General features: G+C 36.1%; 2 protein-coding genes across 2 annotated transcripts; one reads left to right on the top strand and one right to left on the bottom strand.

The window, feature by feature from the left end:
* Positions 1-22432: 22432 nt before the first annotated feature.
* Positions 22433-29149, top strand: LOC140884645 (homeobox-leucine zipper protein REVOLUTA-like). Its single transcript, XM_073291468.1, has 20 exons — positions 22433-22807; positions 22908-23160; positions 23392-23652; positions 23986-24145; positions 24489-24574; positions 24688-24778; positions 24863-24958; positions 25052-25165; positions 25235-25318; positions 25422-25577; positions 25657-25731; positions 25964-26070; positions 26185-26353; positions 26519-26707; positions 26817-26897; positions 26986-27120; positions 27714-28048; positions 28144-28249; positions 28364-28513; positions 28623-29149. Exons 3-20 carry the CDS (start codon positions 23423-23425, stop codon positions 28770-28772), a joined length of 2514 nt encoding a protein of 837 aa, XP_073147569.1. The 5' UTR covers positions 22433-22807; positions 22908-23160; positions 23392-23422; the 3' UTR covers positions 28773-29149.
* Positions 29150-33992: 4843 nt separating this feature from the next.
* On the bottom strand, positions 33993-34619 carry LOC140877337 (uncharacterized). Its single transcript, XM_073280874.1, has one exon. The coding sequence runs from the start codon at positions 34617-34619 to the stop codon at positions 33993-33995; it is 627 nt and encodes a 208-aa protein (XP_073136975.1).
* Positions 34620-54305: the final 19686 nt, after the last annotated feature.

The raw sequence follows: 54305 nt of genomic DNA, 5'->3' as shown, positions 1-54305 counted from the left end.
CATTAAACGTAAAAATATTTTTCACTATAATCACAAATAAATCTTTTTAAATTTACGTTAAATCATTAGAAAAGTCAATTATAATTTTTTTTAAAAAAGTGAATCCATTGATTACCAATAGCCTTCAAATGTATGCAGTATGCATGGTTGGCCTTCTATAGTTCCTTAAAAAAAATTTAATTTTCTATGAACTTTCTAAAATCAGGAGATTAATATATAATTTACAGCATGCAAATACGTGTGTAATGAATCTCATTAAATGGGTCATGCTCATCTTTTATTCGTATTTTTTTTATGCGGAATTTGTGGCTGTTATTTTTTGATGTCTATTAGTTAGATGTTATTTAATAACGATGAATGAAACATATAAGAGATTGGAGAATATTACACTAAATAAAACTACTATTTTTTAAAAAGAAATGTACAATATAATATCGGTTAAAAAAATGTATTCAATATAATAATTTTTTTTGAGGATATTCAATATAATAATTGAGTCCCATAAAGTTGTATTTTAGATCATTGTTCTTGTTTTCATAATTTTATCTTTTATATTATCTTATCTGACACCTTTCCGTTCATTGCTTGCGATGCAATGTCTCATACAAAAGATTAAAAATGTCGTTACTTAATATTTTAATCGTTCCCTTTTCGTAATAAAGCGAAACGTTATGTTTTCCCTTATTTTCCTCTCGGAATAATCACCTTTTACTTGTTCTAATCGTCATTACTTGTTATTTATTTGCGAGCTTATATTAATAAAACTTGTACTTGTGCTTTCTTTTTAGGTTATTTTACATAACAAAAGACACGGTCTGTTTTTAAGTCTTTTTTAGGGTTTAGAAAACTACTTCCACCAAACTCTAACATTTCTTTCATAAATCATGATATCGAGATTGAACTACCAACTCGATATACGATATATGGTTAATTGGATCAATGTATCAAGTGTTGTTTTTGTTGGACATGTTTAATCGTTATATCGGTTTAGTACATGCCGCCCACAGGGCACTACCATACGGGTGACGTGTAACTCCATGATTGGTCAAAATTAGTGGGTCTCATGTAGGGCCCACTGATTTTATCCAATCATGAACCGCCACGTCACCCGCAGAAAACTCCCCTGCGGGTAGCATCGACTCAACCCGTTATATCATTGGTAGAGATAAAAGTTATATATAATCTATCCTAGCTACGACATAAATAATAAAATATAATTGTAAATTAATTACTTTGATCTTTGTTTAAAATATGGCAGGCGAAAATAGTTTAATTATGTGTAGTACATGTAACGTCTCAAGTTTTGAATGAAGTGGCGGGTTTCGGTTTTGGATGCTTGTCAGGTTCGAGATTTAATTTTAATAAACCTCGTTAAGAAAGGAAATTAAAGAAAATTTTCAAATATATTCCTCGACGAGAATTTTCCAATTCCAAACGCATCCTTGTGACATTTAAAATCTCAGTGGTGGGAAGCACATGACAGCTCTTTTTGCGCATGCCAAAAGCATACCAGATTGAAAAAACCGCATAGAATTCAACATTTTCAAATTAATTAATTAAAGATATTTGTGGGGGGGAAACCCTTTTTTTATAGATTAAAAAAGAATATATTTATTCAGATTGATGCCCTTTGAATAACAAATTAATATGTTTTCATATCATGTACATCTATAAGTCGATATTATATGTTATTTCATGTTATTTAGTGATCGATCATTAAAAAAATATATAAAAAACTCTTATTATATCCCGGCTCGTATGTAAACTTTTATAGGAGGTATGTTTTGGTCTTTGCATGAAAAAATATATAGTTATCTTAATTTTATACATGTTTCAATTCATCGTCACATTTTACGAATCAAACGACGCTTACTAAAGCCATATGACGATCAAATGTAAAGTATAAGTAAGGAGTTCTTTATCCCATAGTAAAATCCTTCTACGGACCCAGCAGGATCAAATATAGGCAGATATATATATATAGTCGGCGCTAGAAAGATGAACACGATTTTATCTATCATGCGCACTTGCCTTTTCGAAAGGGAAAAAAAAATACATTTACTTTTGTCCGGAATATGTGCACTACTACGTGACTAAAAAGAAGGTTTTGAAAATAACAAATGTTGCATTATATACAGGCCGGGTAGTATATATATCGTATGGAAAGCTACGGTTTAAAAAAATATGTATTGATGTTGTCTCGAAATTTTTTAGTACCTATAACAAGCATATTGAGTATGTCGAAATTTTGCTATATACCAAGATTTCGATACGGTATCGGTATATATCGTTTTATAGCGAAAAAATCCTTATATATATTTTTTAAAAATTTATAACTTAGTTATTTAAAATATTTATTTTTAAATTTACTAGCGGATACTAGCTTATCGTAGCACACGCTATGCTTGTGTTCCATGAAAAAATTTAAAGATTGGTATTTTGTTAAAAAAAAAATTAAAATCAAAGTAATTGTTGAAATTTTAAATTGAAATTGTAGGAGAGAAGATAAAATTTAAGGAAAACTGTGGAATATACGGTTGGATCGTTAGGAAAAATGTCACCCCAAAATCAATAATATTGTGATTGTATCGTATCGAAATATTCGATACATAAAAAATTTCGATAAATTCGACATTTTTGGACTCAATAACCAGAATATACATAAAATTTCGTCATTTTCTCCCCTTGCCGTGCAAATGGAAGATTAAGATAAAGTGAGAAGGCTAAATGAAAATGACAATTCTATCTTTTGAATAATTGTATTTTATTGACAAAAACGAGGGGGATTCAGGGCCAAACCCGTAAATGAATGATAATACAAAAAAATGAAAAACATTCAAATCATGGGACCAAATAATTTTCCCTAAGAAAAATTTATTTATTTTTATTGAGGAGGCAAGAAGCAATGCAAAAGTTAAATTCCACCAAATTCAACGAAGAGCATCTTGGGGAAATGAGCTCCTAGGGTTTCCTAAGAATGCATTTAATTACGGATATTTTATCAATATTAGCAAAAGTTACACACGCTATCGCATAGCGTGTGTGGTTAATATAATATATATAATATAAACCAAATTGATTGCATTTTTTTTCAACATAAAGGAAGTGAGTGCAGTTATTAATAATGTGGTAGAATGTAGTTCTCAAAATACAAGGTAGTTTATTTTTTGTTTTTGTTTTTCATCTATTTTTACCTTTTTCAATTTAAATATATTAAATTTTAAATAACTACCAATGGTTAAATAGTAAATGCATTTTGGTGTCATCAAAACATACCAAAATGGTTTTTAAAAGTGGCTCAAGTTTTATAAAATAGTAAAGATATGTAATGCGACGATTATGTATGTTTTAGTGAATCCCATAATGAACCCTATGTGTGATGAATGATGATAAATATTCACTATTAGATTAAATCTTAGAATATTAATATAAGAGTAGGATGAAGTTTCTCCTTGGACATGGTGTTATTTGAGCCAAAATAACGCCCAAATGTTTTAAGAGGGTGCCATAGTTGATGGTGTAGATGAGCACTTGACAAAAAGTCAGGATTTTGATTTTCTCGGTCCTATCAATACTTTCTTGGACTAGTCTGTCGTAGAGGGTTTGTTTAGTACGATTCATCTGGCTAGCGTAGTTTAAAAGCTATCCCGTTAGTTTAAGAGTTTACTCAGTTCATATCGAAAGATAACGGCTGCGGGTTCTCACGTCATTAAAACAAATAGCGTCCATATGGAGCTTCAACCAGGCGCCCTCCATAATATTTTAAGTACTCTTAAAGAAACCTAACATATCTATACTGAAAATCTCGTATATATCAAGACTATTTTCAGCACGTATCTTGTACCCTTGTTTTTAATTGTTACTTTAAACCGATCTATACTTTGCTCAAACAAGCTTCGTTGGGACGAATTTACTATAAATTAAACAAGTCACACATTATACATAAACAAATTATACAATGGGATCACAAACAAGTCCCGCATGCAGCGGATGGTTTCAGGAACATGTGTGGAGGAAGGACAATGGGGGCATGGCATTAAATGACATTACCATGAAAAGAAAAAAGCAAAACAAATTAGTTAGCATGCAAAACAAGGAAATGCGCATCCAAATTCAACAAAACGTGAAGGTACAAATTAGACCAAAGCTGAAACAATATATATAATGCTAATGGCAAAAGGCAAATCAAGGCAATTAATGGATGGGATCGGAATAGGACTAATCACTGCACAAAAAGTCCGACATTCTTAATTAATACGACGCAGACCTCATGGAGATTGAGGATCAAAAAGTTTGGTAAAAGTTGCAACCAACCGAGTGCATGCTACTCTATTTCCATATTTATGTGGACTCACCCCATTAATTAGTTTTCTTCGTGTACGTTAATCTCAGAGTTTGTATTGTGCATATCGAAAAACAACACCACGACATATTTTCAAGAACGGTTGCGCTCCCGCAACATCATCGAGCTCATTTCCAAGTCGCGTAAATAAAATCTCCTCATTGCTCTTCGAGATGACACTATGTGCGCGGTTGATGCAGCGTTTCATCGTCATTAAAAAATACATGTATACTTTTCTTTTAAAAAATAATGGACCGGCTCTTCTTAGATGGACCAAAGAAGTTTATATTTTCATCGACCACGGACATGCGACCCTGAAGAAGTGAAATTAACTTCTTAAAATCATAATTTTTGGTTTACAATAATATTTATTTTGAGCCTAATAATTTCGAATATAAAAGGGTATTCACATTTTTTGTGACATTTTTTACTGATAATACAAAGAATGTACATTATCTGTCATCTCTTGAATTTGATATCATGTTAACCAGTAATTTAGATAATCAAAATTAAACATTATCTATATTTTAGATTCGATTATCAAAAATTGGTACTGAGAATTTCTAAATAGATATAATTTTTTTTTTCTAATTTTCAATATACCTATGTGTTGTGATCTAGAGTGTGCCCGAACAAATGACTTTTTCTTCTTCTTTTTTTTAAGCATGATTCACAAATGGTTTATTTTCCTATCACGTTGTGTGATTTTTTGTTGAAGTGCAATAATTGTCCTTGCTGGATAGAGTGATCAAATTAAATAATGACGTTTGAGACGCTGTACGATTTAAAAATTTTGAGTTACACTATTACCACCAGGTGACACCAGCTATAGCTTTTAGTGAATCGACAAGTGTTCTGTCCTACAATTGATAATAGAGTCAAAATCATAGGTCCAATTCTCATTAATTGAAATGAATGTGATTATTAGGAGGAAGATTGTTGGAGTTCAATAATTGCTCATGCTGAGTAGAGCTATTGAACCACAGCGTTTGAGTTGTTGTGCAGTTTTAAAAATATTTGAGTTACACCATTACCACTAACTATATATTTTGGTCAAGCGACAAACGCTCGGCCTTATATTCTTTCCAAATGAAATGAATGTGAAGATTATGCATATATATAGTTACATAATACGCAAAAACTCTTATGAAACGGTCTCACGAGTCAAGTTCGTGAGATTGTCACCCATGAAAAAGTTCTAATTTTTATGCTAAAAATATTATTTTTTATTGTAAATATGAGTATGGTTGACCCGTCTCACGGATAAAAATATGCGAGACCGTCTCACAAAAAACCTACTCTACATAATAATCTACAAATGCTTCCAAATTTTCAAGTTATATAAACATATCGAGAATTAATTTTTTAAAGGAGAAAAATACATTTTTTTAGGTATAACCAGTATGACAACCAACTTTATATGTATATTGAAAAGATAAAAGAAAACAAAGAAAAAAGATAATTCATAGTTGGAATGAATTAAGATACTGACAAATATTTAACGGCAGTATGTCTTTTATGAGACGGTCTCACAGATCTTTATCCGCGAGTTGGATCAACTATGTCGATATTAATAATAAATAGTAATAATTTTTCATAGATGACTAACATAAGAGATATGTCTCACGAACTCGTAAGATCGTCTCACATGCGTTTTTGTATTTTAGTGGTAATAATTAAAAAGAAACGAGGAAAGAACAAATGGTAATTTGACAGACGTAGAACGAGAAAATCAAAACAATAATAATGTTAAAAACTTGATCCCCTTGTGGATGGTGACGACAAGAAAAAGTTATTTTAACTCAAACTATATAGGTTGGTGAGTTTATGTTATACTGATAGAAAAATTTTTTGTGTATTTTTTCTATGAGATGTTCGGGTTAACATCTAGATTGAAAACAAATATGAGAAATATATCAATACTTTTTTTTTGGGTCTTCGAACGAGATGCTCACTCAAAGTCTCAAACATCTCTACACTCCTATAAATATACCGATAATATTTTGTCGAACGTAAAATAGAATCTCCAATATTAATATATATAATCAAATAAAGTGATGGAGAACATAATTTCTCCAGAAGACAAGGGAGAGGATATAAGGGTTAGAAATTAGAAGATTTTGTACGTATGGCCTCTAAAGGCACTATGTATTGACAATAGCATTTAAAGCCACTGTGGCCCAAAAGTCTAAACTAGCATCTACAGTTTTTAGAAATTTATTATTCATTAGTATCTAATCGGTACTGATGTGATTTTGATGAATCGAGTGCTCAGTGGAATAGCTGGGAAGAGCTATTGAACATACCGGGCTACGTGGGTCAAATGATAAGGTAATACGCTGGGCTCAACATTTTCTTCTATAAGGGTTCATCTTGATGGGGATGCTATATCACATGAGTCAGAAGTTCATTGACTCATGCGGATATTAAATCGAGTGATGTGCACGAGCGGCAGAGACCTGAAGGAGGGAGCAACATGACCCAACCTCCAGAGCATACTCCACAATATTTCAGCAGAAATATGCTATACACGAGAATCAAACCCGCAACGTTGGGAAATCTCTTCCCACGTCACCTCAAGTCTTACCAACTCTGGGCTTAACATTTTCTTTCTGTGATGAACTTTTGCACACAATGGAAAGCAAAAAAGCTCGTTAGTGGGACGCCGAAAGATTTTTCGACAGGGTCACTCCGTTACTTAAGTCAGACTCAGATATAGATTGGACTTTTTTAGGAAATATAGAGATCAATATAGTGTTTTTTAAGCATGTGAACGTACCTTTTCTGATACCCGTTGGAGGGTATTTATAGGTCCTAGAGTGAGAGAGTTACTCTGAAATTTTCGAGCAGTGGCCACGATCTACGTCGTGGGTGACCAGGCTGGGATTCCCGGGGTCATGACAACATGATAAGGTGGAGAGAACATGCTCCTAAAAAATAGGTATTGATTGGGTCGATTTGATTTAATCTTCCCACTATCATAGGTATTTGCCCGGGCTGTTTCTCACCTCTTTACTTCTTTTACCATCCAGGCCCCAATCTTCCCACTATCATAGGTATTTGCCCGGGCTGTTTCTCACCTCTTTACTTCTTCTACCATCCAGGCCCCAGGCTTCCCTTCTGACACCAGGGCTCTTGACTCCCTTTCCCAGGTCATACTCTATGAACCTAATCCGGCGATACCCGGGCTTTCCTCGGGTATCACCAATCCTTACTAAAATAGTTGAGCTAAAGTCATGCTCGCTGTGCCGAGTAAACCACCTGATAAACGAATATTATCCTTGCCCGATCAGGGAGATAACCCCAAATCTTCCCGGGGTATCACCACCCGGGTATCAGGTACTATGTATGAAATATTATTTAATGTAATTAGTTTCTAAAATTAGTAAATATAAAGGTTTGAATAATTATTTAAAATTATTAATATAATACAATATAATAAATATTTAAATTAATTATTATATCAAAAATATTTATGTCATTTGGGATAATTTTTAAATGAGAATAACAATCTTTTGCTGTTGAATTAACTTATTTACCATTGCATTCGAACATTAGCGAAGTAGAACGGTTATTAATAAAAATAATATAAATAATCATATAGTGTTTTATCTATCAAAATTTTAAAGAATGAATAAATAATTTTCAATAAAACTATTCTCATTCATCTCAATGAATAAATTTTGATTAAAAAATATTTTAAAAAATATTTATATTAAATTTCAGATTAACATACATAATAATAACATCAATAATAACTTAATATGTTTCTTATGAGACAGTATCACATATGTAGATTTGTGAGACGGGTCGATCCGATCTATATCTAAAATTAAAAATAATACATTCGACATGAAAAAAAATAAATTTTACGAGTTGGGTCAAATAAAAAATTGTATCATAAAATTGATCCATAAAACATCTTATATGAATTTATGTCTAATATCAATTTACAAACCGTCAACATATAAAAAATTTATGGTGATACCTTTCCTTAAAAAGTAGAAAAACGTTGATATTATATATAAAAAATTTACATTTTATCTAATATTTTCAAGAGCAGTGAGAACTAAATATATAAAAACAAAACTTAACTTAGAACCACAACCGAAATTAAATTAAATGTAGTTTATACTAAGAGACATCATATTCAAATGTAAATTTAAAAAAAAAATCCAAAGAAACTTCACATTTAATTCTCCATCTATTTGCTACTTTTTCCGTCTCACTCATTTAAGCTACATTTTCTTTTTCATTCGTCCCAAATATATAATATAGTTTCATATTTAATATTATCTCTCTTATTTTTTTTTATTAATTTACCCATATTAAATCAATTTCATTAAGAGTGAATTGTCCTAAAATCCCTAATACCCTTCCTAACTTTATTATAACTCCCTAGGCAAAAGATTCTTTACTATAACTTCCTAGGACCACCAAACTTGAATATTTTAATATTTAATTCTTGTGCTTAATTTATGCTAATCTATGCTTGAAATCTATAGGTTCTATGCTTAACTTGTAAAGGTTTTATGCTTGAATCTGGAGATTTTGTGCTCATTTGCAGTATAAAGAATTATGCGGAAAAATTGTATCAAAGCTTTAGGTTAATTATTCAGACATAATATTATTCGTTAATTCATGTTTTTCTTTGTTGAGGAGAAGATTTTACAAAACGATAACTTCAAACGAAGATTTGAATCAAGAGGATTTTATTCATACGAAATCCTATAAACAAGTTAATCTATTCACAATAGATTACTTACAACAGGTTGCGACTAATGCTCTCAAATTTGAAGAGATAAAGAAAAATGATTTCTAACTCTAAATTTTTAGAAATTACCCCAGATTCCTCTAAACTCTCCGGAGATCTTAGAAAAATTCAAAAGACGGTACAATATTACAGCAATCAGTTGTATGAAATACCTCGGCAAATTGAAGCAATCCTTAGGAAACAAGAAGAAATTCTTGGAACTCTAAAGGATCTTCAAAATAAAATCCTAAACCTAGAACATACGTCTGGTTCTAGAAAAGGAAATACAGGAGGAAGGTTACCACTCTCGTTTGGTACCGAACCTTTGTTACATCAGAAAGGTAAAACCAAAATGGTTCAAAAACCTTTAACTAATGATGAAATGATGATTAATCTTATAAAAGCAGTATCAGAAAAAAAAACACTATCTGATGACTACTTTAGAAAGATTAAATCTCGAGGAACTACAAGATCTTGCGGATTCTTTTGCGAATCTCAAAGTTGTAGATCTAAAAATGAATTTCCCTGAGGGTGAACAACCCATGGGAAATCCCCCAAGATATGTGGTAAAAACAGAAGAACCACATAGTGAGTTCCATGTGGGAGAAAATTCACATCCAGCAGGAACCAGATCAAGAAGGAGTAAAATACCACTACATCAAACTCCTTATGAAAAAACTGTTTTAGACCCGATACATCCTTATGGAGTTATGTTAAACCTTGATGTTTTGGACTTCAAAAACAGAGAAGATCTTATAGATGATTGGACGTCAGCTATGAGAATTGCAGCAGGGACATTAGATCTCAATAAAGAAGGATTCATTAAACTTCTAGAAATGAGTCTAATGAGATCTGTCAAGATTGCATGGGAGATGACTATGCCAGATACGAAGGAATCAATCTTAGCAGGAGAATCCCTCAACGAGATTGGAGAAAGAATGACCACCCTATTTAAAGCACAATTCATAGGGGTAGACTATTTCAATAATCAAGATACAGAGAAAAAGAGAAGATATACTCAAGCTCTGTATAGCCTCGAGTTACATGATATCTGTTTAGTTGATGAATACATTATGTTATTCACTAAATACAGATGGAATTCGGGAGTCGAGGAAAATGTAGCTATTCAGCTATTTTTCGCAAAAATGCCAAGTCCCTGGAGAGAAATTCTGATTAAAGAATACGTTCCAGGTAATCTTGATACATTGGCAAGACGCGCATCCTTTTTGAAAGGAAAATTGGCAGAATGGTGCCATATGGCAGCATTACAAAAGAACTACAAGAAAATAAGGGGTATAGATAAGCGTACAACTTTGTGTTGTAGAGAAAATGATCTTCCAACGATCATTGGAAACAGAACACAGGGATTTAAAAGGAAGAAATTCATAAATAATCCCTATAATAAAAGAATGAAGAGTTCTTGGAAACCAAGAACATTTTGGTCCAAAAAAAAAGCAAGATCCTATAGATCAGGTAGAAGAAGTGGACCTACAAGAACGTCCCTAGCAACAGGCTCATCACAAAGCAGGGAAAGAACACCATCAAGAAGAACTTTCAGAAGAACTCATACAAGGGCAAGTGAAAGTTTCAAGGATTGCAACAGCTGGACATGTGGAGCAAAAGGACATATATCTACAAATTGTCCAGAAAACGAGAAAAAAGGAGTCAAACTCTTTGAAGCAACACCATATATAGATGATGCGATTTTCTTTCAAGATCTATTCCAAGTATATCAATTTGAGGATATCCCCTCAGATGAAAGCATATACGAAGAAGAGATATTATTTAGTCAAGAAGTTTCTGAGGATGAATCAGAATCAGAGTAAAGAGGAGGTGTTTCGACATGAAACACATGAAAGTTTGGCTGGGTTCTTTAGTCAAACCACGATATCTCATAATATGGTTCAAAGGATTATGAGAGAAAATCCAACACTACAGAAGTACCAAGGATTTTCGGCAGGACAAGTTGAAAGAGTTTTAGGAAACCTAGGGCTAAGACAAAGAAGACATAATTTGATTTATAAGGTATCCAGAAGGGAAATGGAGATTCCTATGGAATTAACCAGTAATCAAATTGAGATGCAGTTGATTCCCTTTGAAAAAATTCGAGAGGAATTACAGAAATTAAAAGCAGAAGTAGCAAAGACAATGTCTTGGATTCATATTAGAGCAATCCAGATTATGATCAAAGCTACTTTTAAAGAAGAAATAGATTCACCCATAGATATCGTAGTATGCGATAAAAGAATGGGGAATATACAAGATGCGGTTCTAGGAACTATCTCAGGAAATTTGTGCGCAGGAAAAATTGTGGGAGTTATTTATCCAAGAATAGCCTACAATTTAGCTAATAGAGATTTTAGTCGAGCCTTGACGTTGCATCAAAACTTCAAGGAAAAAAGACTAATAAAGGAAGGTAATAAGTCATATTATATTACATATCAAATTTCATATGCTCTTTCTAATACTCATCATTCTGAATTATTTATTAGAAATGAGTTCATTAAAATTCCAGAGATATTTGGGAAAGTTGCTCATGCAATATACCCGGAAAGAATCGAGTTTCCTTTAATTCAGAAAACAGACATTCAAATTCAAGACATACATGTTCTATACAGAGACCTTAAAATAGAACCCCGAAGGTTATCTTTCCAAGGAGACCGAATAACAAGTAGGAGATGAGACAAATCTCTTATTCAAGAAATTCCACCCGAAGAAAAGGAGTTTTCTATAATAGGAAAACTTAGATCTCCAGAAGGATGAAAAAAAGTGAAAATAGTATTCGAAATTACAAGTCATCGGAATCAGTTCCTTTGTAACTCAATTTACTATTTGGAACAACAAGAAAAAGGAACTTACCAAGGAGTGATAAATATTGGAGAATTGAAAGTTCAAATATGTGGAATTCCAGGAAAAGAAATGGATCAGCTCATTCTTGGCCTAGAATTTTTGGAGGACCATAAACCATGGAAACGCCTTGAAAAAAGAATAGAGTTTATGGCAAAAGAGAAGACTTGGAGGATTCAATAAAAATTCTACGAGATGAAAAACCAAGAGAATTGGATAAGGGACAATCCCTTAAACAGATTCGAAAACTCTGTTTACAAACAGAGGAAGAAGCAACTATTGAAATTAGTAAGTTATGAACATGATTTACTAGGACGCATCGAAGAAGTAGAAAGAAGTAACCATACTCTACCTTCTGAAACCTTAGGAAAACTAAAGGTGAAAAGTCTTAATCGGATTACTGAGTTGCAACACAGTCTGTTAAAAATGGCAGGGCCATTTAGTAATCCCTTTAAAAAATGACAACAAGTCCTTTTTCCATATACATTCTAATAGGAATGTTATATGAATAATATAAGGCTGAATACTTTGCAGCTTATATTGACTCGGGAGCAGGAATTTGTACAGCAAAAAGAGGAGTCTTCCCTGAAGAATGTGAAGAAGAATTGCCAAAAATTGCTAGAGGTGATTTCTCTAGAAGAATTTTAATTCTTTTCAAAGGAATAAAACAAGCAGAAATCCTCATGGGAGGAGTAGGTCAAACACCTTGGTACAAGGTAAAGACACCACCAATCTATTTCCATGATACAGGAGCTGATATCCTGTTAGAAAATAACTTCTTACAAATGTTTAAGAAGTACACACAAGACAATGAGTCAAGAAGACTTATATTCACTACAATTTGTGATCATAAAATTATCATTCAAAGACTCAAAGTTGTTTTTTATCGACAATTGCTGATAATATTTCGCAGCCAGCGTGGTGATAAAGGACAACTTTTTCACCCAAAAATAAAAGATTCAAGAAGGTTTGGAGAAACCATGTTGAAAATAACAACAGAACAAGAACTCCAAACAGAGGATATGGAGCTTCTCAAGGTGACTCTAAATCACTGAGATATAGAGTTAGAAATAAGGTATCCCTTGAAGATGTCAAAAAGAGGCTCAAAAAAAGTTACAACGAGCATCCTTTGGCATGGTGGGATAGAAATCAACTCAAAGCTAGTTTTACTCTAAAGGAAGGCAAAGAGTATGAATTCGTCAGATATAAACCTATCCCGATGAACATAACAGATCAAAGGGATATGAGAATAATTATCAAGGAACATTTGGATCTTGGTCTATTTAAAGAAGGAGTTTCACCATATAGCAGCCCAGGATTTCTGGTCAAAAATCATGGTGAAATAAAAAGAGGGAAACCCAGGTTAGTTATTAACTACCTAGGTATTAATAAAATCCTGGAGTTTGATGGGTACTTTATACCGAGTAGAGAACACCTAATTAGCTGTGTACGAAATGCTAGAGTATTCTCAAAATTTGATTGTAAGTCTGGATTTTACCAGATTCGAATGGAAGAAGGCAGTAAGAAATTCACAGCCTTCTCTACTCCACAAGGACACTATATTTGGGAAGTTATGTGACCGGCTAAATCGGTGTGATATAAATCTACTGGCAAGCGTACCAGGTCAAGTAATAGTAAAGTGGACAGAGAGTCCAAGTATCGATCCCACAGGGACTGCAGTCAATTCTCAAGAATTAATTATTTTACTTAATCTAGACAAAATAATAAAAGGATTTTGAATTAAATAAAATAAGAATATAAAATAAAAACTCATTAAGAAATAAGAATAAAAATAACTGAGGATAAAAATAATTAAGACAAAGACAACCAAGACACACGTAGGTACCGAACAAATCGCGTAACATGTAGTCGATTCAGGATTCAGATTTAATCTTAATTCACGGGAATTCTCCTAATTTGTTCAAAGGTCTATTTCTAGAACAATCAAACCTATTCAAATATTGATGAACTAATCTTTCGTAATTCTAATCAAATTTGAATGCATTAAATATTTGTGAAAATTCAGTTTACACCTAAACCGCACACTGAAACCGAATTCTATTTCTAGTCGGTTTTACAATATGTTAATTATCAGAGTGATCAAAATCAAAACCTCCTCTGTCGATTTGGAATTGATTAACATGCAAGCAAACAGTTGATCAGACTATTCACAAGACAACTATAAATCTGACAATCAATAAAATAAAATCAACTCTGAAAAATCCCAAACAAACATCCAAGTTTTCTACATGAATTTGTTCGGCCCAATCACGCCGTCTTGGTTGAAAATAAACTACTCAATAATTAAAAACAATAATTCAAAAATAAAAATAAGAAGAAGAAAAGAAAGAAGAAATCTTTTCTCCCAAGCCTTGTAGCCGCCTCCTCTTGCGTTGTCTGCGCTCTGGAGCTTCCGAAACCCTCAAAAATATGTTATATCTTCTATATATATGGTCCGAAACGCCTATCAGTTAATTTCCTCCCAAAACAAGGATTTTTCGGAACACATATGACCTCCGAACATGCGCGCGCGCGCAGCACATAAAAACAAAGGCCTGTACGTTGGACTCGCGCGCGCGCGAGCTTGATTCTCGCGCGCGCGCAGTACAAAAAATCTGCGCCGAGCGACAATTTTCAAAAATTCATATCTCCAGATCTAGCCGTCGGATTGAGCTGAAATTTGGACAGCAGCTTCAAAACATCTTTAAGTTTAATCTGAACGGTGAAGATTGGATTTCAATGTCTCTAAAATTAAATATGATTTTTCGATCAAGGCTGCTCCGTAATTCACTTTTCAAAATTCCATTTTCCTACAAAATTAACCCAAGGAGTGAAATACACACACATGCACTAAAACACATAAAAACACATAAAAATAATATGAATGCACACAAAATAGACATAAAAATAACATGAAATAATGCATACAAAATGCACTTATCAACACCCCCATACTTAAACCTTGCTCGCCCTCGAGCAAGACATGAAAAAACAAAATGCAAACAAAAACATAAGTAAGGATGATTCATGAGAGTGCACAGCCTCCGAGAAGTTTAATCACAAAACATAAAACACAGACATGCTATCAACTTTTCATAATACACCTTCGGTTGAACGTGAACGTGTGTGTGTGAAATGTCATTCCAGTTTCATACAACTTAGACCGAATTCGTCTCAAATCTGCTTAGCGACCTATGACAAATCAGTGCAAGTTTCACTCTTCAAGTGCCCATTCCTTCCAACGACCTCTAGACTAAACCCACCTCCCTTGAGATAATGAATTACACACCTCCGGATTTTGCACCCGGTATTGCATTAACCCCAATAATTACCCGCTGACTTAGCTATAACTGGCTAGGATACGAAAAATCATTCTATTTTTTCTTTCTAATCCCCTCGTCTATAGCCCGGATGGAGCATCAATCTCATTGAATCCGCATACTTAGCCTTAAATTTGATTTTTTTTTTTTAGGATTTTAATCCTTTCAAGGCCCGGATGGAATTGTATATAAATTTTTCTAGGTGCGCCCAAGATCATAAGTGTAAACTAGAGCCTCATCAAAATTCATAGAACACAATCAAGATCCACAAACCACCTATTGCCGTGCAATGGTCAAACAGACAGAAACTTCATCAAATCTTTCGCTACAATTCACTGGTCTAACATTAGTGCTTAAAAATATTCACGGTTCAACCTACAGTTTCTCATGTCCAGTCAAGAGCAAAATTTTTTCAAAAATCCATTTTTTTCAAACTTCATCATCATAGGCTACCATGACTTATCCTACCCATGCAGGACAACACAAACAACAACAAAAACACACTATATGCAAACAGACATGAAACGAACTTTATGCAACACAAACACAAAACATAATGAAATAAACTAGTCTACCCCCTCATACTTATCCAAAGCATTGCCCTCAATGCTTCAGACAATGAACAGAATTCAAAACGAACAAAAACACAATGAAAACAGAAATAACACTCCCCTGGTTTTCGTTTCATTCTCTTCCTTCTTGACGGCATCAGCTGGGACAGTAGCATCAGTCTAGATATATCGGCAGACATGAACAACTGGCATGGGAAAGAAAACAAAATCAAATAAAAACAAAATATAAAAAAAAAACAAAATAAAAACAAAAGCAAAAACACTGGGTTGCCTCCCAGTCAGCGCTAAAATTATAGTCTATAGCCCGACTATGCAGAAGCCACCATCAAAGAGCGGCTGCCGCCCATAGTAAGAATCATACGATTCTACGTATGAGTTTTGAATTTCTTCGCCCTAAAGCTTGGCGTGATATTTGCAGTTTAAGCTTGTCGGTCCAACAGTACTCGGCATGAAATTTTTTCTTTGGAAAGAGACTCTGATTCTAGGCTGAAGCTCAAAGAGGATGTAATACTGTGGAGGTGGCGTCAATGGCAAAAAAGTATCTTCTAACGGTGTACATAAAACGACCACTGACGAGGTAAAATCTCTCTCCTTGTATGGTTCTTCATCCTCCACTATCATGTTTGGCTCATCCTTACAAGAAGATTCCTCAAAAATGATTTCTTCATGCTCTGGCTCAGTTACTTCACTCAATTGGCAGATATCCAAAATTGGTTCTCTAATAAACGCAATCTGTTCATCCAAAAGACTTATGCGGCTTTCTAAAAATTGATTTGACTCTGTCTGCTGTCGCACAAGATTTTCCAACTGAGCCACATAATCTTCGGAACGCCCTATGCAGTCTTCTTGATGCTCCGGTGGCTGGTTCGCAAAATTTTTAGAGTTGATATCTGGAGGATATTGGTGACTCCAACCCTGCAGTGAAGGATCACAATGCCAATGGTAGTCAAAATCTGCCATATCATTTAACAAGTGCATCGCACTGTCTTCATCTCTTCTAAACAATTGACTGCCAGTGGCCAACGCTCCATAATCCACCCAACTTCTTGTAATCTCATCCAAACCACCATAAAAAAATTGAGTGAGGGTGTAGCTCGAAAATTTATGGCATCGAAATCTGTTCGCCAAATCATTAAATCTCCCCCAAACAGCATAGAATGGCTCCAAGTATTGCTGGCCAAATCTTGTGAACACCTGATGATGATCCATCTCCAAGTACCTCACAAGCAAAAGAAAAGAAAAAAAATCAAAATTAAAATAAAATAAAAAAAAAACGAAAAGATAGAAATAAAAAAAAATGTCTAGCCTCAAGCAAATAATCTATCCTAATATCAACTAAACAGTCCCCGGCAACGGCGCCAAAAACTTGACCGGCTAAATCGGTGTGATATAAATCTACTGGCAAGCGTACCAGGTCAAGTAATAGTAAAGTGGACAGAGAGTCCAAGTATCGATCCCACAGGAACTGCAGTCAATTCTCAAGAATTAATTATTTTACTTAATCTAGACAAAATAATAGAAGGATTTTAAATTAAATAAAATAAGAATATAAAATAAAAACTGATTAAGAAATAAGAATAAAAATAACTGAAGATAAAAATAATTAAGACAAAGACAACCAAGACACACGTAGGTACCGAAAAAATCGCGTAACATGTAGTCGATTCAGGATTCAGATTTAATCTTAATTCACGGAAATTCTCCTAATTTGTTCAAAGGTCTATTTCTAGAACAATCAAACCTATTCAAATATTGATGAACTAATCTTTCGTAATTCTAATCAAATTTGAATGCATTAAATATTTGTGAAAATTCAGTTTACACATAAACCGCACACTGAAACCGAATTCTATTTCTAGTCGGTTTTACAATATGTTAATTATCAGAGTGATCAAAATCAAAACCTCATCTGTCGATTTGGAATTGATTAACATGCAAGCAAACAGTTGATCAGACTATTCACAAGACAACTATAAATCTGACAATCAATAAAATAAAATCAACTCTGAAAAATCCCAAACAAACATCCAAGTTTTCTACATGAATTTGTTCGGCCCAATCACGCCGTCTTGGTTGAAAATAAACTACTCAATAATTAAAAACAATAATTCAAAAATAAAAATAAAAAGAAGAAAAGAAAGAAGAAATCTTCTCTCCCAAGCCTTGTAGCCGCCTCCTCTTGCGTTGTCTGCGCTCTGGAGCTTCCGAAACCCTCAAAAATATGTTATATCTTCTATATATATGGTCCGGAACGCCTATCAGTTAATTTCCTCCCAAAACAAGGATTTTTCGGAACACATAAAACCCCCGAACACGCGCGCGCGCGCGGCATAGGCCTCGCGCACGCGCAGCACATAAAAACAGAGGCCTGCACGTCGGACTCGCGCGCGCAGTACAAAAAATCTGCACCGAGCGACAATTTTCAAAAATTCATATCTCGAGATCTAGCCGTCGGTTTGAGCTGAAATTTGGACAGAAGCTTCAAAACATCTTTAAATTTAATCTGAACGGTAAAGATTGGATTTAAATGTTTCTAAAATTAAATATGATTTTTCGATCAAGGCTACTCCGTAATTCACTCTTCAAAATTCCATTTTCCTACAAAATTAACCCAAGGAGTGAAATACAAACACATGCACTAAAACACATAAAAACACATAAAAATAATATGAATGCACACAAAATAGACATAAAAATAACATGAAATAATGCATACAAAATGCACTTATCATTATGCCTATGGGATTGGCTAATGCACCCCAGATATTTCAAAGAAAGATGGATAACCTTTTTAAAGATTATTTCAACTTTATGTTTGTTTATATTGATGATATTCTTATAGCATCAAAAAATATAGACGAACACGTTAAACACTTAGAGATTTTCTCTAAAATTTGTAAACAAGAAGGACTGATCTTATCTGAAAAGAAAGCAGTCATAGCAACAAGGAAAATTGAATTCCTTGGTATTGAGATTGATGAAACTGGAATAATTCTACAACCCCATATTGTGAAAAAGGTAAAGAATTTTCCAGATAAACTCAAAGACATAAAAAAACTCCAGAGTTTTCTTGGAGTAGTTAATTTCGCAGGGATGTTCATTAACAACCTAGCAATGTACAGAAAGGTGTTCAGTTTTTTGTTAAAAAAGATGCTAGGTTTATATGGACAGAAGACCATACTCAAGGGGTAAATCAATTAAAGGAGATATGTAAGAATCTCCCAAAAATGGCTATACCCGAAGATGAAGATGATCTGGTTTTATTTACGGATGCTAGTGACGATTGGTGGGCAGCAGTCCTTACCAAGATCTCTCCGGATGGAGAAATACCATGCAGATACTGTAGCGGTCTTTTTTCAAAATCAGAGGCCATCAGATGACATATCAACGAAAAGGAATTTTATGCAGTTAAAAGGGCTTTCGAAAAATGGCCATTATTTTTACTTGCTAAAAAATTCACGCTAAAGGTTGATAACACCCAGGTAAAAGCTTTCTTAAAAAATAATATTGAATCTAAACCTGAGAAAGCTAGGTTATTAAGATGGAAAGCATTATGTCAAAATTATATTTTTGATATTGTTATTATTAAATCTCATGAAAATATTCTTGCAGATTTCTTAACAAAAGATGGAAGGCAGTGACGTGGATTCCATCATGAAAATGCAGAGGCATCTCAAGGAACACCTTGGGTTGCTTCAAACCAAGTTCAACCAGTTAGCCATTAATGCTGAAATGGCCGGCAGGTTACAACAAGCTGATCGGATCAAAGTATCTAATCAAATTACAGGATGTATGCAAGCTCAAATACAACTATGAGCTGCTATTCAAGGCCCAATTGTGAAGGCCATAGAAAAACCATTGGTTTCTCATAAACAAGATATGCTAAAAGAATTGGTTTTACAAAAATAAGAAATACAACCACCGGTTGGAAAACAAGATGTTGAGGAAGCTAAAACTCAAGAAACAAGTGCTAATCTATCATCAGCTTTTGATGATCTAAACGAAGCAACAATTGATGATGATTCCTCATCAAGTCAACCCTCCGCCTCTGGGGTAAAAGAGAAAGAGATCAATCTTAGGCCCAACACTGACAAGGGCAAATCTAAGATCGATACTAATCCAGCTATTATTTCTCCATTTCAGGTTTATCAACAGAGGTGGGAGAAATTAAGTACAAGAAGTGAAATTAACTCTAACACTTGCAAGGTTGATGTTGCAGGGATATATCCAAGGGTATGGCTAAAAAACAATGTCAATCATAAGGATGTAAAGCTTTGGTATGAATTTGGAGCCTTGACCTCAGTTTATACAACGTCACCAAGCTTCCCGGAGATATCACAGTTACCCAAATGGATTCAGGAAGCAGTCCAAGAAACATGGGCAAATAACGACCATTTGTCCAGAGGAAATGTGCTTGAATTATATTTCTTTAGTGCAGCTCCAGAACCAACAGGGAAAGGATCACACGAACCCTTTCATTTCATCAAGCTAAGGAGACCTGACATGAATAATCAAAGATTCATTAAGGACCCTAATCCTGAGGAAATACCATTAGTGTCCACTTTTGGAGAAAATGAAATCTTAACCAGAAGGGCATGAGGTATTTGGGTTTGTCTCACCGAGATGGTCAAGGTCAAGTTTTCATTCAAATTTTATCAGAATTATGTGAACGAATCATTCCTGTTAAACACAATGACAGAAAAAACTACGGCTTTTGCGGAAGAACTCTTCGAAAAGAAGAGAAACTTTTTATGGAACAACAAGCTGCCGGGGAGTAAAGAGACTCGCCGAAAATTTTGTAACATGGATCATATCGGAAGATGGTCAGAGAACATCTGCCCAGAGTGTCCCAACCAGAAGGAGCCAGAATTCGGAAAAAACTTCAGACCCTGAACGGATCGAAAAGATTTTTCCGAGACAAGCAAAGGTGGACAAGGACCACCAAAGATGCGTTTTCACAGGGGCCTACTTCAAAAGCAAAAGATGCCCTGACAACAATAAAGCAGACATGTGAGGAGAATAAAGCCAAAAGAAAGTGGCAGACATGTGATTCCTCCACTAGTAAAAGATGTCATCAATAATGACATAAAAAATACAAGACAGCTGCCTCCTCTACTAGTAAAAGATGCCATCAATAATGACATAAAGAAATAGAAGATAACTGTAAGATTCCCTGAAGTTTCTCGGTGAAACGAGTGAAACCTCAGCTATAAATACAAGCGTTCAAGGAAGCTGAAGATATCGATAATTCCCTTCAGTTTTCTTACAAATAAATATTTGTAATATTTCTCTCTCTATTGTATTAAGTTTTTTTTTTTATGTATTTCAAGAAAAGACTACTATGAGTAGCTAAACAAGTTGTTTTTTCCTCTTCAAAGGAGTTGATTTATGTAATAATATTATGTCTGAATAATTTTTCTAAAGTCTCATGTTCTTTCATGCTCATATTTTATAATTAAATTTATATACCATACGCCTTAAGGTAGAAAACGAATTAAGGCTGTGCTGGGTGTCGATGAAGGAGCTTGTGCAGAAACCATCTGTTGCGACTGCGTGGTTGGAGTGTGAGGAACACTTCGTAAAACTCGGCAGGTATGACCCGACGACATTTTGTTCAAAGAGATATTTAAATTTATTTCATCTTACGGAAGCATGTTGGACCCTAATTCGGAGTATATCGGCTGGAAACCTTGCGTAACTGATAGTCTTGCATGGCCGGGACTGGTTCGATATGTTAACAATGCCACGTACAAAAGGATTAGTTGCTAAATAATATTTAATTCAAAAATAGGGACCACTAGAGAGTTGAAATAAAGAAAATTATGGTTAAGAAGTTAAGATAAAGTTCGAAGGATTGATAGAAATTTTTAAATCATTTATCCTTTCATTAACTATTTATATAATTATTTTATTATATTAAAATCTCCATTAAATAAGAGTAATTCTATACACTTTCTTATGATTCGTGAAATAGGTATTTGCTTATTAATTAATATGAGACGTACACTGATAAGTATTTCGTTTTATGATTTTTACTTTTGACAAACAACTCGGACCTCGGATTATATATATATATAATATGAAAATATTTAAGAGTATGTTCTTAAAAAATCTTATAATATTTAAAATGTAATTTAAAATTTTTAACATAAGATCCTTAGTCAGGTCATGTAATTAGCAAATTTTAATTGACCCATAAAATATCAAAATAATCTTTTATTAAATAAACTTTCAAAATGTCCAATAATTTTGTTTTTTTAAAAAAAGTCACTTTATTTTTAATCGGTGTTAAAAAAATAACTAATCCAAATATCGGTTTCGCAAGACATATTAAAAAAATATTATAGACAGACTCGATTTGATAGGTTTATATTTATATTTATGTTAGTTTTCTTTATTCTTCGGGAATATAAGCTGAATCAAAATATAAAAATGTTCTTTCAAAAAAACAAATATATATATATACATAAATGTTTTAATTTTGAATTTCTGTATATTTTATGAATTTTAATATAATAAAATGCAATTTACATGATCCAAATAAAATAAAAGTCTGTAACTATAAACACTGCTGCCATTTTCGAATTTCGAGCTTCACCCTCCCTCCTCCACTTTTCTACAGTCTACACTGGCTCTACGCACTACCCCTTTAGCACATTGGAGCATCGATCGCAGGAAATTTTCTTCCCCTGTGAAGCTGTAATATTATATTATTATTAAAATTCACTGAATCCTTGGGTCTCTCTCTTTTTTGGCTTTTTGGGCGAAAGAGAAGAGTTCAATCCTACAATTTTTTAGCTTTTTTCAAGAACCTGGAGGGGTTTTGAGAATTTGAAGAACCCATTTGAACTCGGGGTTAATTACTTGTCTTCCTCACCTGTGTCAGAACATTTGGAATTTAGAGTGGGATCCTGAAATTTCTAAGATCAGGTGGAGAGAATTTTCTTGCTTGCATTTTGGAATGCTGTAGGAGGTGAAACGTTAAAACTTTTTTTTTATTTTTAGTATTTCACGAAAAGAAAGGTGACCAATGATGAGAACACTTGTAATTTGCTGCCTTGTGTAATAATCAGGAGTTATGCGTGGCAGAAATCTACGATTTCATCTTCCATGTGGTGAAACGCCGGTGGTTTAAGTGCTAAAAACAGTATTTATAAAAGGGTCACTTCATCTCTGCCAAGCGGTTCATAAGCAGCTTCACCGAAGGGTTGTCTCTTCGGCGAGAAAATCAAAGAAAGTAACAGATTATTTTGTCCGCTTGCGTATGTTTTAAACAAGGCCGATCAGCTTTAGTGGAGCTATTTTGGCTGTTCCTCTTTTTATAAGGTAAGTGGTGGCAGTGTGTTTCTCAAGCATCTAAAGGTGTCCAGGAATCTTCTTCCTCAATCAAGATCGCTCATTTTAGCCTTCTGAGTTCACTCGGAGGATTGTTAAACATTATTCATTTTACGTGTCTGCTTCAGAGAAGCAGTGTCAGCTCTTATTTAAATCAGCTCAGTGTGTTCAAGATTTGCATTGTTTGGGAAGTGTTGATGAGTGTCTGTTTTTTGTTCTAAGGGGTTTTAAAAAGCTCTTGGGTTCGAAGATAATGGCCATGGTTGCGCAGCAGCACGTGGAGAGTAGCAGTGGAAGCATAAACAAACTTCTTGATTCTGGGAAGTATGTCCGGTATACGGTGGAGCAGGTGGAGGCCTTGGAGAGGGTCTATGCAGAGTGCCCCAAGCCCAGTTCTATGCGCCGGCAGCAGCTCATACGAGAATGCCCTATTCTGTCCAACATTGAGCCTAAACAGATCAAAGTCTGGTTCCAGAACCGCAGGTAGGAGATTAAGATTTATGGGGTGGAAGTGTATTTTATCTTTCTAGTTTTCCCCTTTTGTTTTGGCTTTATTGTTCTTCAGCACGTGGTTAAGAATGTGAAAATTTTAGTATTGTCGATTTTTTTTTAGAACATGTTAAAATTTTGAGTTTAAATGTTATTCAACTTGTTAGTTGTTACTACTGTTTATATGTATAATGTAACACTGAAATATATGAGGTCTATTAATTCAAAAAAAAAAGGAAATATATGAGGTCTAGATTTGATCATCTTGTTTGGAAATGATTGAGGATGAAACGGGCATTTAATAACATGAGAAATGAATGAATATAGGTGCCGAGAGAAGCAACGGAAAGAATCAACGAGACTTCACGGTGTGAACAAAAAATTGGGTGCCATGAACAAGCTGTTGATGGAGGAAAATGATCGCCTCCAGAAGCAGGTGTCGCAGCTTGTATGTGAAAATGGTTACATGCGGCAACAGTTGCATAGTGTATGTAATTTTCCTCCACTGCTTACTTGCTGCTGCACATTTTCCCATGATTGTGTTCTTTAGATCACTGGTGATTTTTTTGTATTGTTGGCAATAGATGTAAGATGATGTATGGAAAATCAGCACATAGTTCAACGAGTTTTGTATGCACCCGCATATTATTTAGTTTTTTGACAGAAATGCAGATAGAAGTCTTGAGTTAATATTTACCCTTCTTCTCATATGAATGTTATTTTTTCTAGATTAAACTTGGTATTTCAACTCTGTTAATCATTTTGTCTGGGAATGTTTTTTTGTTTTTTTTACGCACGTGTCGTTGTCATAAGCCATTACTACTCTGCAGACTTCCTTAGCAGCCACTGATGCGAGCTGTGAGTCAGCAGTCACCACCCCACGTCACTCTCTCGGAGATGCTAGCAATCCTGCTGGGTACTTGATCAAAGGCCTTTTTTTTTCCCTGTTCCATGCTTGAGTGTTTAGAAGCTTCCACCGGAGTTAGTAACTGTTAATTTGTCTTAAATAATTGTGCGCATTATCTTTAGACTCCAGTCTATTGCGGAGGAGACCTTGGCGGAGTTCCTTTCCAAGGCTACAGGAACTGCTGTTGATTGGGTTCAGATGCCTGGGATGAAGGTTAGAGTCATTTAAGATACGATTTGGCAATTTCTTATGGACTCTGAAACTGAGTGGTATATGCAAATTTTATATTGCCGACAGCCTGGTCCGGATTCGGTTGGGATATTTGCCATTTCACAGAGTTGTAGTGGAGCGGCGGCTCGAGCTTGTGGTCTTGTGAGCTTAGAGCCTACAAAGGTGAGCAAACCATTTAGTTCCCTCCCCATGTCTCAAGTATCGTATGAAGTTGTGTGAAGCTGTTGTGACGGAAAAATTTTGAAAATTTGAAAGATTGCTGAGATCCTTAAAGACCGCCCATCATGGTTCCGTGACTGTCGGAGCCTAGAGGTTTTCACTGTATTTTCGGCTGGAAATGGAGGAACCATCGAACTGTTGTACATGCAGGTGAATGATTTGAATTCGTCATTTATTTAGCTTTATTCAGGTCTGACATTAAAGAAGACTTGATTTCAGACATATGCACCAACTTCTCTGACTCCTGCTCGTGATTTTTGGACTCTGAGATACACAACCACCTTGGAGAATGGTAGTCTCGTGGTATGAATGATCGAATTTGTTAGATGTTCGAGGCCCCTTATTTATAGAACTCCTATGATGTATGTATTTGATCTTGACATTTCTTCTCTGCCTTTACATGAAGGTTTGTGAGAGGTCTCTTTCTGGTACTGGCGCAGGCCCTAACCCAGCTGCAGCTTCACAATTTGTAAGGGCTGAAATGCTTCCATCTGGATTTTTGATTCGGCCATGTGAGGGTGGAGGGTCGATTGTTCACATCGTGGATCACCTTAATCTAGAGGTTTTATCCTTCTTTAAATGCCACACCACTAGGTTTTCTTAGATTTCTTGAATTTGATAGAACACTTTTCTTTATCCAGGCATGGAGTGTGCCTGAGGTGCTGCGGCCTCTTTATGAATCATCAAAAGTCGTTGCACAAAAAATTACTATTGCGGTGTGTACAGCTTGTATGCCTTTTATGTTGATGATTTGACTCTGAACTGTTGCCTCATGAGTTGCCATAAAATTGTTTCTTCTAACTAAACTCGAGTTGTTTACTTGAAATGATCCATTGATTACGAGGTGATTAAGTCTCAAAATATGATTGGGTTTTTTTTTCCCCTACCGTGATTATTTACTTTCTTTTTTTCTCCTCTCCCTAATTCTAACGTAACTGTAAAAAGCAGGCACTGAGATATATTAGGCAGATAGCTCAGGAGACCAGCGGTGAAGTGGTATATGGTCTTGGCAGACAACCAGCTGTTTTGCGAACTTTCAGCCAGAGGTTAAGGAGGTAATCTGTTTCAATATTTCTCACAAATCATTACTGCATGCCAGAACAGTTTTACAGCTTTTGTATCCCATTTTGTGAATAGAAATCTGAAAATTAATTGATTCACCTGTGTAGAGGTTTCAATAATGCCGTAAATGGATACAACGATGATGGTTGGTCTTTATTGAACTGTGATGGTGCTGAAGATGTGGCAATTGCCATTAATTCCGCCAAAAATTTGAGCACTTGTTCAAGTACTTTTCTTGGAGGCGTGGTCTGTGCCAAAGCATCCATGCTGCTTCAGGTACTTGCCAATCTTGTTTAATTATTTGCCACTAATTTTTCTGTAATTTTATTTTGGATGGATTTTAAATGCTTTATTTATATCTGCTATGCCAAACTTTGATGTGCTCGGATAAACAAATTTTAGCTTGCTAACCGAAACTATAATTTTCTCCTTTCCTGTCAGAATGTCTCTCCAGCAGTGCTGGTTCGATTTTTAAGGGAGCACCGATCGGAGTGGGCCGACTTTAATGTTGATGCCTATATTGCCGCCTCCTTGAAAGCAAATACATGTGCAAATCCAGGAATGAGGTCTACAAGATTTACAGGAAGCCAAATAATCATGCCATTAGGCCACACAATTGAACACGAAGAAGTATGATTTTTTGCATTGCAACATTTGTTGTATTTTGCTTTCTTTTTTTTACCACCAGACAGCAATGTCAACTTACAGTTGAAAATATGATGTAATGTTATTATTGCAGATGCTTGAAGTTGTACGATTGGAGAGGCAGTCACTCAGCCATGAAGATTCTTTTATGTCTGGAGACATTCACCTTTTACAGGTGCTGTCTTGAGTTTCTTTACAACGATTCATATACTTGTGTTTGAAATTATTGAACTAGAATGTTGTAATTCGGTTCTTACGTACAGATGTGCAGTGGAGTTGATGAGAGTGCTGAAGGAGCCTGCTCCGAGCTCCTTTTTGCACCTATTGATGACATGTTTCCAGATGACTTTCCATTGCTGCCTTCTGGTTTACGTATAATTCCACTGGAATCAAAATCAGTTGAGTTCAGAGCATTCTCACTCAAATTTCCCCTCTTTATTTTTTTCTTTCTTTTTGTTGGCTTTCCCAATATACTAGATATCTTGGTTTGCTATTCATAGTCTGTCTCTCCTGAGTGGCTTCATCACAAACAGCAAGACAAAGTTACATAATAACAAGTATTGAGCCGGTTACAATTTTTCCCATATGATTGGATCTTTGAAGAAGTGACAATGTCGAGAAAAAGAATGAAAACTCCTCACTTGCAACTAGATTTTCTCATGAATTTCTGTCTTTAGGCCCTTTTGATGATGACATTAGACGAGCTTGCGTGTATCCAAGAAACATGTTGGACAATTTTGTATGCTCTGTTATCACAAATGATTGGCATCTATAAATCCATTTTCCTAAAATCTTGAGCTCATGGGAGGGTGACTTACATCAATGATGAATATCAAGGGAATTTTTTTATGACAAATAATTTGGGAGATGCATCTGCAGCGTTCCCATTATAATCTTTTATTCTGATAACTTGTTAGAAATCATCGAGTACATGAGTAGGTGCCACAATGATAGTTTTGTACTTGAAATGAATGTTAATGCTATTTGGCAGGGTGACTCGCAGGATCAATTGGCCACACATAAAACACTAGATCTCACATCAAGTCTCGAAGTCGGCCCAGCAGCAAGCCATACTGCAGAAAACACAATGACACCTCACAATGCACGATCAGTATTAACTATTGCTTTCCAATTTCCAGTTGAAAACAATTTACAGGACAATGTTGCTTCTATGGCACGCCAGTATGTTCGTAGTGTGATTGCCTCAGTGCAGAGAGTTGCCACAGCTATATACTCATCGGGATCACGCTCAACAGTAGGACCGATGCCATCGTCAGGATCTCCAGAAGCACTAACTCTTGCAAATTGGATCTGCCAGAGCTACAGGTATTGCTAACTATTTGAGCTTGAGGTTCTGAAGTTTAGATGTATACGGTGGTTCTTGTTTTCATGTTTCATGAATTTGTTTCCCTTGGTTGTAGATACCATGTCGGGGCCGAGTTGCTGAGGGTCGATTCTATCGGTGATGAGTCTGTATTAAAAACGCTTTGGCATCACCAAGATGCCATTTTATGCTACTCGATGAAGGCAAACAATTTTATTTACTTGAGATGATTATATATTTTTGAATTGCGTGGTTTCCACAGACTCGGAATCTTGTGGATGAATAAATTGCAATATGTTGTTCTTTTGGTGTAGCAGGCACTGCCTGTATTCATATTTGCAAACCAGGCCGGGCTAGACATGCTGGAAACCACGTTGGTTGCTTTACAAGACATTACTTTAGAGAAAATATTCGACGATTGCAGTTGCAAGGCGTTGTTCTCAGAGTTTGCTAAGATCATGCAACAGGTGATTTGGCTTCATTTACATGATATTTTTAGGAGGCGGGGAAGGAATTTCTTCATGTTATTAACCAAAAATTCCTGCAAACTTGGACAATAACCACAATCAATTGCAGGGGTTTGCTTACTTGCCTGGTGGCATCTGTATGTCGATGATGGGTCGTCATATCTCATACGAACAAGCCATCGTGTGGAAAGTGCTTGTGGCTGAAGAAAGCGCAGTCCACTGCCTGGCCTTCTCTTTCGTGAACTGGTCTTTTGTGTGAATGTCCAAATCCCTTCAACAGTCCACTGCCTGCTAGCCTTCTCTTTTGTGCACTGGTCTTTTGTGTGAATGTCCAAATCGCTTCCGACAGTCCACCGCCTGGCCTTCTCTTTCGTGCACTGGTCTTTCGTGTGAATGTCCAAATCGCTTCGACAGGGGAGTTCCTTCTCTTACAAACTGGTCGTTAAATTTGTTCATCTTTCCATGTAAATTATGCTGCTGCAGTGTTCTTGAGCTGTAGATGAATTTCTTACTTCTTAAGAAACTGGTGCTATCACAGGATCATGTTAGAATTGAGCATGCTCAGTGGATTTTTATTGGCTTTGTATTCGAAATTACCGGATTCGTGAAATGATCGAATATAGTTTGGAGCCTTTGTTGATACCAAAATTTTGTTTGATACTTGATTCTCACTCTTCACTCTTCAGTGTTCATATGTATTATTGTATAAATATATTTCAAATTAGCTAGGCTAACAAATCCAAATTTTCAATAGACTCGATAGTCAGTTTAAACAAATGGGTTTAGATATGACTTTGAAGGTTGGACTTTTAGTCTTTAAGTTATTGGAGTATCAATGTGTACACCATTAGTTTACATGCTTCGTAAGACACGAGTTCTACTATTATACTACTGTTTCCTCGTAGCAACACCCACTATTAATCTTCTTGCTTTGTCGGAGTCTGAGATATGTGGCAACTTAGTTAGATATGTGAAAGTACATGTCGATTTAATTTATAATTAAAATAAAAAATAATATTTTTGACATAAAAAATAATATCATTTTATCAACCGGTTCGGATAGAAGACCCGTTTCATAAAACTGATTCATGAAATGATTTCGCAAATTTTGTGAAACAATTAACTTTTTAACTTTTATATTTTTTACATGTATATTTCGTGTAGCTTTCTGCGTTGGATATTATTAAGTGTTTTTATAGCTTCATACACATCGTTACGGGATAGGTCTTAAGCTGGATGAACTTGGGGGAGCATCAGTGAGTTGGGGGTGACAATACCAACAACATGAGGGTATCTGGTTTTGTTTTGTTAGTGTGATTTCAGACATTAGTTTCGATTGTGTTGTATTTATTAATAGTTCAATTATTTACTATCTTGGGATTGAATAACATGTAAACCCTGTGTAGTATGTTTTCGCTGTTAGTTAGTTAACATTGTTTTAATTAAGTATATTATGATTGTAATTAAGATTAAGAAGTAGGTGATCTGGTTACATTGAACGTTTTGAAATTTTTTTATTTATAAAAGTGATTTGGTACAAATTGTTGCACGCGTTCAACACTGCAAGCAAAAATTTTCAAGCTGAAAACATAGACAAGGATGTTACTACCAAATAGTTAAAACGACTCGTCTTGCTTTCGGAAAAATTATAGGTTGTGCTTGGATGGATGCATTTGAATTTGAGAGTGTATTTCAAATAAATGGATTTGAAAATTCATTGATTTGAATCCTTGTTTTATTAAATCTCTTGCTTGAAATAATATAGAATTTTAAAGTGAAATTTTAAATCCATTGATTAGTTGCTTGACTAAAAAATTTAATAATTTCAAATAATAGAAAAGTTTAATATATTATTCTTTATATATTTTGAAATTAAAATTAGTATTATGATTACAAAATAACTATGCTCAATTTAAAATAATATAAATTTAAATTTTATTTATTTTAATTGGATTAAATACTAAATTTACATAAATAAACTTTAAAAAAAATATTTATGCTTTTTTTAAAAAAACAAATATATAACTTATTATAATTTTTAAACTTCCAATTCTTTTTCAAGTAACATAAAAAATATATTTTCGTGCAATAACTCTACAATAAAATCAAAATTTAGTAACATATATTAATCAAAAAAATAATGATAAAATATGTTGGAACAATAAAAAAAATAATACAAAAGACCTTCATAAGATAAATTTCAAACAATTGTTTTTAGAAAAGAAAACACGAGAAAATTTCAACTACTAAATCCTTCGACGAGCTCGATATTTTTCATACATGTAGTTTTCATGACATTGTTTACAAACCGCATTTCTGTACATGTTTCCCAGTACCTTTCATGACATTCTTTACAAAGCCGACGCAGTGTATTTAGCACTCTTGATACTCTGTTTCTAGTATGATTTGAACATGGATTGCTACAGAAATTCTTCCCATTGCCAGCTGGGGATATTAATGCACTTCTGAGTTTTATGACCCAAAATCGCAACTATTGAAATCTCGTTTTTTCCAGATTAATGGAGAAATCACATATGCAAGACATATGATAGAATAAATTTGGAAGCAACAAAGATTCTGAAAAAGTTTCGAGACATTCCATGAAAAAGAATAATATATTTTTAGCATTATTCCAATTAACAACACGTAGTAGATAATCAACAGATGAATCATGAGTTGAATTTTTCAGCAATATTGACCTCCGAGAATTCAACCAAACATTTACAATGTAAAGGAAGAGCACTTACAGTTTGTCGAAGAGATAAGCCTTTCCATGTTTGTAGAGGAAAGCCTGAAAACATAGGTAATAAAAACAACGGGTAAGTGTTCATGCCAAAGTGGCACACTCTCATATCAAAGTTCTAACAGCTTAAAGCAACACTTTTTAATTTATTTCACGGCTATTTAGCCATACTCAGATTAGTGTTTCCATCTACAACATTATAATATTGTTTGATTCTAAGCATATGAATTGAATTAAATAAGAAACAACTATATATGTTTTCAAAGTATCTTTGAATTGAACTACAAATCAAAACTCATACCAAATCAAAAGGCAAAAGCTATCCTGGCAAAAGAGTATGCAGAATAGATGAGCCATCCAAATCTTCTAGACTTTAATCAAGATCAACACACATTATAAATAGATGATATAGATAGATGTGATAAATATTTGGCATATATACAAGTGATTAATTATTTGAATAAGGTGCATGATCACATAACATTAGCAGAAGCAACTAAAAGTAGGTATCCTATCCATCAAACCCAAGAATTGCGAGGAAACAAACAAAATCCTACTAAATTAACACAAAAACACACCAGATGTCTTCTACAATATTTAAATCACAATCATCAGCTTTCTACCACATCATTTATTTTTGGATACAAAGGACAAAAGCCATTTAAAGTTGATGATTTGTAAACCCAATCTTGCCTCTTTGGTCATGAAATAAAACCCATTCATTAGTTCTACCAACACAAATAATAACCAGAGCTTTCGCCTTCACATTTTTTTTATCATATGGCCTCAATCCATAGGCCTTCGAAGCAAACTAAAACAAGAAATAACAAATCAAACTAAAACCAGAAATATCAAAGTGAAGGATATTGTTATCCGTCAATAAAACATTCACTCATCAACAATAACAAGAATCAAGAATCTGTCAGAAATAATCGAAGGCAAAATTTGTAAAGCAAGCTGCAACAATATGCAAATAATGCTTACCTTCTGCTGTACTGATATTCGGTAATAAAATATTTGCGCAGCCTCTTCGGCAAGTATATTATTACGTCTCTGCTTCTTAGCGTTGGGAAGATGCTTCTCAGCATTGGGAAGATGCTTCTCAGTTTTCGATCTTTCCAACCCCGAACCCGAAGGAGCCTCAATCTTCTCAGAATTCAGAATTTTTGGAGGCACCGTATTCACTCGAACAAAACTCGCCCCTCTACTCCATGTCGACATTAATAAAAAAACCAGCTCCCATCACACAACCTCACCAAAAGTTTTACTCCCTCCATCTTTCTTACCATTCATTTACTCAATTATTAAAAAATTAAAGACAAAAAAATGATAAAACCCTAATTCACCTGAAGAGTTGCTGTTGCCATTAGAAAGCGGATGAGCTGAGGCGGTTGTATCAACTGAAGCAGAAATACTCTCTGGAGCATCTTCCTGGGAGTGGATGGCAACATCAAGTGCACTGGAAGCAGTGTTAGCTCCCTCCGCATTCGACATCAGCCCCGCCACCACTGAACTTGGATCTACAGAGAGCTATGTATAGTTCACAAAAGAACACGGAGGGATAAACAAAAGAAGAGAGCAATGAGAAGATTTCAAATGAGCCGATCTAAGAATGGATTCAAATCCCTAATTTTTTAAGGCATGAATCAATCGACCAAATAAACAAATTTGAGATATCAAATTCATGGGCTAGCCAAGTGGATATAATGGATTTGGGCTGTGGATTCGAAATCCAAATCAGCCCAAATCCACTAATCCAAGCAGGGCCATAGAGAATTCAGATTTGATATAGCTAAGCTAAATAAATGACAAATGAAAATGAGGGTTGAAGTTGTATTGCGAGATGAACTTATCATCTGAAGAAAGAAATATTTTGCTGAAAATAACAATGATGATAATACATAAAAAATAGAAAAACTTTCAATTTAATTACTTTATTTTTATACTTGATCAGGTTATTTCTAGACTTCAAACTTGATTTGAACAATTTCAAATATAGAATTTTGTTTTTGGTTTTTGTTTAGTTTGAAGAGCTTAAAGAGTATAGAGTATGATAATTTGTTGAAATCTTGTAAAAATCTTTTAAAAAATTGATAGTATGTTGATGTACATGATTTGTTTATGAAATGGATGATTTTGAAGTCCTCTTTACCAGCAGAAGCCAAAGAAAAAATTGATTTTAAATCATCTACATAAAATGGATGGTTGTTATTGAAATACTTGTGTTTCTTAATGAGTTTTGTGGACAATAATATCTGAAATTATATAGAAAGAAATTTTCAACATAAAGAAAAAGATTGAGTGGATTTATCGGGTCTGTGGTGTAATCTCACATTAAAATACGACTACCACATGCCATGTTCATGCGCACGGGCATTGCAAGCATGCAATTTGATATTGGGCTGCACGCCTGCAATAAAAGGAGTAGCCAAACAACATATAACATTTTATACCAATTGAAAAGTAAATGGATAGTAATAAAATTAAAATAATAGTGGGGTTCACAAATATCTGGTTTGTGAGATATTTGATTGTACAATGTGAGATATTTTGAAAGGTGAGATATTGGATAGATGATGTGGTATGATGGACCCACAAATATTTAGAAGAAATATCCCACTTATTGTGGGTGCCCTTATACAAGTTAATGTTAAATCCCGCCCCTCAAACTTTTTTGTTTTGATACTCCAGTCCCTCAAACTTTTTTTTTGAGAGAAAATCCTGTAATGAATATTATTAAGATGAAGAAATGTCATTAGTTACAAGATGATTCAACCAAAAAGGAAAACTTCTCGGCTCCCATACAAATTGGGTTGAGGAAGAAATAACAAAAGCATCGATCGAATGAGCAACCGTATTGTCCGATCGCCTAGAATTCATAATTTTGATATGTCTCTGTGACTCCATAAGGTGTTGAATATCTTGCGCAATAGAGCCAACATAGCTATGATCTTCGTCCCTACGAGTGACTGCTTGCACTACAAGGAGCGAATCTGAAGCAACTTGATGCGCCTGAAAACCATGATCTCGAGCAATTCGAAGCCCGCCTTCAATAGCAAACAATTCGGCTGCTGTAACAGAAAGAGGCCTATCCAGATTTCGGCCAAACACTAATAAAGGATGGCCTTGGTGATTTCTAATCAAACCTCCAAAAGCGTATTGTCCAGTCCTCTCTATATAGGCCGCATCGACATCCATCCTCAAACAATTAACCGGTGGAGCAGACCACTTAATCGACGAACATTCCAAGCCTTGTAGTCGATCCTGAATGAGTGACATCTGGGCAGTTTGGAAATCTTTCAAAAGCGTTTCACTCCAATGAATCAAACTAAGTCTCTCACTCCACGTGGCCCAAGTGCGCATAGCAAACAATTTGAATTCCTATCTATTAAGGTTCTCCTTCATCCAACCAAATATATCCAAGCCAGCCAGATGTTTGGTCTGTTTCAAAAGAGCCCAGAACTTAGTCCCTTTCCAGCAGAGTCGAACCACAAGAAAGAAGAACAGAGCATGGGGCGTCGAGTCACAACTCGAATGGCATAGAGGGCATAGTCCAGAAACCAGAACATGGTGAGCTTGCAGGTTCCTGTCGGTAGGGATTATATCATGTAATGCACGCCACCAAAATATCCTGACTTTTGGAGGGATCGAAAGCGCCCATAAGAATTGCCACCACCCTTTAGCATGATTTTTTGAACTATGAGCAGGAGGATCAAAAAAACCAATTGCGGCCTTATAACCATCCCTCACAGTATATTTACCCTTTGAATCAAAAATCCAGAACCTGGAATCCTTTTGTCGAGATGTAGAAAGTGGGATAGATAAGATCCTTTGAGCAATATACGAAGGGAACATCTGGTGTATCTTCACCCCATTCCAACTGTCATGCGTGATAAGATCTTTCACCAACCTACATTGATTCTGCACTTGCAACCGCGGTACTTGACCTTGGATTCTCGGTATCCAACGGTCCTGAAATATATTGATACTCGCCCCATTACCTACTCACCAGCCAAGGCCTTGTTCAAGCAAAGGTCTACTCCAAAGAATCGATCTCCAAATGTAGGATGGATTGCTACCAAGCTTAGCCGCCATAATATCTTGGTGTTGGAAATATCTAGCTTTTAGAACTCGGCCCACCAAAGAGTCCGGAGCAGCAATAATGTGCCAGATTTGTTTTGCTAAGAGCGCTTTATTGAAAGTCTCCAGGTGACGAAAGCCCAGACCACCCATACACTTAGGTTTGCATAGGTGCTTCCAAGACTTCCAATGCATACGCTTACGAACTTCATTCATTCCCCACCAGAAGTTTGAGCACTCCCGCTCAATCTCTTCACACACTGATTTAGATATTCGGAAGCATGACATTGCATATGTCGGGATTGACTGGTGGACCGACTTGATAAGAATCTTTTTTCCCCCTGTTTAGAACGTTTTATGACCCCAGTTTTGTATTCTCTTCACTACCCTCTCTACTAGATATCTAAACTGTAGTTTCTTGCTCCGGGTAGAGAAAACCGGGAGGCCGAGATAAATTTCATGTCCATGAACCATTGGGATAGTCAGAATCCTCTTGATGTTGTCGGCCATCTGGGCATCTGTGTTCGGGCTAAATGAAAGTGATGACTTCTCAAAATTTATTAACTGACCAGACGCCTTTTCATACAATGATAAGCAATCTTTAATAGCCAAGCAGTACGATATAGAAGCCCTGAAGAACATTAACCTATCATCTGCAAAAAAGGGATGGGTAAGTGAAGGGCATGAGAAAGCGATTTTAACCCCTGTCAATAACTTCCGGGCCTCAAGGGAAAGAATCATAGAAGAGAGGCCATGAGCACATAATACAAAAAGATACGGGGACAGAAGGTCCCCCTGCCTGAGGCCTTGAGATGGAATGGAATTCCCTATAATATCACCATTCAGGGAAAAGGAATATCTGACTGACATAATGCACCGCATAATCTTCTCCACCCAAACCGGCGAGAACCCAAGTTTAAGCATGATTCTTTCCAAAAAAGACCATTATACTCTGTCGTAGGCTTTGCTCATATCCAATTTTAACGCCCCAAAACCTTTTTTACCAGCCTTCCTGCTTTTAATCCAGTGCAACACTTCAAATCTCAGGATAATATTATCAGAAATCAAGCGTCCTGGAATGAAAGCACTTTGGTATTCGTTCACTGCCAAACAGAGAATCGGTCGAAGCCTATTAGTTAGTGCACGTGCAATAATATTATAGCAAATGTTGCACAGGCTAATAGGCCGATAGTCCTTCATAGTCATTGGAGACGGAATCTTTGGAATAAGATTAACAGTAGTATCATTCAACGCAGATATATCCGCACCCTCATTAAGAACTCTCAAGACTGCCGCAGTAACATCATCGCTAACCACATCCAAAAATTTCTGAAAAAAGAATACCGACATTCCATCTGGCCCCGGAGCTTTATCTGGATGCATATCAAAAAGAGCCTTACGAACATCATCCGCTACAAACGGAGCACATAACAGCCGATTCATGTTAGCATCAATGGTAGGAGTCACACTGCTTAGGACACGACTCAAATCATCGGGCGAGGGGCTGGAAGATGCAAAATAAGATGGAAAAATAATTTTCAATGATCTCCGACATACCATTCTTATTTGTGCACCAATCATCGTGAGAGGAGAGAAGCCAACTGATTCGATTCTTTGCTCGCCTAGTCGAAGCCCTAGCATGAAAAACTTGGAATTTCTATCCCCGTTAGCAAGCCATTGAACGCGACTTCTTTGTTTCCAATATAATTCATCCTTGGACTCTAAGCGTTCGACTTCCCTCTCCAGCACTTCAATTCGAGTAGCTGAATGCTGCAATCGTTCATGAGTTCTCAACTCATTAAGCTCATGTCGTTTCTTTTTAATTTGTCGGGGTAAATTTCTAAAGCGATCCCTAGCCCACTTCCAAAGAGACTCCTTACAGTCCAGAATGCGGCGTGGTAAAGAGAAGAGATGGCGCCCAGAAGACCAGCCTTGAGACACCACATCCTTACAATCAGTTTCAGTAGCCCAATGAGATTCGAACTGTTTCACACTAGTACATGGCACATGCTATCTAGATAACTCCCAAAATTCAATTATAATGGGTCTATGGTCCGAATGATAGAATTCCAAAGTGTGAGCTGTAGATGCTGGATAGAGCAATCCATTCGATATTTGCTACAAACCAATCCAACCTCTCAAAGATGAGATTATCCGTAGATCATCGATTCACCCACGTAAAAAACTCCCCATTAGTATGGATGTCCTGGAGGGAACATGCATCTAATGCCTTCCTAAAGGCCAGAGTTTGAGAAAAAGGCCGAAGGTTACCATCATATTTCTTATCAAAGCATATTTCATTAAAATCTCCTCCCACAATCCATGGCACACCATTGAACTCCTGTAAACTTCCCAATCGATTGAGTAAGGCCCGTGACATGTGACGATTACAAGCCTTCGGGTTACCATAAAACCCCGTAAATCTCTACCTTTTGTCCCCCTGAATCACCAAGCTATCAATATGACCAGAAGAGAATGAAAGAATGGTGACATCCAGAGGAGCTTTCCACAACAAATAAGGCCACAACTATGGTCCTCACAATTAACTAAAAGCATCCCCGAGAATCCCAACGCAATCTTCCAATTAGTACAATTAAAATCCCTCATCTGAGTTTCACAAAAAAAGAGAAGGGATGGGTCCTTTTCAGCGATAAGTCGCTTAAGCTCCCTGAATGCTCGTTGGTTCCCAAGCCCCCGAGCATTCCAAATTATACAACTCATAATGCTTGGCGGGATTGCTTAGCAACCACCGCCGAATTATAAAAATCTGAGTGCTCAATATCCTCATCAAAAGGTCGTTTATTCAATGGTTGAATACCTATCTCCACCATTACCTCATCAATTCCCGTGCTGCTGATACTTTGGAGTTTAATTTGATGGTCGTGCTCCTTGGCTTTACGTTTCCACCCTTTTCGTTTATCATTTCCAGCAGATCCACATGGGGCAGCCTCACCAGACCCATCCTTAACCAATTCTGAAGCTCTCTGCATGGGACCGAAAGAACCACAGTTTTGAGAGTTATTTTGTATTGATGTTTCTAACTCTTCATGAATCGCTTGATCAGGGGAATTTTCAATCAGAGGATACTGTTTGACAAGAGTTGCACCCTTCGAAATATCCAAGTTACAAGATGGTAAGATCTGAGCATCATTACTCTGAGGCACAAGATTCTTCAAAGGGCTCCCAGTCGCCTCAAAAAAAGAGCAGTCTTCATTATTTGATGATTTGTGGCCCGATTTCTCACTCTGGAAATCATCACTTTGAGAAGGGGATACCGCCGAAGTGGATTTACGTGGCTTAGGGCCACATTTAGGATTTGTGGCCCTCAACCATCCACCAAACTCTAGCTTGCCCTTTTCCACCACATCAAGTTCACAATCTCTGAATGAATGTCCAATACACCCACACCTGTAGCAGAAGTCTGGGAACCTCTCATAAGCCAGTATAACCACTATATTCTCTGCACCCTTATTAACGGATACATAGATAGACCTTTTAAGAGGCTTTTTACATCAATACAGATATTAATTCAAGCATATCGTCCCATTGCAAACCCATTCTCTCGTAAATCTATTTCCTCCACCTCCCCTGTCAGATCTCCCACTTTCTGCAATACCTCCTTATGAATGCACACTAATGGCAGATTATAGCATTGTACCCAAAGAGATATTTTATCAAACTTCATATCCCTAGGGTTTTGAAGCCCCTGGGGTTCCAGGAAGATAACCAAATCTCAAAAGAAATTCCACGGACCCCCAAGTAGAGCCCTTCGGCGATCAGACTTGAGGGAAAAGTCAAGTAGAAAAACATTATCACCCAACGAACCTATTTTCACTGCTTTTATTGCTTGAAATATTCTGGGCATTTGTTGTTTAAAGGCCTCACCTTTAATCAGCTTTGGAGTAAGAACATTCGCCACCAAACAATGATCTAACGTCTGCTCTCCGATAACCATATCTCCATCATCAAGACTTAGGGTTTCCCCCTGATCGTGCTTATTTGACAACGTCAATTCATTCACTAATTTAATAACTTCATCGGGATCCATATTGTAAGAGGCTAAGCCAATGCTCCACTCAGTTATCGAAAAAACTGAGTGAGGAAGAAACCCTACAACGTGGTAGGAAGGAGCCTACAACGAGGTAGGAATAAAAAAAATCAGTCCCTCAAAATTTTGAACTATATATGAAAACAAAACTTATTAAAAGTCGATGCTCAGTTGTTGTGAAAATTTCCTCGCAAGCGTACGAGTGTCAAGTTTTAATATAGTGATTAAATCAGATATCGATCCCTCAGGGAGTAAAATGAAAATATTTAGTACTTGTAATTAGAATAGTTCAAACTTTATCTAGAAAATCAAACTTTGAAAATTTTGCAATAAAAATAAAATAATTAAGAGATTTAAAAGCACGCACACAACTTTCAGATTAAAAAATCAATCAGAGAAAAATGGTCTAGAGGTATAGATTTCACCTGGTTTCAACAACAGTCAATCCTAAATAATTAATCTTCATGAATTTCAGTCAATTAATAGCCAAAAACACTTAAGTTTATTATTTCCCTCTCCCGAGCAACAAATAATGTTTATCAACTACAATTCAATTCCAATATTCCTATAAAGAATATATCGCAGTGATCTATCACAAAACAATGTTCTCTTTAAAAGCTCTGTTAAAATCATACACTCTCCCGAGCTGTATAAATAATTAACAGTATAGTTTCTAATGTCCTATTCAAAATCCCCTCTCCCGAGCAATGATTTCAAATAAATATAACAAATCAATTATTGATCAGATAATTGAAAAGACAATCAATTCTAGAAAAAACAATTAATCTAGAAGAAACTCAATTCAATAAAATCAAAAATTCATGAAAGTGTCTACACCAGGTTCCATCCGACCTCTAGACTCTAAAAATTTATTTCATAATAAAATTCTGAATAAAATAAAACATGTTCAAAAATCCAAACATATATTCAGAATTAAATAAATAAAGATAAAAGAAACAAATCCGTCGTCGACGCCGTGTCCGGTCTATCGATCTCCGTCTTCGTTCTTCAAGTTAAGCTCCAGAAATCCTTCCCCAAAATTTCACGATCAATCCCTGATGTGCGTGTAAAATATTGTGGCGGCTCCCCCTCCATAGTCTGATCAAAATTCCCTTTTATACCGTGCACAAAAGCCCACTCAAAAGCCCATAAAATAATTACCCTAAATAATAAAATTTCCAAATCACAGCGACGGGGCGAGCGCTCAAGTGAAGGCGCGGGCGCGCCTTGATCTCGAAATTTCCAATTCTCAGATTTCTCATGACACAGTGCGATTGCTCTAAGTTATGCGCTAACAACAAGCGCTAATCTTTCTTGGCCCAATAAAGAAGCCCAACACTGTTCCTTTTCTTTTCTCTGAACGTTCTTTTCTCTCTTTTCTCTTTATACTTTTCTTTTAATTCTTTTAATTCCTATTTTCTTCTCCTTTCTTCCACAATAATTCTTCTTTTCCCCATTATTTCCATAATTCTCTGCAAGCACGAAAACAACAAAACCCAGACATAAATCCGTCGAAACAAATAATTAACAATTAAAATCATATATAAATTAAGTATATAAAATACACATATCAAATACCTCCAAACTTAGACTTTTGCTAGTCCCGAGCAAAACTATTAAAACCACTAAATTCTAAAAACTCAATCTCTCAAACCAACAAGAATAGTCAAGAAATATTATGGAGCAAGGACATCAACAATGATTTCAAAGAATTTTCAAATCCAATCTTATCACACCCAACTAACACTTGAAAGTTTCAGTCATAACAAAATAACCTCATAAACTCACAATCTCCGCAACTCAAGTTCAAAACACCCTTCTCCAAATTCAATTCAAACATTCATAGATCATGAAGACTTTTCAAGGTAGCATGGGATCAAAAATAGGATATTTATCAAAAACACTCACAATTAGATAAATGCAAAGAATAATAGTGTGTGCGTGTTTCGATCAAAATTCATAATCATTAAAAGTATCAATCAACAATTCATAAGCTAAATTCTCGCAACTCTTCTCCACTAGTATATTGGGCAACTGAGACTCGGTCAATAGGACTTATTTGGCTCATAATGTAAGGCCTGGCTCACGGCTTCAAATGAAGGATAAGAATTCAAAAATAAGGAGTAATTAATACTTATGCTTAAAATCTAATTTCAACTCATTTTCTTTCACACTTATTGATTTGCCAACTTTTTCTCACTACTTCTTTCACAACTTTTTTCAACTCTCTTTTACAACTTTTCCAACCACATTTTTTTTTCTACTACCTCTTTTCATCTTTTCAATTCATCCACCACACCATTCCATTTTTCACAAATAAAACTAGGAGCATACAACATTTTAGCATTCAAATTACTCCCTTAAAGGTAGGAATTAGTCTTTAGGCTAATTAGGTAGTCAATGTAGGACCTTGAAATAATGACGAATGGGGGTTTAATCACACGTTTACACGCATGCCATTCGATTTTCAATAAAGCTCAAATAAGATAATAGGGATAACATGTATTAATGGGTAGCTTGAAAGGCTCAAACGCATTCAGAAAAATCACCTAAATCATCCCTAATCTCAGTTTTGCCCGTATTTTGCCTCGAAGAGTGTTTGAACTAGTTCTAGACAAGTCTCAATCCACAATTAATTCATACAAATATCAATCAGTGCAGAAAAGATAATCATAAGCAGTTAATGATGATTTTCACAAAAATTTCAGATTTTCTCGTACCTCAATGTACTAATATATGTGTAGGCTCAACTAGGCAACTAAAGATAAAATTTTTCAATAAAAATCAGGCCCAAAATTTCAAACAATGCCTCAATCATATCTATGTTTGTATGTTTCAAAAATCAGATTCAAGTATTAATCACAGAGTATATAGGAAATTGTTCATTCACTTGGTTCCATTTTCTCAAAAATATTTGTCAGATAGGTAGACAGTCATGGATTTCAGTTATAGCACAAAACAAAAATTTATCATCATTGGCCATGCATCCATTTCTTTCTCAACTCATTTTCAACTCAACTCAACAAAAATAAATAAACTCAACAAAAAATTTATCTATTAAACACACAATAAAATTCCAATAAACAACTTTCACAAAATCAAAAACTAATTCACTCCCCCCAAACTTAATATAATCATTGTCCCCAATGATTAAAAATAATAAAGAACAAGGGACACATACCTTCGACACCGAGCATGAGGACTCGGCGTTATAACTTCATTGCCATGGAAAGAACTCGATTTAGCACTTCACAACGTGACCATGACGTGGGAGTAGGACTTGGAGATGAGCACAACATGAACATCTAACTCAATCTGAAATTAAAACATGCACACAATAAAATAAGATCTCTATAGCGCATTGTATATGGTATTGTGGAGAAAGCGTTTTCACAAGCTTGTGCACCCCTTGATAAACTCGTTAACACAAAATCTTGGACAGCTAGTAAGCATGATCACGTATGATGTATGCGCAGTTGGTGATCTCATTTGCGCATGGTGAAGAACTGGCGATTGCCCATTCGCGCATTGAGGAGAAACAGCTGGGGACGCAATCGCGCATAAAAGAAACGCACTTGAGGATTGTTTGCGCATAGGAGTGGTGTTGCAGCAGCATGTATTGTAAATAAAGATCTCATTTGCGCATATTAAAGATAAAGGAACGGGTTCGTGCATAAGATTGAAGCAGCATGGAGGAAAATCGTTTGCGCATGGAGTGTAGCTGGGCAGGAGCGCAGATTAGGATTGTTAGCACAAATGAGAGGTGATGGAGGCATGCGCTGTTGGTGGGAGGGGAGGCACGATAGCACTAGTAGAAGCGCAGATGGGAGCTCGTTTGCGCTGAGTGAAGGGAATGGAAAGCAGCGCGATTGCGATGGGAGGAGGTGCTAATGAGGAATTTGTTTACGCTTGGATTCACCACAGGTAGGAGCGCATTTGCACAGATTTATGCGCAGATGAGCTCGTATGCGCAAGGGATTAGCAGCTGGGCTTGCGCGTTTGCGCTTAAATATTGTGCTAATGGTTTTTGTTTGCGCAAGAAGAGAGCAGTTGGTGAAGCACGATAGCGTTAGAATTAGCGCGGATGGGGTTCTTTGTTTGCGCAAGATGATGCACACTTGGCTCGCGCGATTGCACATGGAATAGCGCAGACGAGGATGCTTCAATGCGTAGAGGAGGCGCGGGCTCTCGAGATAATGGCGCGGGCGCGCCTTTAATTCGCAAATCATCGCCAATTTCGTCCAGGTAAGGCGCGGGCGCTCTGATAAATGGGGCGGGCGCGCCGCTTACTCGAATTTAGATTTCTGAGCCTGAAATTTTTTTTAAAATTAAGAAAAATTAAGCTAAAAAATAAAAAAATAAAAAACTTAAAAAAAAATTAAATAACAAAAATTAAATAAACTGAAAAAAAACAAATAAAATAAAAGAAAATAAAATGCTTGGGTTGCCTCCCAAATAGCGCTTGGTTTATAGTCGTCAGCCCGACTTTCACCGGTGTTAGTTGATTTTTTTCCTTCGCTCTCACACGCCAAATATATTCACTAAAACTGCAATGAAAACAAAAGAAATAAATTAGAAAATTAAAAATCACATAAATAAAAACTCTAAATTAAAATCTAGACTAATTGGTAACAAGACTAAAAAATAATCAAAATTTACTCCCCGGCAACGACGCCAAAAACTTGTTGTGAAAATTTCCTCGCAAGCGTACGAGTGTCAAGTTTTAATATAGTGATTAAATCAGACATCGATCCCTCAGGGAGTAAAATGAAAATATTTAGTACTTGTAATTAGAATAGTCCAAACTTTATCTAGAAAATCAAACTTTGAGAATTTTGCAATAAAAATAAAATAATTAAGAGATTTAAAAGCACGCACACAACTTTCAGATTAAAAAATCAATCAGAGAAAAATGGTCTAGAGGTATAGATTTTACCTGTTTTCAACAACAGTCAATCCTAAATAATTAATCTTCATGAATTTCAGTCAATTAATAGCCAAGAACACTTAAGTTTATTATTTCCCTCTCCCGAGCAACAAATAATGTTTATCAACTACAATTCAATTCCAATATTCCTATTAAGAATTTATCGCAGTGATCTATCACAAAACAATGTTCTCTTTAAAAGCTCTGTTAAAATCATACACTCTCCCGAGCTGTATAAATAATTAACAGTGTAGTTTCTAATGTCCTATTCAAAATCCCCTCTCCCGAGCAATGATTTCAAATAAATATAACAAATCAATTATTGATCAGATAATTGAAAAGACAATCAATTCTCGAAAAAACAATTAATCAAGAAGAAACTCAATTCAATAAAATTAAAAATTCATGAAAGTGTCTACACGAGGTTCCATCCGACCTCTAGACTCTAAAAATTTAGTTCATAATAAAATTATGAATAAAATAAAACATGTTCAAAAATCCAAACATATATTAAGAATTAAATAAATAAAGATAAAAGAAACAAATCCGTCGTCGACTCCGTGTCCGGTCTATCGATCTCCGTCTTCGTTCTTCAAGTTAAGCTCCAGAAATCCTTTCCCAAAAGTTCACGATCAATCCCTGATGTGCGTGTAAAATATTGTGGCGGCTCCCCCTCCATAGTCTGATCAAAATTTCCTTTTATACCGTGCACAAAAGCCCACTCAAAAACCCATAAAATAATTGCCCTAAATAATAAAATTTCCAAATCACAGCGACGGGGCGGGCGCTCAAGTGAAGGCGCGGGTGCGCCTTGATCTTGAAATTTCCAATTCTCAGATTTCTCATGACACAGCGTGATTGCTCTAAGTTATGCGCTAACAACAAGCGCTAATCTTTCTTGGCCCAATAAAGAAGCCCAACACTGTTCCTTTTCTTTTCTCTGAACGTTCTTTTCTCTCTTTTCTCTTTATACTTTTCTTTTAATTCTTTTAATTCCTATTTTCTTCTCCTTTTCTTCCACAATAATTCTTCTTTTCCCCATTATTTTCATAATTCTCTGCAAGTACAAAAACAACAAAACCCAGACATAAATCCGCTCGAAACAAATAATTAACGATTAAAATTATATATAAATTAAGTATATAAAATACACTTATCATCAGTACATTCACAATCAACCACATACCAAAAGAAAAAAAAACAATACAAATTATTATCGAGAAATCTCAACCATTCAATTTACACACATGTATAACAAATTATCATATAACAAAACCTTATAAAATTTTGATTTTTTCCCTAACTCTTAGGGTTGGCTACCTGCTGTATGTGGGATTTCGTCGCCCAATCTTCATTGCAGATTTGTGCGCTGGTTGAAACTCTTGGATGGACCTTATGAAATAACTCGGTTAGTCAGATGAAACTCTCCATGACTGATCCTCTTAACACTATCTTGCTTGATGATTCAGTAAAGCGTATGGGAGCGAATCGCCTCGTTGGTAACGCTTAGTCGTGTCGCGTCCAAATTACCCAACTCAAATCAGATAAATAAATTATATAGTAGTGAGAGTAGAGATCGTTCCCACGAGAAAAGTGAAATTTAATTATGTTCCTTAAAATACTAAAAATAAATAAAGGGGTTTTTGGATTGAAATTAACTACTATTAGTTAAAAGAAATTTAAAATGAAATTCTATCAAATAGCATGCAAGAATAAAAATTATATCGAAGAAATCAATTAAAACAAGCCTTGGTATCGGTCAACTACACCCTTGAAGTTATTCATTCGATAATCGATTCTCTAAAAATAATTAATTCTCATTGAATATTCACCATTGGAAATTTAATTCCTATCTCACCTTAATTTTAGTTAATTAGACACAAACATTCTAAATTAACCCTTACCAATAAATCAACCAAGATACAAGCGATCAAGATTTAAACCTATGGTAGCATTCAAACTAGTGAGACTGATGAATCTAGACAACACAAGCACAAGCGGTTGTATTTAATCTAGTCAATTGTTGTTCATACAAATTAACAAATTCACAAGCGGAAAATATTAATCGCAGTTGCTTCGCAAATTAGAGGGATCAAACAATTACGGATTTGATATCTAATTTAGCTTTAGATTGTATGAGAAAATTATTAGACAATCAACCAATAATCAAACACACAAGCATAATAATCAATTCCAAAAAACTCTTGATACTCAAATAAAAATTAAACAATAAAAATCAAAATCTCACGAAATAAATAAACTTCAAAGGGTTTGTATTCCTCTACCAAAAATTTAAACTTAGAAGAATTGAAGAAGAAATTAAATCCAAGAAAAATGAAGATAAAACCTAGCCGCCAGATGTATTATTCACTCTTCAGCCGTCCAAAAGTCCAAGTCTCCTGAATCCCTCTAAAATTTGAGATATATATCTTATTTAAGGCTAGAGACTTTCAAAATAAAATTTCCTTATTTAACAGATTTTTTCCCGAAACCGACGTCGCACTCAATCGGTATAAAATGACCGATCGAGCGCGACATAATTCTGCCCAAATCTTCCGTCTTTTCTCATTCGGCCGCTCGATCAGTAGAAAGTAACCGATCGAGCGCAACATGCTCTGTCCAAATCTTTTTCTTTTATCCAAGCTCCCGCTCGATTGGTAGAAAGTAACCGATCGAGCGCATCATCTTCTGTCCCGCAATCACTTCCTCTCTCGCTCGATCGGTAAGAAACAGCAGATCGAGCGAGAACGGTTCTGTGCAACTTTTTCAACCAAATATCATTTCCTACACAATAAACTCGGGAACATGTTATGTAGACATGATGCTTAAAATATGAATAAAACTTAATTAAAAACATATGAATGCATGCAAAAACAACAACAAAATGACATTAAAATAAGCAACACAAACACGACTATCACTCGTCAATTGTTTGGTGGAGAAGGTACTGTCAACGAAAGCTGTAAACAGAGAATCCTTTCGTCAAAACGTGCCACGTATCTTACAGGCCACAACAAAGATCAATATTGAATCCATGGGTGATAACTTGTTCGCTTGTGAATTCAGCTCTTTGACGGACACGAGTAGAGCCCTCTTAGAGGGACATGGAACTTTTTCAGTCAGTTGGTGATCTTTAAGGAAACTTAGGGATGGAAAAACCATAATATCCCTTTCACATTCATGCAAGCAGAAATCTTATCTAAAGTAGGGAAAATGATCGGAATAATGGAGGTAGACTCGGGGGATGATGGTGCGTTCTTGGGCCCTTTTGCCAGAATCAGGGTGCACATTAATGTCTCTCAACCGCTGAATACTTGTATCCGTATAACATATGCATAAGGATATCATTGTACTACTAGTTTACGAGAGGCTACCAGAATTTTGCTATGCCTGCGAGCGTATCAGGCATACGCTACAGGTATGTGAGGATGGGCAATCAGATAAGGTTAAACCTAAATTTGGAGTATGTATGTGGGCAATAACGCACCTAGGCAGAGGAAGGATAAACATACCCAACGAGTCTATGTAGTGACCCGTCCCACAATCACTAACTAATCAAAGCTTAAGCATGCAAAATAACTTAAAATGCAATAATAAAATAATCCAGCGAAAACTTAATTAATTCAACTAAAACTACCGGCATGAATACAACCAAAACAAATATCGATAAATGTATTACAACCCCATCGAAGGTAATGCTAAACTTTACAAAATAAAACCTGGTACACTACAATCCACCATGTTGTTGCTCAACGATCACTACCTCCAAGTCCGTTCAACCTAAATCCGTCCCGTAGAATGGGGTTGTCTAGAACCAAAAACCGATGACGTGAGCTAACAACGCTCAGTACAAAAAATGAGTATACACATGTTATGAATGCCAAATGTAAATGAACGGGTACCAGAAACCTATCACAGTTGAAACTCTTGCTCAACAAATGGCGTCATGGTATATAGAACATTGTACAGTCGCATCATGAGGTACTCCCATATAATAAGGAATGCGTGGAATATCCGGACCCAAATCCATGAAATCCGTCCACTAAATTTTGGGGCTGAGCAACCCCTCTATAGAAAATATTAAGGTGTAAGCTCAACGTGATAATACATGCAGCATAATAATCGTGAAATAATAAATGTACATAAGTCATGTCATATAAATCATGCAATTATAGAACATGCATACTCAACAAGGGTATCTCGGATAATACGTCCGTACAACCATACCTCAGAATAAGCAACCCAACGATACTGGCTCTCTAGTCCAACCCTATAAGCAGACAATCATTGTATCACTAAATGTTTACTAAAAGCCTTAACTAGATTAATAGTTACTCACTAAATTTAATCAGTGTCTAGCGATATACATGCGTACATAGTCAGCCCTTTGATGACGATGACCTCAAAACCTAGGTACAACTTCGCTATGATCCTGGCAGAGCCTCACTATCGAATGGCCTCCAAAATGACACCTATAATCCACTAGAAAAAATTGAAGAAACGAGATAGAAGAGAGAGAAATGAGCAAGGAAGAATGAGCTCTCGGCCCCTATTTATAGACCACGATCGAAACGTCCGATCCCTATTTCGGAGCTTTCGAACGCACTTCGGAACTTCCGATCGTCCTTCCAAACTCCCTCTACCGAATGCGTGTCTCTGATTGGACAACACACTACTGCCGACATAGTTCGGAGCTTTCGAACTCTCTCAAGTCTAATCACCCAATCAAAACCCATACCCTGTCTGATTGACCTGATATCAGAGCTTTCGATCTCCAGTTCGATGCTTCCAAACTGCTCGGTACTTCCGATCACCAACACTGGCTTCCGAACCAGTTCGGTGTTTCCGAACTGCTCTTCGTAGATTCCAAACTGTCCCCCCAAAACGATGCCTAAAATCACTAGAAAAAAGCAAAAACGAGAGAGAAGAGAGGGAAATGAGCTCTTGGTCCCTATTTATAGACCTTTCCGACTGCACTTCGGAACTTTTGATCGTCCTTCCAAACTCCCTCTATCGAATACGTGTCTTTGATTGGACAACACACTGCTGCCGACATAGTTCGGAGCTTTCAAACTCTCTCAAGTCTAATCACCCAATAAAAACTCATACCCTGTCTGATTGACCTGAGATTGGAGCTTCCGATCTCCAATTCAGTACTTTTGAACTTCTCGGTACTTTCGATCACCAACACTGGCTTCCGAACCAGTTCGGTGCTTCGGAATTGCTCTTCGTAGCTTCCGAACTGTCCCCCGAAACAACGCCTAGAATCCACTAGAAACAAGAAGGAAACAAGAGAGAAGAGAGGGAAATGAGCAAGGAAGAATGAGCTCTCAATCCCTACTTATATACCACGATCGGAACGTCCGATCCATATTTCGGAGATTTCGAACGTACTTCGAAACTTTCGATCGTCCTTCCAAACTCCCTTTACCAAACGTGTGTCTTTGATTGGACAACACACTGTTGCCGACACAGTTTGAAGCTTTCGAACTATCTCAAAAACATGGCAGCCCCCTCTTGGGGGTCAGAACCCCAAGTACTAGACATCAAGAAACCACGACATATGACATAGAAATACCATGATGACATGCATGAATGCAATGCATGAATAGGTGCAAGATTTCAGGATCTCAGGAATCAAATGATCGATATCAAAATCATACATAATATGCTCAAGATGGTCCACAACTCAGCGGATCGTCCACGACTCAGCAGACAGTGTTTGAAGATATGACTTCACTCTTGAAGTCAGCAACTACCTAAGCCGGACCGGTCGAGGTGCCCAAAAATCTTCACGACACTATAATCTCATATCATATATATAACGTATCTCAATCGAAATATACTAGATCTCAATGGTAGAAGGGCTTAATATGATATGTTCAGTGGTATTGATGTGTCTCACTAAAATCAAACTGTGTGTTGACAAAAGAATGTTTTATTTTATTTTGCACATCAATTTTCAACTGATAATATGCGAGTCAGCATATAATATCACACAATTCAACAAAGAGCACAAAAATCATACATAGGATCATTATAAGCCTCTGTCAGACATCATGAAATTAAATGATATCTACGTACCTTAACCAAGCATATACCAATCAATAAATCCTCAAGAAATGTCTGGAGATGCAACTCAGACAAATCACCTGAATAGAGAATTTAATGGTCTTACAATCATAAACAAGTTAATAACCATTTAAATTTAGTACATTTTCAACTTCAACTATTTAGGCACTTTAAATTTCTAACATCTCAATATTCCATTAAAATGCCTAAACTCAACTGATTCTACTTTAAGTCTTTGCAAAATATTATTTAATAATTCTAAGGCATCAAACTATCGAATATTGAATTTATCTAAGTCAATACTTCGAAATTACTCCCAATACATAATCTGAATTTTCGAGAATTGTACCTCCGAGAATTCACATTTCCAAACCTACAACATTAACCCAATAAATAATTAATAACGAGCTAATTATCAAACCAAAACTCCACTAATTCAAAGTAGGTAAATTCTTTACCCGAGGCAGTCTACTATACGGATACCTAAGGCTAAAGATGATTGAACTTTCGCTCCCAAAACTTAAAGCAAAGTCAAGCTAAGTGGTTTCCCGCGGCACTGCGATGGAACTCAATCGGAGAAGTAACAACTCAAGAAAAAACGGAAGCTGGGCTTGAAGCCTTTATGTCTCAGCTTGACCTAATCACCCATGACCTGAACTCACAATTTCTAGCAACAAAAATGGTCGGGAGATCACCGGAAATTGCGCACAAATTTCAGTCCCGAACAGGGACTCGGGTTGCGCGGGTTCTTTTTTCTACATTCATAATTTTGGGCTCAAATCAAAGCTTATGACATGAGTAACAAAAACCATTGCTCGATTTTGGGTTTCCGACAGCATACGATGGCAGAACTCGACGACAAGGGTGACGGGTTCACCGGAGGTCGCATTAAAACTTCTCAAAAGTGGTATCTTTAGAAAGCTTATGTCGAGAGCTTTCCAACCATATATTTACTTTTGAAAACCGATCATCGATGATGGAGATATGGCGGCAACAAGAGGCGGCAGTGGTGAGAAATTGAAAAAGCACATGTCGGGGAGAGAGAATGAATTTGAAGAGAAAGAGACACGTTGATTTTTGGAGATGACAAGGCAAATAGATATATATATGTATAGTGTATGTTTGTTCTCTTTTTATTTATTGTGTTTAAATCTTGACCCAGTTTAATTTATTTCCAACACTCATGTGCTATTAAATTCAAAGATGTATTTAATATCGTTTATAAATATGATATTTTCTAATACAAATTTTTAAACACACGCTTAAATTAATTATTTAAATTCCTCAGTTTAAAATAATTATCTCTAATTAATGCCAAATCTAAAACGAGCCTTACAACTACGAAGTCCCATAGCCGATAAGAGCTCAGTGATAGAAACTAATGCACAAACTAATACAGTGACATAAACTAATGCAAAAACGGCGGCGGTTTCCTAACAACCCTGCCGATCACCATGAGTATCATTGTTTGGAATGCTCGAGGGCTTGGGAACCAACGAGCATTCAGATAACTACGAAGTCCCATAACCGATAAGAGCCCAACTCTTTTGTTTTTATGAGAAACAAAAATGAGAGAGACAAAGTATAGATTATAGAAGAATAATCTTGATTTTTCGGGGTGTTTTGTAATAGATTGCAGAGGTAAGAGTGGAGGTCTAGCTTTGTTGTGAAAGGACTCAGTGGATGTGAGCATTAAATCATTCTCTATGAGAAATATTGACCGTGTAATCAAGAAAAGTGACAAACAGTGGCATTTTACGAGCTTCTATGGTAACCTAGATACTTCTCTTTGTCATAGATCATGGAACTCCTTCGTAAAGTAAAAGGTATGACTGAATTTAAAGATTTTTCTTGGTTAGTTGGTGGTGATTTTAAGGAAATATGTTATGCAACTGAAAAACTGGGAGGAGCCAGCCGTGTACCCTCACATATGCAGGTTTTTCAAGATGCATTGGATGTTTGTGAAGTCCAGGATATTCTTACCCAAGGCGAATTCTTTACCTCGGTGAACAGAAAGAGTGCTGAATCTGTTATATTTGAAAGGCTAGACAGATATGTAGGAGACCTAAACTGGAGAATTCTCTACCCGGCTGCACGTACATCTACTCTGGAATTTTACCATTCCGATCACCAGTAGTGGATGATAATATGAATGTGATTTTCAATGTTCCCTTTACCTCAGTGGAAATCAAGAGAGCTCTCTTTGATATGCACCCAGATAAATTACCCGGCCCAGATGGTATGTCCACTCTATTCTATCAGAAATTACGACATGTTGTAGGTGAGGACATAAATACTTGTTAGCGGGTGGTAAAGAAGTTCTTATTAAGTCAGTTCTTTAATCTATCTCGTTGTATGCCATGTCGTGCTTCCGTATCCCTATAGTTGTCTCCGAGGAAATAGAAAAGGAATGTGCCAACTTCTGGTGGGGCGTCGAAAATGGCAAGAGGAAGATACACTGGTACACGTAGGGTTTCCTATGCCAGCTTAAAAGTAGAGAGGGTATGGGCTTTCGAAAGATGGATGAATTTAATATGGCATTACTGGCGAAACAATTGTGGCGTATCATTCGGAATCCGGAATCTCTTGCGGCCTGAGTTCTAAAAGGGAGATATTACAAGCATGGAGATGTTATGAGAGCAGGCGTGGGTAGCAATCCATCCTATATCTGGAGATCACTGCTTTGGAGTCTCCCCATACTCGAGAAGGGTCTGATATGGCGGGTTGGTGATGGCAGTTTAATACAGATGTTTGAAGATAATTGGGTTCCTGGACTATGCTCGAAAATTGAACAGCATACTGAGGAATGGCAGAGGGATTCGAAGGTTAGCACTTTAATAAGGGAGGGCTGCTGGAATCGAAGCCTCATTTCGGACTCTTTCAACCCTCTTGTGGCTGGAGAAATCCTCAAGATCCCTCTAACGACCCAAGCTTCTTATGATACCAGGATATGGCGATTTGATAGCAAGGTACGTTACTTTTTCAAGGATGGCTACCGCTTTCAAAGAGGATTATTTATGCTGTTGGGGAATCAGTCGGAATACACACTTCATAAATGGTGGTCCTTCTTGTGGATTCTAGCTATACCACCTAAAATACGAAATTTCTGGTGGAGAGTTTCCCATGATCTCATACCCTCCAATCAAAATCTGCATAACCATCACGTGTCGGTCGAAAGTGCATGCTCATTGTGTCACTATGCATACGACTCCACTTGCCACTCCTTATTTTACTGCAAGTTCATCAAACGATTACGGAAAGAATCAGAGTATTACTAGGTATTGAGGATAGCCTCGAACAATAGTACTCAGGAGGTTTGTGGATGGTTGTGTGACCAACTTTCGAAGGAATATTTTGAAGGTTTTGCAGTGCTTAACTGGGCCGTGTGGAGAGAAAGATAGAAAACCCTACATGATTTTGATATGAAACCGAAGCTGATGAGTATTTACTGGAGTTTTAAGTTGTTATCCGACTATCGCTCAGCATGTATGCTTGATTCCCATGGTAGTGGAGCTCCTACGAATAACACAACTTTGAACTGGAAACCGACGGTAAAGTGTGCTGTCAAACAGAATGTGGATGATTGTGTCAATGACAGATTGAATAAATATAGAGTATGAGGTGTGTTGAGAGACAACCAAGGAAGACTCATTACGGCATTTGGGAAACAGATTAATAAACCCATCTCAGTGGCCCATGGAAAATACTAGCCATCCAATAAGGGGTCAAATTGCTCTATGAGAAGAACTTTCAAGTGACAACTTATTCTCTACTAGTAGTGCAAGCAGTCACGATCACATAGGAAGATCTTGTGTATGTTGGCAGGATAGCAATCGAAATTAGCAAAGTTTTTAAGACCTCTGTTGTGGACCCCGACAGAATATAACCTTATTATAACAACGATCAGTAGCGGAAGCATAAT

The sequence above is a fragment of the Henckelia pumila genome, chromosome 2 (genome assembly GCF_033568475.1).
Source record: "Henckelia pumila isolate YLH828 chromosome 2, ASM3356847v2, whole genome shotgun sequence".
In the NCBI taxonomy this organism is placed as follows: domain Eukaryota; kingdom Viridiplantae; phylum Streptophyta; class Magnoliopsida; order Lamiales; family Gesneriaceae; genus Henckelia; species Henckelia pumila.
The sequence above is the reverse complement of the archived record's forward strand: the minus strand, read 5'-3'. Positions and strand labels throughout refer to the sequence as shown.

Excerpts from the sequence above, each read along its gene's own strand:
- LOC140884645 (XM_073291468.1), top strand. The coding sequence starts at position 23,423 with ATGGCCATGGTTGCGCAGCAGCACGTGGAGAGTAGCAGTGGAAGCATA. Across the intron at positions 25,732-25,963 it reads CACAAAAAATTACTATTGCG|GCACTGAGATATATTAGGCA; the intron begins GTGTGTACAGCT and ends TGTAAAAAGCAG. Across the intron at positions 28,250-28,363 it reads TTTTATGCTACTCGATGAAG|GCACTGCCTGTATTCATATT; the intron begins GCAAACAATTTT and ends TTGGTGTAGCAG.
- LOC140877337 (XM_073280874.1), bottom strand. The coding sequence starts at position 34,619 with ATGCGCACTTGGGCCACGTGGAGTGAGAGACTTAGTTTGATTCATTGG.